Source organism: Solanum pennellii, chromosome 4 (genome assembly GCF_001406875.1).
Source record: "Solanum pennellii chromosome 4, SPENNV200".
NCBI classification, from domain to species: domain Eukaryota; kingdom Viridiplantae; phylum Streptophyta; class Magnoliopsida; order Solanales; family Solanaceae; genus Solanum; species Solanum pennellii.
Window position 1 is genome coordinate 69,752,485 of NC_028640.1, and position 70,183 is coordinate 69,822,667.

Consider the following 70,183-nt stretch of genomic DNA (forward strand, 5'->3'; position numbering starts at 1 on the left):
GAAATTAGAAAAGTGATTTAAATCTATTTTCCAACTTTATTTTCAATTCAACTTCAAAAATTTCCCTGAAGGTGAAATATATTGAGAATCTATGATCAAACGCCTACCGATAAACATAAACATCAAATTGTTGGCACTTGGCAAAAATCAATTGAAGACTTAGTTGAGAGTTTGAGACTGAACAATCGAAACAATTAGACAAGTAATGGGCCATGTGGAAATCTATATATACAAATAGACAAAGTCCAAAACTCAAATGTAACAAATTGCAAAAATGATTTCTTACGACACTTTACGATTTGAATAATGTATCGCTACTACGTTATTGTTTATCGAGATAATGCATAAGTATCCGCTCAATTTACGTCCGAAACCTCAGAGACACACTTATACTATACTATGGTCCTATTACCTCCCTGAACTTATTTTATTAATAATTTTTTACCCCTTTTCGACATACGTGGCACTATCTTGTGGATCCAAAATGATTGACTTTTTTATCAAGCTAGTGTCACATAGGCCGAAAAGGGGTAGAAAATTATTTATAAAATAAGTTCAGGGAGGTAATAGAACCTTAGTATAGAATAAGTGTGCCTCTGAAATTTCGGGCATAGATTGAGAGGTACTTGTACATTTTTCCTTATTTATTTTATTATGACTAGGGTGGATTTTTTTCTTTTTTTTTGTATTATTTTCCGGTGAAAAAATTATGAGTAATTAAAGACGATTTCATCGTATAAGGGATTTTATTCCTCGATTATACATTTTTAGGTTCATTTATTTTACATAAGGCCTTGGTCAAAAGAAAAAATTCCATCACTTTTGGTTAAAAAATATAAGACTAGAGATTAAATTATTGAATGATTGATTGTAACTAATGGACGTGCAAGAAAATCAGTAAGCAAAATTAATTACGTGGTTTGAAAGTTTTAAAGAAAATTGATGAGATGTTTTGATATATATATGATATATGAGAATCGAAAGATATATATTAGTGTGTTTGGTTCGATAAAAATTTAGAAAATATTTTTCTAATGATAATATGAAAAACAAGTTATACAAGTGATATGCTATATTGATATTGTTCTCCCCACCTTTCAATAACATGTATGTTCGATATGAAGAAAAGCGAAAAAAATTATTTTTTTTGAAAAATAAATGAATCTTTCACTTAGTATCGATACCAAATACACTCAATCTTCAACCACCCAACATCTCCTACCCTCCACTTCTCGTAATATTTATTTAAATTATGTATCAATGCTTTTAAAACAATTTTATTATTTACTTTGCTTATCAAATACAAAAAAAATAAGTAAGAAATTAATTCACTTTTTCTTGTAAAATATATTTTCCATCGAACACATCCATAGTGTTGGCTATACAAATTCAGCAAGAAATTCAATCAGCAGACTAGTCAAACTTTGAGATTGTGAGTCAAAATAGAATACTTGGGGCACATACTATTTGAGGAAGATTTTAATAGAGTATTATTCTTTTCGCTTAAAATAAATGGTGTTTTAGTTTTTTTATTTGTTTTAATATGCTCAATCCGTTCATATTTAATGGGTTGGTGAGTAATTTTTCATATGGGCAAAAAAAAGTTGATACTGATATTTGTCCCATAAAAATATGGGTAAAATATGAATTAGTCAAATGAGTTAAGCTTCTAACTTTTATCCACTCAAAATTCATGATATCACTAAAAATAGTGTAATTTTTCTTCCTTTTTATGTTATTCTATAGAACTAACTATTCTTCCCTATAATTGAAAAGCAAAGTCTTTGACCTCCAAAAATATATAATTCAAATGTATATTTCTTTTGTTAATTATAATTACATTTTGTTTATTTATTTAATTTTATATTGGATAATCAATAATAGCTATAGTTTGATAATTACAATTCGTAACTACATGTTAGATGGACGAGAGAGGCGAGAAGACTAGGAGAGAGAGGAGAGGGGGAAAAGAGCGAGAGAAAGGTGATTTCTATATGTATGTCAATTAGATAATTTGTATATTCTGGCGAATTATACATATACAAACGTGACTAATTATACATCGAAGTCATCCATGTAATTAATGTATAACGTTAGTCGCGAATGATAATTATAATAAACTATAGATATGATGAGTAATTAAATAGTATAAGTTTGCTTAACCGCGTAATTTTACCTTTGATGTTTACCCATTTTCAACCCGTCCACATTTGATCCAACCCGTTCATTTGTCATCACTACTTGTGCTCTTCAAAAATGTCCGAGTGTTCGGTGAATTCTCCAAAAATAATGTATTTTGAAAAATCCGTCACGAAAGAAAATCAAAACAGGATGCTTGAATACTATTATTGTTTCTACCGGAAACACATATCTAATGGTTTCATGGGATTTAGAAGTTTATTAAGCCCATTGGGCTTGGGCTGAGACGAGCTAGAGCCTACGACTCCTGCTCGGAAGCGATATGGGCCAGTTTGACAGTTATTCACATGGCCCAGTTTAACCAACTGGGCTTATGCTCTTTGCAGTCTTTTTTTTTTCGTAACGGGAAGTCCACTTAGAGTGTGTTTGGTACGAAGAAAAACTTTTTTTGAAAAATATTTTAAATTTTCTCATGTTTGGTTGGATCAATTGTTTTCCAAATCAATTCATTTTTCTCAAATTTAAGAAAAATGACTAATTATGCAAAAAATAATGATTCATTACCGAAATTTAAATAATTTATTTGAGTAGAATATGAAAAAGAAAAAAAATTCTCTTATTTCATAAAGACAAGAAGAAATTTAATTTTTTAAAAATATCAATTTAAGTTTTAAAGTTAATTAACTATCTCTATTTAATTATAAATGTACAATTAAAAATGAACATGTGTCCATATTAATCAGATTTTAATACATATTTTCGTATCCCACATGTCTCTAAGAGTGTGAACACACTCTTTGTGTCACCTCAGCACGAAAGGGTGCGTTTATTACACTTTAAAATAATTTTAGGGGGTAATAGGTCTCATGTATAATTAAGATGTTTCGTTAGAATTTTGCGTATAGTTAAACGCTATACTTGTACATTTTCCCATGATCAAAACAGAATGCTTTTATATAAAGAAATAGTTTCAAATATATGAAATAAAGTTACTAGTTTACGACAAATATAACCATGTTTGTATTTACATAGAGATGGACAAAAGTCATAGAAAGTATATATTAAGTACACATTATGATACAATTAAAAGATTGAGTATAGTTTACCTAGACAATGACTATACATTATAATACACTTAAATTATTTTTTTTTGACTATAGCTTAACTATACATGATGTACACTGATTCCTCAATCCGGATCAGCTCAAAATCTCCTTTAAATAGTCCTAAATTAAAAATATAAAATTCTCTTAATATTTCCGTCTTATTCTAAATACTATCGCGTCTCCCTTGAACAAACATATCTTAAAAGAAGATATTATGAAGGCCCAATTCCAAGCCCTTCATTAAAACAGAGTTATGGAAGAGTCACTTTCATAAAGAGGCACCAAATTAGGGAGAACCGTTCTACACATGTGGAAAGCCATTCATGCATGATTTTATCGAATTTATTTTTTATTATACATAAAAGTGCAAGGGTGAATGCCTATTTAGCGTCTTTCAAAAATAAGCGGTTAGATTGACTTCAAATAAATTACTAATTGAGTGATTTGATGTTTAATTTTCAAAATAATGCACGTCTGTGGTATGTCGAATTTTAAAGAAAAAGGGTAAATCATGCTTTTACCACATTTTATATTGTAAAACAGTTCTCTTCATACATAGAAATATAAAATAAATTCAATGTAATTTCTATGCTTGTGTGAGTATTGTGCTAATTTCACATAGATAATGAGTTTATTGTACATTTTTCTCTATTTTCTTTTTTTCAAACAAATATATATAACACGTATATCATTATTTAAATACCGTCTCACTTATACTGTATAATGTATATTGACATATTCTCGAAGCACTTGATTTAGATCATGTGAATACATTAAATAATTACTTACGAGATCTTACACATTCACATTTAAAAATGAGTTTGGTTAAAAGGAAAAAAAACCATTCTTACGCTAAAATTGGACTTAAGTAATGAAAAAATTAAGCGGGTAAACAAATTTATATTAGTTAATTAGTTAACAAGCTACAATTTAAATAAATTATAGTTCACAATTAACTTACAATCATAACTACGTAGTCCACGTCTAGAATTTGTATAACTCGGTTCCTAATTGTATAATTCCAAAAGTTGTATAATTCGACTTCTAATTGTATAAATTCAAAATTTTCCAAATTTGTATAAATTCCAAAAAAAAATTGAAATATATAAATACAAAATTTTGTATATATTTGTTCTGTTTCTACATTGGCAAACCAAACGAAAATACTCATAACAAATGAAATAATAACTATGAAATATAATTAAGCAAATAAATAGCAAAGAGATTATACTTAATAATCTCTTTAACTATAGTTTACCTAAATAAATTATAGCTATGTTAGTTAATTAAACGGTATATATTTACTTACTTGCAAAATGTTCTTTATAATCTTGTACGTCCATATTAAAATGGACTACTATGGATAAAATTACGAGTCAAATCACTTGTAGCTAAGAAAGACACCTCTCAATTTTTTATTTTTATTTTTTAACTACCAATAACCAATGGATAAATTGTAGCTGCCTAAAAAATTAAGCAAATACCCTATAATGTAGAACAATTACGAAGATATATTTATTTATATTCATATCCTACTAAATAATTACATTATAATCTCTAACTAATTTCGCTGAATGATACATACAAATATGATATTGATTTAGTATCAGTTAAGCGAAATTATCAATCTTAATGATACTAATACAATGTATGATATTGATTTAGTATCAGTTAAACGAAAATTATCAACCTTAATAAATGGGTATGAGTTGTAATATTTTTTTTTGTTGATAAAATGAGTATTTTTTGAATTACTTTGGATTAACGTATGAACATGTAATTATTTTAGATTTTATGACACATTTGTATAATTTTTCTTTGGCAAATGACAGAAATCACATATTTTTAAGGTAAAATTATCATTTGTTACTTATAATTTTATAATTGCAGAATTTCCCTCAAACCGATTCAATAATATAAGCGCTGATTCATTAATTTGATGCGCGAGATACTTTAATTGTTAAGTAAGATACATTACATTTTATACATGATACACTAATATGATGTACATTTTATACACGATACATTAATCTGATGCGCGAGATACATTAATTTGATGCGCGTAAAAATGAAGAATTTTGAAAATTTGTAACACTAATAGGGATAATAGTACTTAAAAGTGAATTTTTTTGTCATTTTTCCTAGTTTTTTTTACATGTATTAATAGCTAACGTGGTGTTAATATCTATGCATTAGTTATACGTCTCAACAATATGTATAACTAAATTTAATTTGACTACCAAACCCTCTGTCGGAACAACGAACAAAGGCACTTTTGAAAGACTACCTTTGTTGCAAATATCATTTTAAAACTTTACTGTACACTCGGGGGCATAGACACCAGGGTGTTCAATTTGACACCCTTTTTCGAAAAAAATTATTATATATACAAATAAAAATGATACACAAAGTAATTAAATAACATATTTTGGATAGACTTAACATAATAGATATCCATATCTATACCTTGCTCGGAAAATGAAAACCAATCGAAGGAGATTGAGTACCATAAGAGAAAATCAGAAAAAGAATTAATCACTATATATAGCCTCTCTGCTTATTCATTTTTCTGAAACACAAACGTATATATAAGACATTTATTAGCAAATTTACGATATTCATATGAAATATATAGTCCCTGAAGAAAGCATACTCTTGAATGTTTTATCAGCTACGGTTAATTTTCCCTACGTTTGAGTGTATTAGAATGTCTCAGAAAGTGGACAAAACAGGGGAAAGGACTCTGGCTGTTGTGACAAAAGCTGATAAAGCCCATGAAGGGCTACTTGAGAAGGTAACCGCAGACGAAGTGATTATAGGGCTTGGCAATGTTTGTGTGAGAAATAGAATTGGGAATGAACTCATCCACTTCTGTCGAAGATTGACAAATCGATGGTTAGTGTTCCTGTTTTGGCACAAAAGCTGGTGCGTATTCAAGCAAGCATCATTTCAAAATGCTTGCCTGAAATTGTGAGGAAGATCAATGATACACTTGCTGCCAATCTTGCTGAACTCAACATCTGACTTCTGTGGCTGAAGCTCTGACGGCATTTATGCGCATACTGAGTTCATCAAAGGATTCATTGAAGAAAATTCTACCAAGTGAGGAGTTTGATGAGTATCCTGATTGAAGAAAAATGAGTCTATGAACTCACCATTGATGGTGTTGAATCTGGACAGATTCAACGATGAGATGAAGAGAAGAGAAGAAGAGAAGAAGAAGAAGAAATTGTATTCAACTTGTAAAATGTCCAATCTACTAACTATTACAATTGATCTACATATATATAGAGTATGCTATATTAACAACTTCAACTAACTACCATCTAACTACTCTAACTAACAAATGGAATGACACTCTAACTAACAAATGGAATGAAACTGTACATATTGTAACTAACTAACAAACTCATACAACTTGCAGCTAACAAACTTGTGCTGTAGCTAACAAACTTCAAGCTGCAGCTAACACTAACAAACACTAATAAAGCTGCAGCTAACACTAACAAAACTCATGCTGTACACTTTGAATTCTAACATTCCCCCTCAAGCTGAAGGGTGCAAAATGTTAAGCACACCAAGCTTGCCTAAAAGATACAAATGTTGAGTTCGACTCAACCCTTTTGTCAGCAAGTCTGCTAGTTGTTGTTGAGTATGGACATGGACTGTATCAATAACTTTGGCTTTGATTTTATCTCTAATAAAGTGGCAATCAATTTCAATGTGTTTTGTCCTCTCATGGAAAACTGGATTTGCTGCAAATTGTATTGCAGACTTACTATCACTGAATACTTGAATTGGCATTTGGATTCTCACACCTAGATCAGTAAATAACGCCAACAACCAAGTAACTTCAGATACAACTGAGGCCATGCTTCTATATTCAGCCTCAGCTGAACTCCTGGAAACAGTCTGCTGTTTCTTTGATTTCCAGGATACAAGTGATTCTCCAAACTTAACTACATATCCTGTTATAGATCTCCTAGTATTAGGACATGCAGCCCAATCAGAATCACACCAACATGACAACTCATTAGCAGGTTTAGATTGTAGCCATATGCCTTGGCCCACTGTTCCTTTTAGGTACTTAATTACCCTCATTGCTGCATCCCAATGTGACTTCTTGGGAGCTTGCATAAACTGACTTAAAACTTGAACTGTATAGCTAACATCTGGCCTGGTAATAGTAACATATAGAAGTTTTCCTATCACCCTTTGATATGCAGTGACATCTTGCAATTTAACATCTTCAGTATATCCATTTGCTTGATCATATTCTACAGATGTTAATTTGAGGTTTGATTCAATGGGAGTAATGGAAGGTTTTGCACCTGTTAAGCCTGCTTCAGAAACAAGTTCTAGCACATACTTCCTTTGATTTAAGATCACTCCCTCTGCTGATCTTAACACTTCAATGCCAAGAAAAAATCTGAGTTCACCAAGATCTTTCATCTTGAATTGTTTGTGTAGATTTCCTTTTGCTTCATTGATCATTTGAATGTTGCTTCCAGTGATCAGTAAGTCATCAACATAAACAAGAATAACTACAATGTCTTCATCTTTCTTTAAGGTGAATAATGAATAATCATATCCACTCTGAGAAAAACCAGCAGCTATTAATGCATTAGACAACTTCAAGTTCCACTGTCTAGATGCCTGTTTAAGGCCATATAGAGACTTAAGTAACTTGCATACTTTGTTTTCTCCTGGTTTTCTGAACCCTTCAGGCATTTCCATGTAGACTTCTTCCTCAAGATCACCTTGAAGGAAAGCATTATAAACATCCATTTGATACATAGACCATCCTTTTGAAACAGCTAAGGCAATTACACATCTAACTGTCACCATTTTTGCAACTGGTGAAAAAGTATCATGATAGTCTAACCCTTCCTGTTGGCTATATCGCTTAGCTACCAATCTAGCTTTGAACCTTTCAACTTGACCATCTGCTTTGTATTTGATTTTATAAATCCACTTGGATCCCACAGTATGTATTCCCTTAGGTAAATCAACTATTGACCATGTATTATTTTCTTCTAGAGCCTTTATCTCCTGTTGCATAGCTTGAATCCATCTATCATCTTTGACAGCTTGATGAAAGAATTTTGGTTTAATGTCCTCAGAGGATTTGGTTACAAATGCTTTGTAACCAGATGTGACTTTGTCATAGCTAAGAGAATTGGCCATTGGATGTCTAGTGCTGCTTTGTTTTCCCTTTATGTAATCCTTCATCCAAATTGGTTTCTGTTATTTTCCTTGAAGTTCTTCTAATACTTGTAGTAGGCACTTCAGCTACTTCAGTAGCAATAGGATCACTAATTGCAATATCATCATAATGAGCTTCTGAGTCTGCATTATCAGTAGTATTTCCAGCATTGTCATCATGAGCTTCAGTGCCTTTGGCAGCTTCAGTATCACAATCAGTTAAAGAATTATCACTGATATCCAATGGAGAACCACATGTATCTGTTGATCCTTCTGCATATGATTCCTTTGTTGAGAAAGGAAATATATTCTCATGGAACACTACATCTCTGCTCACCATAAACCTTTTTGACTTTATATCTAACAGTACATAACCTTTTTGTAGCTCTGAATATCCAAGCAGTATAGTAGGAACAGCTCTTTCTGCAAATTTATCACCCTTAGGCATCACTGTGGCATAACATAAACAACCTATCACCTTTAAATGATCCAGTTTTGGAATAAAGAAGTTCATAAGGACTATTGTTTGAAATACTTGAAGAGGGTAGTCTGTTCATCAAATATACAACAGCCTTTACACAATATCCCCATTATCTGATAGGTAACTTTGATTGAAATCTGATGGCTCTAGCTATGTTGAGAATCTGTCTATGCTTCCTTTCCACTACACCATTTTGTTGAGGTGTGTATGAACAACTACTTTGATGAAGTATTCCTAGTTCTTGGAATAGTTTTATACATTGAGAGTTAAAGAACTCAGTACCATTATCTGATCTCACAACTTTGACATGTGCACCAAATTGAGTCTTGATCATAGAGAGAAACAACTTTATGGCTACAACAGTTTCAGACTTCAATTGCAACAAGTAAATCCAAACATATCTACTGTAATCATCAACTATAGTTAGAAAGTAATGCTTCTTGTCCAAAGTAGGCATATTATATGGTCCCCATAAATCCATATGAACCAAATCAAAAATGGTAGAAGCTCTAGAGTTACTACTAGGAAATACTTGTCTTGTTTGTTTAGCTAATGGACAAACAGGACAATTATTAACCATATTATCTTTATTGTTGGAGATCAATTTTAAATGCTTCATGACTGTGTGAGAAGGATGTCCAAGCCTCTGATGCCAAAGTTGAGTATCTTGATTTAATGTACCTGCTGCCACCATTACTTGCTGCTTATCTTTATTCAATGTCAAGCCACTCTTGAACATGTATAAACCTCCCTGCGGTTTACCAATCCCCTTCACCTTGCCATTGAAGAGGTCCTAAAAAACACAGAAGTCAGGATAAAATGACACAAAACAAGACAGTTCCCTTGTCATTTTGGATACTGACAACAGATTGAATTTGAAATCTGGTACATGCAGTACATTTTTTACAACCTCATCTCCAAATATAGTGAATTCACCAATATGATCCACATCTACTCTATCCCCTGTGGGTAAATGTACCTGATTCTTCTGTGATTTATTCAACTCATAACTCTTGAGTAATGACTGCTTATGTGTTGTAACATGATGAGTAGCACCATAATCTATAATCCAATCTTGTGAGGAAGAATTTGACATTAGACAAGCTGTAATACCTGTCATGTTAACTCTCTTTGGCTCTTCTTTGTTCAGCATCTCCATGATTTGTTTATATTCCTTCTCTGTGAACACTTGTGCTCTTGCTAAACATGTATCACTCTCTGCACTACTTCCTGTACCTTGACTGGTTGAAGCTAACTGAGATTGATCATAAGCAGTGTTGAAGTCACCTGCTACATTATTGGCTATATGTGGACCTCTATAACCAGCATTAGAACCATCACTCATGTTCCTGTTTCCAGCCCCTCCATAACCAGCATTGGAACCACCATTTTTACTGCTATATCCTAGCTTCTTCTTAAATTTCCAATCACTTGGATAACCAATTAGTTTGTAGCAATTATCTCTAGTATGTCCAGAAAAATGACAGTAATCACATTTCTTACCCTTAAACACTTCCTTCCCTTGATTCCTACTTACATTCATCACCATTGAGCTTGACTTATCACTAGTACTGGCTGTGTATGTTGAATGTTGTATTTCATCTTCTATGATCATTGCATATGCTTGATTTAGAGAAGGTGTAATCCCTTTAAGCAATATCTGTCTACGAGGTTGATCATAAGATTCATTTAATCCACTTAAAAACTGAATTAGCCTCAATTCATGAAGATGATCTACATACTCTTTAGACTGTGGGCATGAGCAACTAGGATGTGGTGTCACAGCATCATATTCACTCCATAATGTCTTAAGTTTAGAGAAATAACAAGACACAGAATCTGTACCTTGCGTAAGTGTGGTTATCTCCTTGTGCAACTGATAAACTCTCATTTGATTCACCTTATCAAACCTCTCCTTGAGATCATTCCAAACAGAAAATGCAGTTGTGGCATAAACTATTCCACTAAGAAGTTCCTCACTCACAGTGTTCATCAACCATGATAAGACTATGGCATTACATGTTTCCCATTGTTCATGAAGTTCATCTTTGTATAATGCTTTAGTGCAAGCACCAGTCACAAAACCATACTTCCTTTTTCCTAAGAGAGCAATCCTCATGGATCTGCTCCAGATTCCATAGTTCTCAGAACCAGTTAATTTGATAGGAACTAGTACAGCTCCTGATGAATCTGATTGTCCAATGTACAGAGGATCACTTTGATCAATCCTCATCACAGCCATTATCGAGCTAACAACTTCACACAAGTTTCACAGCAGCTTCACAGCCAATCGATTCAAAGAAAAACAACTTTCTGAAGGAAAAGATCTAAACTCTTCCAGCAGAATCTTAACTTGCAAGTTAAAAAAAAATCAGAGGAGATCTAAACTCCACTAGATCCAGCATCTTCCTGCTCTGATACCATGAAGAAAAATGAGTCTATGAACTCACCATTGATGGTGTTGAATCTGGACAGATTCAACGATGAGATGAAGAGAAGAGAAGAAGAGAAGAAGAAGAAGAAATTGTATTCAACTTGTAAAATGTCCAATCTACTAACTATTACAATTGATCTACATATATATAGAGTATGCTATATTAACAACTTCAACTAACTACCATCTAACTACTCTAACTAACAAATGGAATGACACTCTAACTAACAAATGGAATGAAACTGTACATATTGTAACTAACTAACAAACTCATACAACTTGCAGCTAACAAACTTGTGCTGTAGCTAACAAACTTCAAGCTGCAGCTAACACTAACAAACACTAATAAAGCTGCAGCTAACACTAACAAAACTCATGCTGTACACTTTGAATTCTAACACTGATGAAAAAGAAATGCACTCTGCTGCTAGGCTGGTTAAAATGCTTGATCAATATTGTAATGAGCTGCATACCAAGAATTTTGAGAAATTGGTTGAATTCTTGATGGACGAGGTCATGGTTTTACAAGAAACAAAAGGGATTGGATTGCCCAACTTCCTTCCTCCAGCTGTTTTCCTCAATGTTTTGCAGAGAAAAGTGAAGGAAATTGCTGCCTCTCCAGAGGATTTTGTGGGAAAACTGTGGAATCACTTAGAGCGAGTTGTAATCATAGTTTTAATGTATCATTGCGAGAACTATCCACAGCTTCAGTCAGCCCAAAATTGGATTGCCAAGAAAAACAATGAATCAGTTGATTGGGTAAAGAGAAATTATCGGAATGGAAAAGCTGACTGATTACACTTGTAATCCTGACTATTTAACTACTTATAGTAAGTTCATGGCTCAACAACACACGTTCATGGAGATTATGAATGATCATGGGAAGTGCTCCATGATAAACCTTGAAGGGGTAGGAGTAATGGACGTTGGTCGCATGTAGATGTGGTGCAGCAGGCTTTTGATTTGAAGATGAGAATGATGGCCTATCGGAAAATTGTGCTAATGGCCTTACACATAATGTTGAGCATTCGAAACATGATTAACAAGGAGATCATACAGGATCTGATGGCACTACATGGTGGTGGAATTGAAAGAATGCTTAATGAGTCGCCTGAGAAACGCAATAGGCGTGTCAAGCTGCTCAAGGAATCCAAAGAGGTGGTGGCCAATATCATGGACAGGATTTCACTGCATCAAAGGGAATAGATCAATATGAGCAGGGAACTTTGTTTCCGTTAAGCCAATGATCTCTAAATATCCAACTATATAGAAGTGGATTAGTACTATCTTCTGTTTTTAAAAATTGTGGATTAGTATTATGTTCTTATCTTTCTAGCTATAAGCTGAATGAAAATCAAGTTTATTTGTCTTATTGCCCCCAGTGAACAAACTAAATATCGTGTTACTATAGTAGTTAGTTCTACTAAATTCACGTCCCACACCGTTTGTGGAGGTTCTCTAATCCTAGTTTTAATGGTATTGTCTTGCAATTGAATTGCATCTTGACTGCAAGACGACGTGAATGGGTCAAGGTTCACTCATTGGGTGGGCCAGGGCCCAGGAAAGTCCCCGGGCCATTTCTGCAGAGATGCAGGATCGGTAACGAATTAGCTTCACGGGCTTTGGGAGTTTAAGCCCAATGGGCTTGGGCTGAGACGAGGGGGAGCCTACAACTCCTGCTCGGGAGCGATATTGGCCAGTTCGACAGTTATTCACGTGGCCCACTGGGCTAACTGAACGGGGCTTATGATCTTGCAGTCTTCTCCTTTTTTCTCTATTAGCGGAATTTTAAATAATTTATTTGAGTAGAAAATGAAAAAAAGAATCTCACGATACTATACAAATTGATAAAACACTGAATAGAATTCTCTCACAATTTAAATAGGTTGTGCATGATAAAATTTGACTCTATTTCATAAAGAAAAAGAGAAATTTAATTTTTACAAAATATCAATTTAAATTTTAAAGTTAATTAACTATCTCTACGTAATTATAAAAATGTCTAATTAAAAATGAACACGTGTCCATATTAATTAGATTTCTTTTGTATCTCACATGTATCTAAGAGAGTGAACAACTCTTTGTGCCACTTCAGCATGAAAGGGTGTGTTTATTACAATTTAGAATAATTTAGAGGTGTAATTGGTCTCACGTATTGTTAAGATGTGTCGTTAGAATTTCGCATATAGTTGAGAGTGGTACTTGTGCATTATCCTAACTCCCGAGATCAAAACAAGGTGTTAAATTGTTACTTGCCTTATAAATAAAAATTAGAGTTGAAAGTAGACTTATATTTATTATTTCCTTATTAAATAACTAATTGCTCAAATTCGGATAAAAAAATCTAATAATGAACATAGTCACAACTCTTTCCTAAAAAAAGTTTCCATAAATATTTTTGGTTATAGAAATTAGAAATTAGAAACCGTGTAAATAATAAAAACAAAAGTTTCTATAAAATGTAGAAAAAGTTTCCTAAAATTTATGTATGCAGCGTCTTTTTAAAACCTCTGTATAAATTGCTACCATGCTTTCTTCTTTTCATTCATTCTTATAATTTTGAGAAAGAAAAAAAAGAGTGTACAATGGAGAATTTGCAAGAAGGTTTCCGATTCAGTCCTACTGACGAAGAAGCTCTTACTTTCTTATTGAGATTCATTGCTGGAAAATTGATGGAAGATTCTGGATTCATCACTTTTCATGTGGATACTTACGGTGAACAAGAACCATGGGATATTTACAATCAAGGAGTATCCTGTTGTAATGACGATGATTGTAGTCAGTATCGCTTCTTCATTACAAACCTCAAGAAGAAAAGCAAGTCGAGGTATAGTCGTAATGTGGGAAATAAGGGTGGCAGTTGGAAACAGGAAGACAAAAGCAAACCTATTCGAAAGAGCGATGGAGCAGTGATTGGATCCAAGAAGAGCATGTGTTATAAGAAGAAAGGGTATAAACAGGAACATGGCCACTGGTTGATGAAGGAGTACGACCTATCTCCGCATATACTTGACAAATTTGACAAGGATTGCAGAGATTTTGTTCTATGTGCTATTAAGAAGAAGAAAAGTAGCTCTAAAGGGAAATTGAATATTGTTGGTGAACAAGACCAAAGCTCATGTGAGGGATTACAAGTGGATGCAGGGGAACTAGAGTTGCAGAATATTGATATGCACGAGGGGACGAGCAACTTGGTTGAGCCATTATCAGCTCCTGTCTTTGATTTTGATTATCAATATTCGTCTGTTGACTTTGATTGTCTAAGAAGCATTACTGCTTAATTATAGAATTCTTGAAGAAGTTGTATAAATTAGAATTCTTACACTTTTAGTGAAGTTGGGTGTTTTGGACAGTCTTGGTTTTCTTTTGTCAATGATATTTGCCTTGTATCCCTTTCTTCAATCACTAATTACAAGTCTGATACCTTCTTATGGCTAGTGTAACTTACCACAAGGAAAAAATGGGATAAAATAGGATATCATTAACAGCCTTCTTCTCAAACCAAGAAACAATTTAATTATTTTGATATGGAAGAAGTAATAGCCTAGATAGGATATAGTGTGCACAAACTTTACTTTTACCTCAAGATGAAATAAACAATTGTTTCTAATAGACTCTCAGCTCAATACAAAAACGATTTATATCCTCTACTTGAGCTACATATTTTGCTCTTCTCAAGAATTTTATACTCTTTCCGTCTTAAAATAAATATCACCTTAGGTATTTATTGTATCTCAATAGAGAGATGGGAAAAGCATTTTTGTTTGGTTTGTCTCCAAAGAACGTACCCTTAAGAAGACAAAAAGTTTCTAACATTACAACTTTTATCTTTTCTAAAGAGATGCAACTCTTCAAACTTCCCATGCTTGAGACAAGGTGTTGTTTTTATACATCTCACTCATGGTGGAGAATGCACGTTTCATAGTATAACATCATCAAGAAAGCAATCTAGAATCCAGTCATTGCCAGACAATTCACGGTGATCACGAAAAATTCTCCAACAAGAAAAAAAAAGGAGGAAGAAAGGCATGCACATGACTGGATTATAAGATTAGATTAGCTTATATATAACATGTGAATCCAAAAACTATAGTATAAAGCACAAACAAAGCATGCAAAAATTTCAAAAAAATTTAGTTGCCTGTGGTTAAGCAGCAGTTCATCACGGGCGTTTTCCAAAAAAATCCTTAGTCCTCTTCCTTATGCGCGTGAACAGAATAACCGCAGCAGCCAGGACCCATGGTGGGATATTACCACCAGTGATGTTCAACTTTTTGGCCCATTCTGGAGACTCTTTCATCACCATTACTATCAATATGGTGATCACTGCAACACCAACCAATATCCTGGTAATAGGTTGGATCAACGAGTCCTATAAACAAAGACGAAAAACTATTAGAATCACATCTATGCATATAACAACCTATTTTGTGAAGAACCATGTGAAGTATGGTCATTTTAGTGACAAGAATCACTTGGTAAAGTCATTTTATGACATTTTCTCATTTAGTTCAGCTTTCTTGGACTGAGAAATACAACTTGCTTAGATAGAAAGGACAATTTAATCTCATTTACCATGAGCAGTTCCCTTCAATTTCCTTTCATGCTCTCATTGTTAGGGCCTCCCAATGTGGACCTAATTTATCTTAACATGGATACTAATATAAAGATTTTTTCTCTGATAGGATTCATAGAAGAATTTATTTATCTTACGATAAGCTCTCCCTGTTTGCCAATTTTTGTTTTCAAATAAAAGCGCTCAGGAGAACCAGCAGTAACATAATTTGATATCCTTTCAACAGTTTCAGGGAAGTATTCAACAAGGTTCAAAGTTCACACTGCATTTCAAGAAAAGTAGAAAACCTCTTGCAAACAATTCAAGATATAACTGGGTAACTGCAGATCATGTTTCTACTGATGTTTACAGAACGATCAAATTGACACAAAGAGCACGACTATTTTGATATTCCAATTTTCGACATTGAAATGCCAAACTGCAAAACTCAGCACATTAACCTTCCTCAACTAGGCAGTTTCTGCTTCCTTACCAGAGATACTCAGTGTCAGTTCTGATGTTAAAATTAAGTATTGTGAAGGCTCTGATCACAAAAAGCTCACTAGAAAAAAAATATGGAAATTGCCTGAGGAAGAGCTCTTTAAAAGATAGAAAGAACTAGATGAAACCTTGAAAATATAAGCTTATCCATTCAAACGACCAATCAATGAACAACAATTGAGCCTTCTTTTCACACCGTTAATTTAAGTTTCAACTCTCAACTAATAACTCTTATCCAAAATTTACCAGTTGGAAAAAACGAAGTGCAAAATACAGGTAACTCCTACACCTGCTGCCAAATCCACTTCCTCCGAGAGACTCAAGATCTATCATCTGTATTTGTCTCCAAACTTAAATCGCCAAGAAACTGATGGTACAATCTTTAGAGTTTAGTGTCAATCCCAAATGTTTTGCCCAAAAGTACATCATGTTTTTCCAAATTTCATCTTCTCCGTGTCGTTCATGCAATATTACCATATGTCTCAAAAGAGATAAGTTTTCCTAATTCATAGATCTTCAAAATTGGCCAAACTCTATCCTAGTTCACAGAGAGTTAAAGAGACACTTATGGTTTGGTAGGCTGCATAAGTGGAAAACGATACCAACATAAAATTCTACATGAATAATTTACATTTGTTTTGCAACATAAACTGCTGCAATACTAATTTAACCACTGAGACATTAATAAAAAGTTCTAATTATCATATAGAACTCCGTATAACTATTGCAATGTCATGGTTTTCAATATTAAACTCCCGTATGTGATAATACATGCATGAGTTATGTGAAAATCTATCTATCATTTTATCTATGATAAAGTAGGGGATAGTTATATATGTACTAACAAAACACTTAATCTAGGCAATCCCTACACAACCATTAATGCAATATCAAAATTCAGAAATCATAGAACCCTCGGTACATATTATTGACTCTATAACGATTGCTTATTAAATATTTATTGCATGACAAATTATGGATTATAATCCTATATTCCTATATAACTATCACGCTAACAAAAATATTACTAAGTGAATAAAAAACCTATCTGAATTGTAGCATCAAGGGTGCGACTACTAGTCGTGGAACGAGAACCAGGAGGTCAAAAAATACTAGTATGTGATTTCTTCCAGTCTATGGAAGACTTTGATGCATAGAGTTACCCAATATCTGTATTGGTGGGAGGCAGCAAGAACCAGGTGCGGGCAAGCTGTCCCTGACACCACTGCTAAAGAAATGTAGCTGAATTTCATCACATCCAACTCAAAGAATGGTGCAATAAAGTCCAGAAGAAACAAATTATGGGACAACAGATAAGGAGCACAAATAATAACAGGCCATATACTTAATTGGGAATTGTGTGAGATGATTGTACCTTAGGTTCTCCATCAATATGGATCTCCGATCCATCTCTATAGGTTAGAATCGATCGGCCGTTACGGGGATTGAATCTGATAGGAACACCTCGGCCAGTCTCCGGTTTGAATGCATAGACCGATTTGAACCCGTATTTGTCTAGAATATCACGAACCTCTAGCTGGTCTTGCTCAAATCCACCTAAGGACGACGTGAATTCGTCGATCGGACCCTTCCCTTGCTTATACAGATGGACCTTGATCTCCGGGACCTTGGTCTTAACAGACTTAGTCCGGGTTGACGGAATCGGGTCGGTTTTCGGGTTCGATAACAGTGGAGACATCTCGTCGGCGCCGGTGGATGCTTCTTCGATCTCTACCATGATTGAGATCGTCGTTGAGTGGCCGGCGATGACAGAGAGGACAAAGAAGGGAGAGAGGGGGGGGGGGGGTGTGGAGGCGTCAATTTATAAGCCTTTTTGAACCATCATATTGTTGCGTTAATCGGAGATTCGGATTTGAGCTCTGATTAGAAAAAAACTATGTCAAGAGTAGGGTGGATATAATTTAGTATATACAAAAATTATCATATTATATTAAAAAAAATTTAATATTGTAATTTTGGTATTATGAGATTTTTAATTTTTGTTGATATTTGATATGATATTTAGAAATAATGTACCAAAATATCGAATTGCATACTAAAGTATATATAGTTACATAAATATCAAATATATATTATTAAAATATTAACAAATATGCACCTAGTATTCGTATAAAGATTATTGAAATTTTGACTACTCCATTTGATTGAAAAATCAATGTTTTTGAATTGTAATTGCTTTACAAAAGGTGTTATTTGTAATTTATTTTAGCATATTTTTACACATGTAATGTGTTAGTATGATATTTACAATTGAGACTTTCTTTTAATTGTTGAAGTCATAATGCTCTATTATACGAGTATATATTAATCAAAATTAAACAAATTATAATTACCGATTCACCATACTGTTGAATACCAAAATCAAACTTCAATATATTAAATTATATTAAACAAATTATATTTACCATGCAGAATTAAATTGGTATGGTAATGCTATAAGGTTTTAAAATTCGAATATCAAAATTACGCTATTAAAATTTTTAAATATCATACCATACCATGTCGAACCCTAGTTGAGAGTGACACTCTCTAAATGGTCCCTCTAGCATGCGATTTGATTTAGTCGAGATCCAATACGGATTCACTTCACGAGAAAAAAAAACACAAAAAAATTACAGTTCAATAAGTGGTAATAAAATGTAAAAATTGTACAAATCTCATATTGTTAAGAACTAATTACATCATAATCCTACCAAATTACAAAAATCCTATAAAATTTGAGAATTTTAGATACATAACTCAATGTTTTGATACAATTGCGTCTCGATATTGATATATCTCCCACAATCTCGATTTTCAAACAACATCCAACAAATATAAAGGAATAGTACGAGTTTGACATCAAAAGACGTTGTCCAATTAAATCTCTTTCAACTCAAGTTTTCAAAATCATCATCCATCAAATAAAAATAAGTTGTGCAAGTTTGATATCAAACTACGTGTTCCTAAATGTTCAGATCCAATTAGGTCTCCCCCAACTCTAGTGTTCAAAAATCATCCATCGAATATAGAGAAGTTTTGCGGGTTTGATATTAAGAGACGTGTTTCTAAAGGTTCAGATTCAATTTGATCTCCCACAACTCTGGTTTTCAAACAACATTCATCAAATATAAAAAACTGTACAAATTCAACATAAAGAAACGTGTTTTTCCTTAAGGTTCAGACCCAATCACATTTCCTTCAAATCCTATTTCAACATAAATTATCGTTTTGTCTAAAGTTAAAATATAATATTTAGTTTTAAACTATGATATTTAAGCTCATGGATGTTGTTCATTGTTATTTTTCAAAAATAAAATCAAGCATCTACATGAAATAAATGTACTAGTGGCAAGAAGCATTTTCCTTTTATTATTAATTTCTTCAAAATAAAAATGAGCATTTACATTAAAGGTTGTATATATTAAATAATTTATACGTGAAAAATTTGTGAGTGATAAGAATTGTATAATTATTTCCACGTACGGTACCTCAAGGATCAAGTACGCAAAAATAAATAAATAGTATATGGTTAATAAAAAATTAACTTATTTTTATCTATTCAAGTTTTTTTATATTCGAACATTTAAATTAAAAAGAAAAAAAAGTGAGGGTATGTACAGACTATAGTAGATTGTTTACGAAGAATCCTCTGCTTGATTATAACGTATAAAAATAATGAAAAAGAAAAAATAAAAAAAATAATAGTGAAGGACAACACAACTAATAAAGAAAGTAAGAAACAATAACTAATACGCAAAATAAGAAATAATGTGATAATCTAAATAAAGTCATCAATAAGTGATGGTGAAATAAAAAGACAAAACACTAAAAAGAGGATAAACCCCTCAAAAATCAAGATAATACTCTGTACCTACTAACACTTTACCCTAATATACGATCTCCACACCCTCTTATCTAATGTCATGTCTTCGATAATCAGGAACTGTTTCATGTCCTGCCTAATCACATCTTCCAATACTTTTTGGTCCTACCTCTACGTACCTCTCCTCGTACCCGCTATATCCGGCCTCTCACACCTCCTCACTTGAGCATCTGCACATCACCTCTTCACCAAAAAACAAGGTTTGCCAATTCATATAGTTAATCTTATCTCATTTGGATACAAGAAGGAAAAAAAGACGATATATTTGGCTCAATATAATGGTAACAAAAAGGGTAAAATGTTATACTATGATTCAATAGTACATGTAACAATTCAATCTCACTACGAAACAATTTATTAGTCTCAACACAAAAATCGATGACAACAACAACATATTCAGTGTAGTCTCATAAGTGGAGTCTGAGTAGAACAAAAATGGACACGGACATGTATATATAATATATAATTATATAAAGATGATGCAACATCTCTTCTGCTGAGCACTTTTTGTGGACTTTCATCTCTGCAATTCCTCAATTTTAATTAATTTAGAACATACTCATGGTGGCCTCCTCCTCTATAATCCCTCTATTGTCCATGTAAAGAAATCCATTTTGCTACACAATATATGGTCCTGGAAAGAAAAAGAAAACACAAACCTAAAATTTGAGTTAGTGAAATATATGAACTACTTGAAGTTTAATATATAGACGCACTATAACAAAAATAATTTTTAACAGTAATAAATATGTATACTAATAAAAAGTACTAAAACCTTTAGTGACAATTGTTCATTAAATTCACTGCCGCTATAGGCTTTAGGGGAATCCACTAAGAGTGTCACTAGTATAATTGCTTATAAAAAGATACATTTAGAGGTAATTAAGCTATTGTTGTTACTTAATTAATTGTTGCTAAAGATTATTTTTGGTGTAATGATGAGTGCATGTCCAATCCTCGTACTCTTAAAAATGTCGATGAGGGCGTGTTAGATCCTCCGAATACAGTGCAATTTCTTTCAGAGACTCTTGACACGAAAGTTGCAGCATTTTTGAAAAGTACGAGCAACATGGATGAAAAGTACATGCACACTAAAGAATAGAAGAATGTACCTTAGAAATGATTCAACAAAATCCATTTTCCATGGAATTATGTCCAAGTCTGTTGAAACTAAAAGTGGAATCTAACCATCCTTCAGCCTCAGCTCTTTCAACATAAACTTTAAATTGTTTTTCTGCATCTGGTACATCTAAAGCCAAATCATCAAGTGATTCTGCAACTCTAGCAAAACCTTTTGTCATTTGATACATAGTTATAAGTCCCATACTAAAACATTCTTTGAGAAAACCCCACAACCTCTCACTTTTCTTCTCAATTATAATCACCAATGATTTCTTCACAACTTCATGATGAAAAAATGGCATACCTAACTCCTTTATGCATCTATATGCTTCTTTTGCATCTCCTCCGGATTCAAATTCCTCTAATAATTTTCGTATTTTATCCTTAACATCTTCAATCGCCCATCCGTTTGTACTACTTCCACCACCACCCCAACACCTTAGTATTCTTTCACCAGATAATCTACCTTTTAGCAAAGATTTTGCCATTAGTACAACTTTGTTACCTATTGAATTCGGTTCGAAAAATTGACTACCAATCTCTTCCATGTGTTGTGGAGTTAAAACTTCATCTACTTCTGCTCTAGCCAAAAACATCGCTAAGTCCTCAACGACAATTGGAATGTCTAAAGCTGTATCATCTGCTGCTTCTATTAGCTTTACAAAGCCATTTACCACATCATCTGCCGGAAAACAAACAGATGATAACAGAACAGAAGCCATTTCTTTTTCTCTGTTTTTCCTGTCCATTGCTAAAGTGATTAACTTCTTAACGAATATGGCGTTTAGTTCTGCCAAACACGAACTGTTCTCCGACTCTAGAATCCTACTTACTTCTTCAATATCACCTGACAAAAAGTACTCCTGGATCATGGATTGAGCTTTCAGTTTGAACTCCTTCACTAGTTTTTCATCAATTTCTTGTTTTTCTAGTTGTGTCGAAAACGACTTCAAAGATGAAATACATAACCAACCCTCTGATGCTCCCTTAGAAATTATTGACTGAAAAATCATCCTTGCATTTGGTATATCAAGTGACAAGTCGTCGATATTGTCAATAATCCTATTGAAACCTTTTGATAATTGACTTGAATTTATCAAGCCTTCTTCTGTAGTCTTCTTTAGTAAGTCCAAAAGTCGACTTTCGGCTTGTTGCTTTTCCATTGCCATGATAATAGCCCTCTTAACAATTTCATGATGGAAAAAACGCATATTCAAATCGTTAATGCACCTACACGCCTCATTCTTCTCTCCGCTTACAACATACTCAATAAGCAAGTTGTTGATCTTGTCCTTCACATCTTCAACTGTCTTATTCTTACTTCCACCCCATCTACGCTCGATGATTTCAGCATGTAAAGGAGCTGAAAGGTAACTCTTTTCAGCTCTTTTTATAACCTCAATTCCCTTCGAATCTTTAGGTAGAGTAGAATTTGCTTTTGCTAAAAATGCAGGAGGAAGTATATCATCAACTACTGCTCTTGCAATGAACAACGCGAGAATGTCGATTGCATCTGGTATGTCTACAATGAAATCATCAGCAGATTCCAAGAGTTTGCTGAAACCTTTGTAGACTTGCTGTGGTTTAATAACTTCAGCATAAAGAGCAGATAACAAAACAGCCGCCATTTCTTTTTCTTTGTCATGTCTGTCCATAGCCATCGATACTAACTTTTTAATGAAGTAGAAATCATAACAAGACATCCCAAGTTCTCTTAATTCATTTGCTGTGGATGTTATATCATCATTCTGAAAATACTCTTCGACTAATATTATAGCCTTCTTTTTGTATTCCTCAAATGCTGCAACCATGTCTTTCGTACTTGTTCTCTCCGTATCCTGGAAAAAAGAAGGGCTAACTCAATTTGACGTGTCACTAAGCTTGAACCACAAAGGTCTATTGTATGCAACCTTACCCTGCATTTCTGCAGGAGGCTGTTTCTACCGTTCAAATCCGTGACCTCCTAGTCACATGACAACAACTTTATCAGTTACGTCAAGGCTCATTTTCCTTCATGGAAAAAATTGAAAAATGATAGCTAAAATACCTCACTACTAGTGTAGTTTGGATCATTGGGGTCAATAGCATGGACATCATCGGTATCCATTAATCCGCCCCAAGTGCCTTTTCCTCCACAACCACCTGTATAATCATAAATATTATCCGAAGAGTCAGTTGAAAAAATTGATCAAAATACCATTAGTGAAAATCTACATATGTTCAGTTTCAGTGACATGACAAAGGAGCAAGAGAGTTCAATCTTTATGTTCCTACGACTAAACTCATTGTACTTTGGAAATTATGCGTTCAGAATCTAATATTTACTGGATTACAAGGTTTTAAATAGAAGTCCATTACGAGAAGTATAACTTAAGCCAATGTTACTTGTTTGTTTGTTATCCAATTTGTATTACTAAAATACTTAGAACAATAACTTTGCAGAAATAATAACCAACAAAGTTTATCAGAAATCAAAACTAGAAAAGAACACATAATCTGCAACAAAAAACATAAACAATATTGATAACAAGAAATCGAGCTCAATGCATGCACAGTTTGTCCTCAAGGAATTATTCCTTTCAAGTACGGTGAAGCACTCAAGGTTAAAGGAATATATCCTTCCAGGATAGAATGTTTTTATTCACTAGTGTACCGATATCGAAAATAATGTTGTTAGCAAACGACTCAATGGAAGCAAAGTACACTAGAAGTCTGGAAAGACTAGATTTAATTGTGCAAAAGAAGTAGTTTAGATATTTTGTTCTTTTTAAAGATAAGAGGTAACCTCTATATATAGACAGCAAAAAATAGTGTGAACGTGTTCTTATCATGCCTTATCGGAAATGTTACAAATTTTTGAAAAAGTCATAATCCTTAGCAGAAGTCACTATCTTTTGGGAAAAATCGTAACTATTCAGAAAAGTCTCTTTCATTCACACCTTTCAAAACCTAACATTTGACTACCAGGGTTTTAACACGTTCATTTTCTATTCACGCCTTTCGAAACCTAACATTCGTCTGCCATAGTTTAAACGCGATGATCTGAATATTCCTTTCACAGGAAAATTCTCAAGCATGTAATACGCAATTCTGAAATTATCAACTAACCTTTCTTTGGACGACCATCTCGCGGAGAATGTGAGTTTTTCTTATGTTTAAGTGGACTTCCCCTATCTGAGCCATGTTTGCTGTGACGATCACCGGGAGACCTTGGAGACTTAGGAGATTTCGGTGATTTTGGAGATCGCGGTGATTTTGGTGATATCTGTAATGCAGATACTGTTAATGGATCTGCACTTTCTGAAGCTGATCGAAATTGTTCTTTATGTTCATTTGATAACTTTCCTGCTGTAATATCCATCTTCAAAAACAACAACGAAATATACTAATCCTGTTTGTTGGATATAGAAAATATCATATCATGAAACTTATATTCCCACACACACACGTAGTTTGTGAATAAGTGATTGTCTGATAAACGAGACTGGAATATTCGTCTTTCTGCTAAATCAACTCCAATAAGCAGAAAGTTATGCAATGTTCCTCTTGATTCGATCCGTTGATTATAATTAGTGCTTCAAAGATCCTATAAAAAATTGATCGATAATTTGAACATAGTGTTACAAATTGGAGTACGATAAATTGGCTATTTTCACTCCAGGACGTGACGTTATATATAAGATCAAAATTATTTTTCGTAGAAAATAGTAAATGTACCTGAAACTGCAACAAAATAGATATGCAATTGACAAAATTAGCTCAAATTATTGAAGTATTAATTAATCTACTATTTCAACTTTTTGATTAGAATAATTGTGTGTTTAGCTTAGAAATAGTCATTATGGGAACAGTTAGATAACAAATTAAGGAGATCTGATAAACACTTAATGGAGCGGAAATAGACAGAGATTACTAAGGTTGCGCCTGTTGAAACGGGAATTTATGGTTTACTAACTGTCATTATAACAGGAAAAAAAAACATTATATTAATTTATTTTTTTTCGTTTTCGATTTAATCATTTAATATTTGATGTCTATGACCTAATTGAGGGGCAAGTAAAGCTGATAAAATGGTAAATAACCACTTTTAATATGACAATTTCAAAAGTATTTAACATTTAAGTACTTTATGATAAGTTAAACAAAATATACCTCTAAATTAAACACGAAAAAACTACACTATTCTTCTTATTTGACGATTCTTTCGGTTCCTCTTTGAAACCCATGAATTGTTTCTAGTGTTTGAACCTATGAAGGTTCGAACTCCATAAATTTATGGGATATAACATTCTAACAAATTCCCGAACTTTGAAAATTTTAAACCATATTCAAACAAATTCGAATACTTAAATTTGTAGTTTAATGTATAGCTAAGAGAACTCAATGATTTTGTCCATGAATAGGCTAATGAGAGTGAGTATAGAAACACTGACATACTTTTAGGCTGACAAGCTTCTGAAGATGAGGTACACATAACATTTTAGGCGAATCTCACATTAAAATGAAAAGTTCTATAACACATTACTCAAAATGTACATGATATGTATGCATTGTGGTTCAATATTGTAGCACAACTCGAAAGACAAATTTGTGCGGGACGTTGCCTAGATGCGAAATGAATAATATGTTTTATAAACTTGAATCGTGATAACTTGTTAAAGTGAGAATTCAAATAAAGAAATATTGAATTTGAATTAAGAAAAAACTCTTTTGAATTTATGATTTTAAGGTGACAACTTAAGAAAAAAAAACAATATTTATCAAAATTTGGATCTCCAAAGAGTTATTTTTAGGAAATTGTTTACTTCCTAACTTCTTTCAGCTTATTATAGTGTTAGCTTTGAACTCTTTTTTTTCTAGTCATTTGTACACACTTAATAATAATAAAGTTATTAATTTTATATTAATGGCTTAAGACATATTTCTAAATATTATTAAATAAAATTGTTAAGAAAATTCGTACAAGTATTATGATAATGTAGTATTAATACTCAATTATAAACGCAATTGATTCTTTTCCAAATAATTACCTAACTTATACAATAATAATGTTACAGTTCCCTTGCTTCAATTGAAGTTTTTTTTTTTAAAAAATAAAAAATAAAAATTATACAAAATCTTATATATAATCAATAGTATAAGAAAGAGTACATGAATTAGCTCTATTATTAATTAAAAACAATATTAGAAAAATTAATCATAATCTTTGTATACTTTAATTTTGCTTTGATCGACATCCATGCACCTAATTGACATAAATATCGGTTAATATCAAATTAAAGATACTATGCCACTGCATCGTTCAAATATATTTGAATTAACTTAATTTAGATATTTTTAACCTAATATTATTAAATATTATTAAAATTTTAGTAAGTTCTAAAAAAATATTTATGAGCACTTCAATTTAAGCTAAATTTATTAAAAATAAGCCAAAGTACTTTTAAATTATAAGTCAAAAATCAAAAACTATTTAGAAAGAAAAAATATGAATAAAATGTTGATTAGCTAATTTATAAATTTGTATATAGAAAAATCAAGCTAAGCGTTTACTCAAACTCCATATGAATAGTCGGAACTCCGAATCTGAAGTGTGGAGGAGCTCCACGAAAAATCCGGCGCCGGAGATGGACCTCGTAGCAACACTTCAGTCGGAACTGGAGACTCTTCGAAGCAGGATGAAGGTAACTTTTCATAATTTTAAAAAAAATCAACTTCAAACAATAATTAATATTCCATTATCGCTGTTTATTGTGCTGAAATCTTCTACTGGAAAAATAGGTTTTGGAATCTGAAAATGCTAAATTATCTGCTCAGCTTTCGAATTGCAGTTGCCAAGAGGTTATTGCTACTTCAACATAATATCCAGATTTTTTTGATTAAGTATAGTATTCAGATATATTTATATTTTTCTATGTAAATTTTAATGTGCTGTTATTGCTATGTAGACAAAGGAGAAAGGTAATGACTCTGTTCTGAAAAACGGAGTTTTGGAAGGTCATGGAAAGAAGAAAAATAAGCTCAGAGATTTAGGTTTGTATAGATTTTTCTTTTTGGTGATTGGAATGTATTGCTGTAGTTTTATATGCAGCGTGAAAGCCGAAAGGGTGTCTTAAATTATTTGAAGTGTTAAAATTAGTGAAGAGAGTTGATTAGCTGAGTTCCATTTTATAATCATTTTGTCCAGGCCAGCTTGTGCACACCTGCCACCTTCCACTAGATATAGGAAACACCCTTGGTTTAGCTATGGTTTTTTTTTTGTACTGAATGACCTATCGCTTTATTTTAAGGTGTAATATGTCAGCTATCTTTACAAGTTGATTTTGTAATTTGATTTGGAAACCTGCTGAAATATTCCTCTTTCATTTTTTGATACTGTAATTCGAAATGGAGATTGCTTGAACGTTCCTGTTTTGTTTGTAGGTTATGGCGCAATGATGCATCACTCGAAAAGATATGTTGCTTTGAAAGTCATGTATTTTGGTTTGAGGTACACATCTTGCTAGTAGTTTAGTAGGATTGTATTGTCAATGTGGCCACTGAAAAGAGAGGAAGGAAGTTGTTAGTTGAGAACATGCAGAAGACTTTCATATTCTATTTGTGTAGGATTGGCTCTTCATCAGTAGCAGTTAAGTTACATAAGTGTGAACTGAAAGTAGAGCAAAAAAGTGTAAGCAAAAAGGCTAAAAGTGGTTTAAAATATTTTGGGCAAGATAATTGTCAGCTTGCTGATAAAAAAATTATTTTGGACAAGATAAAATTGGGCTTCTTACTTGTCCTTAAATTTCTTTTAGCCCTGTAAAACCATCTCGTTAGTCTTAAGCACAAAGAATGTAAGGTCTCAAGAGGGACCAAAAGAAGAGAATAAGCGGTAACAAAGAGATCACACAAATGTCAGTGGATTACTAAAGAATAAAATAAGAGGTAACAAAGAGATCACACAATTTCAGTGGATTACTAAATGTTAAGTTCATAAACTCTTTAGGGCATTGCTTTTTCATCAGACCATAGATGTGAATGTAATATATAGCATAAGATTAGGCTATAAAGGAGGTGTTGACATTGGAAACAGTTGAAGAAAAGCTAAATGCACCTGGAAGAAAAAGGGGAAAGGATACTTGATTTCCTGTAAAGCTTATCTTGAACCTCGACAAGATTTCTCGTACAGGAGAGTTTATTTCAGTTTTAAAAGAGCCTCAAACAAGGCAATACTTAAAACACAGCCCTCTTTAGGTAGCATGTAATCTTTATGTTGGGTTTAACTGCTGAATACTTTATATTTAAGCAACAAAGTTGGTACTTATTGTTATTTGGATTTATTCACAGGCTTTGTCCTTAGTTCCCAACAATAAGAATATTACAAAAGATATCTTATCCATTAACCGAACATCATCTTGTCTGATCATATTTTGTTATTTGACATTTGACTTCAGCCAAAAGTGAGCCACTTATCAGAAGGCATTTATAATAATTTCATGAAGGAGTTCCAATCATACTTAGAAAAAAATTCCAATTTGAGATTGGGAAAACAAAGTATAAGAATGCATGGTTCTAATTCATCAGATAGAATATTAAAAGAAGTGGATTAATTCATGGAATACATTTTTGATATTTTAATCTGGCGTTACTTCACTACATTTCATCTAGAATCAGAGATGAAGACATCTAATGTCACCTGGAAAAGGGGTTATGTACAACCAACTTAAGCTGCATCCTGATCCTAACTCCAAATGGCCTTGTTAATAACTCCACATAGATTGTCTAGTGGTTCTCTGAAGTTAAGGATGGAGCTCCTTATTTCATTCTGGAATGCTAATGGTTGGCGGTGGATCTGTCACCTTTTTTTACCTTATGCAGATTAAGTGTGATTTAAGTATTAACTAAGCTGAAGGTGCATGTACATTGTGTTTCTACCATCCTATTTTAGTTGGAGTCTGCATTTTTTTACTTTATGCAAATATTAGCAAGTCCTTGTTTATGCGGTAACAGTGTTCTTATGCTGCATTACAGGTTTTATGGTTTTGCTTCGGAGGCTCAAATGGATCCCACTGTTGAGGTCTTATGTTCTCCTCTGAGATGATTATCCTTTAAGAATTGGGCCAGGATTTAATGTGACAGACATAGACTAACCAAGTACATGCAACAATATGTTCTACATGTTTGGTCTTACTCCTTTAATCTGGTGTTTTTCTGGGAGAATCTTGTTTCCTTGCATGTATTGCACAGTTTGAACTATTTAATCTTTGCACAAGTTGTTTTGGACTTTTGGTGCCTCTTCTCTCCAGTGGTAGCGCTTGGGTGGCTCTATTGTTCGCATTTTAGTATCTCAATAGAGTATTTTGTTTGCACATGCTGATGGTTTCTTCATGCAGGGTGAACTTTTCAAAGCTCTAGAGAGGACAAGACTCATATTTGGAGACAAGAAGGAATTGCAATACTCACGATGTGGTAGAACCGATAAGGGAGTTTCCTCTGTTGGCCAAGTAAGTGGAAGAGCAATTAATTTCTTGTATGTTTGTTCACTAAAAGGTAACCTATATTTTGACAATGGTTTTTTTTTTTTTTTTGATAATTTGACACATATCCCAAGAGAGAAAATATGAAGTTTGATTCTTTTATCCATATAATTGTTATTTATGATTATAATTATTATTCTTTAATTTCATTTTCATTCCTTTATTAAATCCAGAACTTTATTTGTGCTTTGGCTTAAAACCTCAATCTAACTTATCCGTTTTTTGCATTTCTCATCTTTGATAACACTCTCTTTTATATGTCTTTTAAAACATATGAATTACTTGTTGCAGGTGATTGCTCTGTTCTTAAGGTCACACCATAGGGAATCAAGAGGGGACAATAAGTATCCTGGGGAAAATTCTATTGAAGAATCATGTGGTCTGCTGATATCTCCTTTCAATGTACTACTATGTTTAGCCTTTCTGATTGTCATCTGCCATGTATTTACTGTAATGCGATTTGGCACACATCAGTTGCCTTCCATTTTCCCGACATTGCCTCTTATCTTCTTTCTATGCATGTTCTGGTAGTGTAGTTTTATGGCTGTTAGGTGGCCATCTTTAGAGATTGATTGTGTTGGAGTACTTGGATTGCACTTCGATAAATGACCTTGTATGTTTCACCAAAACCAAGACACAGATATTTCTAATTCACATTGACTACTAAAGATGTGCAAAAAAGAGATTGAAGCTTCAAATCTTCCTAATTCTTTTAGTTATGGCTTCCCTAATTTCAATTTGTTGCTTTCATTTTTCAGTTATTACTAACATTGTGACACAGTTTTACATTTTCTTCACCTAGGAGAAATAGACTATGTAAGAGTACTAAACCGAGTTCTGCCAAATGACATCCGCATTATGGGTTGGTCTCCTATTCCAGTTGGTTTCAGTGCAAGGTTTGTACTGCTTTGTATAACTTATGCTCCCAGTAATCGTTTGTAGTTAGTGTTTTGTTTGTGAAAAGCATTTAAAAATACCCAACTCTTTTCTAAAATGTCATGCTTTCTTACAGTATGTGTACTGGACTTCACAGTATCATCCTTTTGATAATACCTAAGACAGAAATATTTTGCATTTAGCAAGGTGTGGCCTAGTGGTTTCTGAAGTGAGTGCAAACCTTGGAGACCAAGATCCAATAGTTGAGATGATGTCACAAGATTGTCCGGGCATCACCATTACCCAAAAAGAAAAAAGAAACATTCAAGTAGTATATGAGGTTTTGAATACAATCCACAAGGTAGGGGTAAGGTTTGCGTACATTTTACCCTCCTCTGACCCCACCTGTGGGATCACACTGGGTTTGTTGTTGTTGTAGAAACAGGTCAAATTTAAAATAAGGGGGAACTCTTAAACCTTCATACAAGATCTTATTAGGGATCTCAGCTTCTTGTGAAAATGAGCAATGCTAAACTCTATTCGGTAACTTATCATAGGCAGAATTTATCAAGTTGATGTAGTCTCGAGGTATATTAGGTGCGCTCATGACTAAACCTGAAAAGAGTATGTCGTGGATCCCCTTGAAGTCAACTTTGGCATCCTTATCTCCTAAAAGTTGAGAAGCTATACCATATTTTTTTCAGTTCTTCATTATAGTTTTACAGCCTTTTTGCCTTTCAATAATTGCAGGTTCAGTTGTTTGAGCAGGGTGTACAAGTACTTCTTTTGGCAGGGAAACTTGAATTTAACAGTGTGTACTTTTCCTTCTGAAATCAGTTGACCTGGTTATGCTGATTTACTCCAATTTTCAGCTAAACACTCTTGAATGCTCAACAGGCCATGCAAACTGCTGCCAAGAAATTCTTAGGGGAACATGATTTCAGAAATTTTTGCAAAATGGATGCAGACAATGTGCACAACTACCGGCGGCACATAATATCGTTTGAAATTGTCCCCTTCAATGAAAGGTTTTCTACTATTAGCTTGACACTCTGCTTTTTCTACTTTGTATCCCTTTTTATACTTATTATTATAAATTGACCAGTGTGATCTTTTTGAAGTTTTATGACGCTTTGACTATTTCCTCTCCTGATTTAGTCGTGATTATGTAATTGTTTTCTTTGAATCTGTGGTACTCTTGTTTCAAAAAGTCAAAGAAAGTTGCTACATTAGGTAGATAAGTGATGTTAAAAAATACTATATCTGTTCCCATGAAAGTTGATATTAAGGAGTATTAAGCTATATTAAGATGGTGTGCCATGTGAAGTTTGAGAAATCCTAGATACTGCTTTCCCCTGATGGAGTTGTCACCTGACATACATTATGCAGAAGTATTTGCAAATACTTGTAAATATGCAATTGGATAGTTGGTTGGTGATTATTTTATTTTTCATTTTTCTTCTTTTGGATAATGTTGGTAACATTTTATGAATATCTAGGGATCTTAAAACTAGCTGATATCTGTGTCCTTTTGTCTTCTTTTTGCATGTGCCTTTGAGTTTTTGGGTATTTTTCCTTAATTTTGTATCATTTGTCTAGTTATTTTCATGTTTGTGTAGTTTTAAGTTTGTTGATATGGTCAGTACTAATTAGGACAAGAACTCTATCTAATTTTTTATCAGCAATTTAGAGCTGCTTCTACATGATGTACTCTTTTGCTCATCATCTAAAATTTCTTACTGAAACCGGCTATTTGCTTTTTTAATACTATCCATATACTGATATACATATTGAAATGCTTTTCACGCTTTCATGTATTTTTTAATTGTAGAGACAATGATGATCAACTCATGATAATGAAAATCAAAGGCAGTGCTTTCCTTTGGCATCAAGTCCGGTGCATGGTTGCCGTACTATTTCTGATTGGCCAGGGTCTTGAGTCCCCTAATGTACGAAATTCATGTCCTAACAATATTTTCTCTGAAACCTGTTGCTGAAACATTTTATTTGATGTGATCCATTTTCTGGAGAACTTAAGATTTTTCCTTTTGCTTCTTTTAAAACAATAACTGAAGTTTTGTCAATCTTGTGATGAAAACTGTAGCAGCTTGTGGAGTTTGTCATAATTATATATAATACCAGATCACTGGTCAACCAAGTCTACTCAACCTTGTTATATAATGCTTTTTGTGTCCTCACCACCGTGTGAGTAGAATTGGGGTAGTTCTTGTATGCTTCTTTAATCTGATAGACCTTTTCAGTTTGTTCTCAGTCAATTGATGCCATTAAGGTTTGGGCAGGTTGGGCTTTCTGCTCTGTGAAAAATCTCTTTGATGACTCAATCTTAAAATTAATGAATAAACAAGTCGATAATTTGCTTAATCGTGATTCTATGATATATGTACAAATGCACACAACCCATTTTCTAAGCACTGCTCGTGTTTCTATAATTTTCCTCAATTTCCTGATTGGACATAGCTTTCAGGGTTGTCTATGTAAAGCCTTTGTGTTAAATGGATCTTATGGTGATTTATTCTAATTCATGTATCTTACCATAAGGCATATTTCGATTATGAAATCGTAGGTAATTGATTTGCTACTGGATATAGAAAGAACACCACGGAAACCTCAGTTCCCAATGGCTCCAGAAATACCTCTAGTTCTTCAATCCTGTGAATTCGAAGGCCTCAAATTTATTTGTTCATCAGGTACTTGAATGGTATTTATATCCAGAATTCTTGAGTCTTATATCAGTTCCATTTTTTTAAGGATCTGTGAAAACAAAATTTCCTCTGTTTTTATTTTATGTGATGTTAGGTAAGGGTATTCTTATGGTTCATTCTCTTTTCCTGGATCTTGTCAGCATCTGTATGGGTTATCAATTTTGCCCATTTTTCCTTAACCTAACCCAGTATAAACTCAATGAATTGCTATTAGCAGTACTCTAATCTCATTGAGGAGCTTTGGCACTATTGCATTTGTTGATTTGTATTCACTGTAGACTGATGATATTGTCAACTTGATTGTGATCTTTCTTTTGTTTTCCTTTGTTTAATAAGGGAACTTGATTACGAGTCTGTTATGTTGAAGTAGTAGTACCAAATAATAAACAATTTCTTTGAATGGTATTCATCAATAATTCATTCTTTTCTGGACTTGTTCCGTTCGCCCAATATATATACATTCTTTTCTTTTCTTTTAGTGGGTGTAACAACATAGTGGCCTTTCTTCAAAAAATTGCTTTTTGTGATTATATATAATGTTAAAAAAGAATGCTTTTGTGATTATGATTCCATTTTACTCAAGTCCCTCATCTCCTTTCTTTGCGACTGTTTTTGGGGGAAAATAGACATAAATATTTGATATTTGTTCTTGGTTGTGATTTATACTATGTGTGTTTCTTTTTTTAGACAACTTTTATTGCACTAATTGGGTAACGTACAAACACTTTTGTGGACAATTTTCCCAGATACAAAGCAGGCTTTGAATGAACATTTGGAGCGGGAATGCCGAAGTTATAAACTTCAATCCGCAATTTATCATGAAGCTTTGCTAAACTCATCATGTATTGAAATTGGTAGGTCATTCAGTACTTGTACTAGAATTTTTTTGACATTTTCCACCTACAGCATATTTCTAAGCTATAGAACTTGTTTTTTCTTAGTAAGTAAATTAATCCAGATTGAATTTTCAATTTCAGACAACAATATATTAAGTGACCATACTAAGAAGAAACGAGCTTCCCACATTCCTCTATTGTCTCGACCAACTGAGCGTGAGTTCTTCTGGATCTTTTATCTCTTATCGTTCATTTGATAAAACTTGCTTGAATTTGGGACTTTTGACTGTGCTATAAACATCAATATTAACATGTTCTTGAAAAAGAGTTAATGGTCAAAAACACCTCCACTGTCAGTTCTATGCGAGTTTCATACCCTGACTATCAAATGTGAGATTATACATATACATGCTCTGAAAATGGGTCAAAAAGGTGTATTTATTGTGATTGCAAATGGTTTCGTGGAGTAATAGGAACTCCGCAAATTTTAGGTATCTACTTTTAAGAGGGGACCTTATGTCTTTTGCTTATTTTCCAGTATCATATGAAGAGCGGCGTAAAAAGTTGGATGCATGAGCTGGAATGGAATGCCAAGATAGAAAGAGTATTAGGGGAGATGAAATGAATGAGTGTTTTCTTTTTTTCTACTTTTATCTTGTTGTAACATTAATTTGTACATCGTAATATGATTTATTCTAATATTAATGAGTATTTTTATGTTGCACTTCGCTTTATATCTGCAACTGTTTCGGATGGCATGTATCTGATGGCTTATCTTAGATACGTCGAGTCAAATTAGGTGCAATATATGTAAATACAGTGTATCCAATGTGTAATTTACATGTATTTGGGATATGTCATCTCTCTCTATTATCTCCTTTGTTTGTCTATATTTCACAATTTCATGCATTTGTGTATCAAATATCAATTTCATGTATTTGATAACAAATATCTAGTGTGTTCTGTATCAAATACAATATATTTGGAGCAAACTCGGATAGTGTACTTGATATCAAATATGCTTTGATACATTCAGCAATTGCCTTTAGTGCAATTACTACTGACTACCGAGTAAAAGAGGGGAGAGACGTGAGCAAGAGAAAAGGAGGAAATTGTAGGAAATTATTAAGTGATTATCTAATTATTTTAAGGGAAAATTATATACAATAGCAAATTATTAATTTAAATTAAATGCTATAAATATATTTTGATTTAATTGTACCCTATAACAAACTTTAGCTATTTTCGCCACTCTCCTTATTGGAATCTCGCTCACCACTCTCATTTGGTGGCAGTCTCGCTCGCTTTTTATGCAAATGTATAAAATGCGTTTGTATTTGTATGAAGCGAGAGGAAATAGTATAAATACCTATATTTTCGTTCCCCTCTCTTCCCTCTCCCATATCTCGCTCGCCTCTCTCGCTTATACAAACAGAATCGAAACATAAATTGTGTTTCTGTTTGTAAAGCTAGAGAAGATTGTATATACACATGCAAATACATATATTTTCGTCTTATACACTTATAATTATACAATAAAAATACTCCATTGCCCAGTTTCTTTTGTCGTTCTCTCTTTCTCGTTTTATACAAATTCAAGTTGTATATAATCTCTCTCTTTCTCGTTTTATACAATTCGATTCAATTGTATATTCCCTGCCCAAGTCTCTTTTGTCTTTCTCTCTTTCTCATTTTATACAAATTCAAACTGTATATAGTCGTCCTATACACTTATTATTATACAATACAAATATTTCTCTGCCCAAGTCTCTTTTTCCTTTCCCTCTTTCTCGTTTATACAATTCAGTGTATATAATTTCTCTTTTTCTTGTTTTATAAAATTCATTTTATACAATTCGCTTCAATTGTATGTGTATAGCAAAGTATACATACATACATACATATATATATATATTTGTTTGTTATGGAGCGCAATTATGCTAATATTGTTATAGTATACAAATATGAATTTTGTGTTTACTAAACATCCCTAAGTAATTAGTTAATAAGGGTATAATTCAATTCATTTACTCTCAATAATTATAGTCTCGTTTTTTGCCATAATTAATGGGACCCATTTCTTTATATACCCAACTGTAACAGACTTTTTTATTCTTTTATATAATTTTATATAGAATTAATTTTTTCTCTCCAATCCCTTTTTCATATCTTTTTTCCTAAAATTACTCTTATACTCCTATTTTGAATTTCAAATTTGGATAGGTTGTCGCCGGCATGACCGCTTTGAAAGTGTAAATAAATAACATGAGACCTTTATCCATAGGCTTGGAATCGCGGTGTAATGTGGCCAATAGTAAATTAAATCGTATACATGTCTTGCAAACCTCCCTTGAAGGATTACCTTGTTTAAGAATCCATCTGGATTGTTTGGACATGTCACAAACTCAATGAAATTTGTACTAGTACTATCCTTATTTTGTTTTTCCACGGAGATGTATTTCCACTAAACTTGTATTTCTTCGAATTCAATAGCTTTGTTTTTTATTTGTAAATATTGATTCAAAGGAGATTGGATATGCTTCGTCAGAACTGGACAAATTGGACAAATCTGAACAACATCAGGTCATGTAATTTATATATAAACTACAAAAAAATTATGTATATAGTGGATCGTATATTAAGGTAATATATACCAACTAAAGTTATTTGTATATATATTCTATTGTACAAGTATTGTTTGAAGGAGTAATAATGCAGCCCATTTTGTAAGGCCCAAAAACATTTGGTTTGAAGATTAGAAGAACGTGGAAACAGCTAAACTTTTGGCCGGAAATGGCAATTTGTGCTTCTGGTCCTTCCGGCAAAATAGATAAAACACTACCGGAGATCAATTTCCGAACAACCGCTGTTCCTCCGGCCAACCTCCGCTCGAACTTGAGTTGTAAGTTTCTTCGTTGTACTCTCTTTTCTGTATTACACTAATCGTATAATTTCTAATGCTGAAATACTAATTGTGAACTGTGCTGCAATGCATTCTGTAATTGTTAACTTTGTGTTTTTTCATGATTATTCGCTTCTCATATTAGTCAATTTTATGAAAAACTCCTCTTATAGCATTGTCAGCACTTGTAAAATCGTTATAAAAAAGTAAAATCGTCCAAAAAAAAGCATTTTTAGTGCTTGTTATATAGTTTTAAGCTATGTTACTCGGGCTCGCAAAAAATCATATGTTCCAAAAATGCTCTACTTTTGGAGGATTCGATATGCACTTACCAACATTTTTGAAGAGTACTGGGAACATAAGTTGTTATGATATTATTACAGGGAATGAGACTTGAATGCGACACCGACTTAATAGGGAGCTGATGTGGGGCTTATATAACCTTGGACTCTCCCACTTCCATAGCTTCAATTTTCAACCATCTCAAATCAGTTAATATTAAATATTTCAAAAATTTAACAAAATTCGTATAACTCAGGATCCTAACTTGTTTGTTCAGGTATTAATATCACTTTAGTAAGAATAGGTGTGTAACAGGTCGCCATTCTAGTTGGAGCGTGAGGTCGACTTTTTGGGAAAAGTTTAGGGCGGAATCTATGTCTTTTTCCTATTTCTAATATCCAATTTAGTCCATATCTCCATCAATACATCCATTTGAGTTAAAAATACTATGTAAGGGAACATGATCTTTTTTGATTGACTGGTAGTTTAGTAAACAATCTTTGTCTGTGAAGATCTTAAGTTACATCATGAAACGGTTGCAGTACTTACAAATAAAGTTGTTAGTGCCTTAGTATGTAGTAATGTTTCTTTTTTCGTCAGACATGCTTCAAAATTTGTAAGGTCGACAGAATCAGCTTGTTAAAAATTTTACATTAGCTGCAAGCAATGCTACTTTGAGAACAATTTGTCTGTGTATCTTTTGATTGGATCATGTAATTGCAATGGTTTCTGATTTGTCATATATTTTAGTGGCAAATTTTGTTTTGAGGCTATTACAGTATTTTCCTTCCTCATTCTTTGGTATTTCTGAGTTTGTTTGTGCAGATTCTAGTATAATGTTCTATTATTTCCAGGATACAATGTCATAATACTTTATTACTCGTTGTTTTCTGGGTAGTGTTATCTTTATGGCACGCTCCTTACGAAAAGCTATCACAGTTTGCTCTGTCTTCCGAAAAAGCTACTCTTCCATTCTTGCTGTCGCTTCAAATGCCATCAGATTGACCTACAATAGCACATATGTTCCACTATATTTGGGAATGGAGTCCTCAATTTCATATGAAAACTATAAACCAGGGGGTGTGATGTTTTCTCGACAGTTCAGTTCCAGGAGAGAGTCAGAGACATTATCTTGGGGAGTGTCATCTGACGTTGTTTTGCTGGGAAAGCTTGAAAGTGCATTGAGGAATCACAACTTGGAAGAGGCTTGGGAAACCTACAAGGATTTCAAACGTCTTTACGGTTTCCCTGACCCCTTTCTTGTAGATAAGCTTCTCACTAAGTTGTCGTACTCATCTGATTCTAGATGGCTTAAAAAGGCATGCAATATGGTAGGATCTATTTTGAAAGAGAAAAGGGAGATGCTATGCACAGAGTTAATGACCAAGCTCTGCCTATCGTTGGCTAGAACTCAAATGCCCATTCAAGCATCATCAATTCTCAGACTGATGTTGGAGAAAGGAAATCTCCCACCTATTGACATGCTAGGGATGATAATATTTCACATGGTGAAGTCTGATACTGGAATGATTGTGTCATCAAACATTTTGATTGAGATATATGGTAGCTCTCAACAATTAACTACAAAGAAATCCACTGAGTTAAATAAACATAATACACTTCTTTTTAATCTTGTTCTTGATGCTTGTGCAAGATTTGGATCATCCAGTAAAGGCCATCAGATTATTGAGTTAATGGCCCAAGTTGGAGTGACAGCTGATGCTCATACTATTTCAATTATTTCCTTGATCCATGAGATGAATGGTATGCGGGATGAATTAAAGAAATTTAAGAAGCATATAGATCAGGTTTCAGTTCCATTACTTTCCTGCTATCAGCAATTCTATGAAAGTCTCTTGTGTTTACATTTCAAGTTTAACGATATTGATGCTGCTTCTGATCTTGTACAAGATATTTATGGATTTCAAGTGTCGCATCATCAGCAGGGAAATGAAACACAACCACCTAAACCGTGCCTTGTTGCTATTGGCTCTGATAATCTGGGAACGGGATTGAAATTACGAATTTCTCCCCATTCATTGTCAAGGGATTCTGTTTTCAATGTGGGACGTAATCAGGTGCTTGTTATGTATAAGAATGGGAAACTTTCCCTTAGCAACAGAGCATTGGCCAAGCTTATTATACAGTACAAGAGGGGTGGGAGAATTAATGATCTGTCAAAGCTTCTCTGTAGTATCCAGAAGAAGGGCTCAGTTGAATCTAGCAGAATGTGCTCTGATGTGGTTTCTGCCTGCATTTGCATGGGTTGGCTTGAAATTGCTCATGATATTTTGGATGATTTGGATTCTGAAGGAAATCCGCTGGACGCTAGTTCATACATGTCTCTGTTGACTGCATATTGCAACAGAAATAAGCTAAGGGAGGCAGAGGCACTAGTAAAGCAATTAAAAAGATCAGGTGTCATATTAGCATCTGATCCATTGTTAGCTCCTGCATCTATGTGTGAACTGGAAAATGAAAGCAAGAATAAGCTGAAAGAATTAGACACTTTGGCGAAAGGGGAGCTGGCTTACCATATTGTTGAAGAAATGAGAGCTGAAGAAAATGAAGCTTCTTTTATGATGCATGATTTAAATTTTTCAATCTACTTTTTTATGAAGGCTCACATGGTTGAAGATGCCGTAAGGGCTTACCGAAAAATGCAGGCAATGAAGATCCATCCTACAGTGTCAACTTTCATGAATCTGCTTAATGGGTATTCTTCTTTAGGGATGTATCGTGAAATTACAATCTTGTGGGGAGATATTAAAAGGAACATGGAAAGTCGTAAGAACTTGAATACCAGGGATTTATACGAGTTCTTGCTGTTGAATTTTCTTCGAGGCGGTTATTTTCATAGGGTGATGGAGGTTATTGGTTTAATGAAAGAAAATGGCATGTATTTGGACAAGTGGATGTATAGACGTGAGTTCTTGAAATATCACAAGGGTCTTTACCTAAGAATAAAAGTATCTGATACTAAAAATGACGTACAAACTCAGAGGATTGAGCATGTGAGGCACTTTAGGAAGTGGGTTGGCCTGAATTAATTCTTTTAGGCATCAAGAAATATTCTTCTTGCATGCTGGGAAAGAGTCAAGACAATATTGAACCATCCTTTGCCAAATTTTGACAGGCTTCTCTCCGTTTTTATCTACCTGAGATGTGCCGTACCTCTGGGGTAGGGGTCATTGTTTCATTGTAAATTATATATTTCACTCAAAGACAAAAAGTTCCAGGAAAGGACGTCTTTCTCTTTAGTTGTTCCATTGGGTATTGTATCTAATAGGTCAGTGCTCTTTAGCTTTTGTGGCAGATTGTTGAATTTGCAACTTTTGCATCCACTCTGTGTTTGATTTGTCAAGAATATTGAAGGTGGAAATTGTAAGTATGAAAAGGTCCATTGTTGTAAATGTGGGAAGGTTTGGAATCCCTTTGATTGAAGGAATGACCATGCAATTTATTTCCATATCCTCTTCCCTTCATTTACATGCCTCACTTAACCCTGTCGCCCTGCAGATAAAATTTAAAGGATTAGGAAACTGTGTTCTGATTGGCACTCCAGATGTGATTTTATGCTCCTTGTCAGTCTTGAGTATCTCTTCGAGTCGGAATTGATACTCTGACATGCGTGGATATTGAAAATTATTCATGGCTCCATTGTCTACTCCAAGCCTGTAGCTTTCTGTCATGGAGCTGAAAAAAGTTGCTAAGGAGATATTGGACCACCGGGTATGTTTAGCCAGAACTGGCTCTATCTGTACATTCTCATAGCTATGTTAAAATATTTGTACGTTTTTAGCTAATATTCAGTTCTCCTAGTTCTTTATTTCCAAAGAAGGTCTCCGTATAGTTTCAGAAAAAGAAGGTTTTCGTATAACAGTCCTTGTTTTTGGTTTTGATATCCTTGACCTTTGACCATCTTTGCGGATCATAAATACAAATAAAACATCGAAGAGCACTCTGTGGGAGTACATCATCATTCATCGGTGATGGAAAAAGGGATCTTGTTGCACTTGGACTTTACTTGTAGGTTTCTTTCTAGGTTTTAGTAAACTGCACGTAATATTTCTTATTGTCATGTATTATAGAATGGAAATGGCTGAAAGTTGGGATCTCTTATAGACCAACTATTATTTTGGAGATGTTTGATCTGACAAGTGGGATGACCTATGATCTACCCGTGTTCCACGGTGGTTATCAGAAGCCATTGGCTAATGATGTTACTCGTATGTTTGTTCTCTTACGTTTTCTCACTTTTCCCCTTCACTTCCAATCTGGAGACAGAACACTGAAAAGATAAGAGCCTCCCACATTCGTCCCTTGTTGTGACCAAGTCATTGTGAATTATCTTGAAAGAGCTTAATTTTATGTTGATTCTTATCCATCAATTTTGATTCACCCTGGGGAAGTACATGCAGAAAATTTGGTAAAATGTATTCTGAGCTCTGTACTTCTGAACCGATTTTGCTCTTCTGATAGACAGACAGATCTTATTGTCCTCACCTACAAATTGCTACAGTACCTTGTGTGAGGTTTGCCTGTTTCCAGAATAGAGATGCTTAATTAGACCCTGAAAGTGAAAACACTGGCATCATTGCATCTGCACTTGTATTGTTCAATGTGTTATTGGAGGATTTCTCTTAAGAAGACTCTTTATCTAGGCAAAGTTAACGTTATGTTTCCTGTTCATCAGCTGGGCATTATATACATGAAACCAACCCCGGTTTTTCTATAGCACTAGGTTCAAAACTGTGTATAGTACGCCTATCTACCTTTCTCTGCGACTAGGTTCAAACACTTGACTTGTGTCTATATGACCCCATATTTCTGGGGAAAAGGACCTAAGGCGACTATCTATGATTTACTGTAAAGATTTAAGGAGGGACAAGGGAGCAAAAGAAGGGAACAGCTTCATCAGAAAAGAAGTGAACAGTCATTGTTTAGTTGAAGGACTTGTAATGCTAGTGTTGTCGTACTGTAAAAGAAAATGTGAAGATGCAGACTTCAATAGGATATACGATTATGCAAGATCAATGTTTGGTCTTTATAATGATAACATAGATTTCCATATGTTATTGTGCAAACTGAACGTTGCACAGCACTAGCCAGTATTACATAGTTTTTATATATGTTTGAGAAATCATATGTAATGTGCAGTACATGATAACAAAGTTCAATGAGGACACCAGCCCTTTCAGATCCTTCAAATATATCATGAACTGATCATCAAACATTTCCTGCACTACAGCTCTAACCATAGCTAAAAGAAGTACCACACTCAAACTCAAGCAGTTAAAAAGTTTTCAATGTTACAAACGCTGAAACACGTCAAGCTTTCACTCCGGGTTCGGTGCTTGGAGGCACTGCTGCCTTGGGTTCAGAGTTTTCTTCTTCCTCAATTTCTTCAGTGTCACTGTCATCATCGCCTATTGCACAAACAATGTCAATTTATATAGTAGACGAGGATGCAAATAACAAATTTCCAATCCAAGCAATCGATTTGAAGCTAAGAATATCAGTAATTGCTCAGAACCAAATCAGACTTACCCTCAGGCACATCAACATCAAAATCGCTAGGACCTTCTCCCATGTTGAGTTTCTGAGAGAATAATAAAAGGGAGAATGTTAAGATATCAGCATCAACATAAACTCGAATTAACACTACTGCTTATTAATATCTTTAGAGCTGCTTACCGAGAAGTCCATGTCACCAAAATCCATATCTGGCTCAGCTGAAATTAGTTCATAGTTAGCAAATATACCAAATGGCTAATATCAACAGTGAAGATATCCCTAGTGACTTCATACTTACGTTTACTGTCTTCTTCATCTTCATCAACCCATTTGTCCCAATCAACTTTCAAAAACACCGGACGTAATCCTTCCTGCTTTACCAGTCTGCTCCACCACTTGTCTTCCGCCTTCTTCACTAGATACACGATACTTCTAGAGGTAGTACTACTTTTGCTCTCCTGAATGATCATTTTACAGTAAAATTAACATGGGTTCTTCTATCTCGCACAAAAATTTGCAGATGATGCAAACTGATGGAAATTCACTTACATCAACATTAATTTTATCAAACAGATCGAGATCCACTTCATAAGGTACATTATCCGCTCCTGCAGTTGCAGAGAATAAGAATTTTCCTTCTGGTTCCAGTTTCAGCTTCACATTCTTGGCATCTGGTAACTCCACCGTAATAAACAACTTGTCAGACCTCTGAGCCCACTTGATAGTAGGATGTCGGCTGAGATAGAGAAGCAGAAAACAAATTGATACCAATTAAATCATAAAAATCACAACCACTATCAAGGCAAAACGAGGAAGAGACAATTAGCAGGATGTGGATAGACACCCCAGAAACCTAAGTTGCACCGACTCCACACTTCTAATCCTATGCTTGTGTCGGCCTCCAAAACTACTCTACACTTGTGTCAGATTCTCCAAAAATACACACTTTTGGAGAATCCGACCCATTGATATTTTTGAAGAGTCTGAGCAACATAGCCAAAAAGGCACAGCCAGTCCAAGAAATGACAAAATGTATTTCAAATCAAGAAATTTTGAGGAGATGAGCAAACAAATTATCATTATTTTCTTCAGTGTAATTCATCATATGTTTAACAATGTCCTTCCGCATAATCGTCTGTGGTAAATTATCCCACAATATTCATGATGCAAGTAATTGAAAGATGACCCGTTCTAGCCGGTCCCAATTGCTATATAGCTAAATGCAGAAGAAAAAAATTATTTATTCTGAATCAAGAACCACGTCAAACCAATTTCAACGCGCTAAGATGGAGTTTCAAAATATAAAAATGTAAAACACATGAATAGTTCAAAAAAGTTCACCATATGAAGAAAAGCTTAACCATGTACAACCCATATAATTTCCCATCAATGACGGGTTTTGTTTTGGTTTCAGATGAACCCTCTTGGCCCTACCTAGGCTGTCCCTAGATCAAGGGGCTGGCACACTAAATACTACTAAAAACTTCAAACACTAACCCCCTTGGCCCTACCTGGCTCCGCCCCGGGCTCAAGGGACGGGTTCTAGAACGTTCTAAAATATGAAGAGCATGGACGGATCTAGAAGGTACCAAGGGAATTCACATTTGTATATAAAATTCACCTGAGGTACCAAGTTCAAATCTTATTCTTAATCCACCACTGATGAAGAATCCAACAGGATTCAACATCCACATTATATGCGTAAAAAATAAATTAACTAAAATCATGTATAATTTTCTGTTTATGCGAGGTTCAAAACTCTAAAATCCTAGGGTTCAATTCAAACATTTCGAGAATAAAATCAAAAACATCACAGACACTGCAATTCCAAGTTTTCTACTCATAACAGAAAATAAGCATAGATTATTCCGCCAACAGAAGATTGAAGAACATACCTCATTATTTTATAATACACAGAGAGGAAAATTGAGAGATAACAACTGCGTTAAGAAAGTTATACAAATGGCAGTTGCTTTATATATATGGAGGTGTAGAGGTGGGGCCTGCTAGAAATGTCTAGATGCTTCTGGTCCTTCATTTTATTTCATGTATACATGTCTTTTTTTTTTGATTTTAGAAAAAGTCTTTATTCGTAGAGCCATTAATATGAGTTAAGTCTGTTGGGTCGGTCCTCAATTGAGAAAAAAGTTTTTTTTACTTGACCCGAATAAAAATATGGATAGGACTGGCATGTGGACCAAATAAATGTTAATTAAAAATAAAAAATAAAATAGAATATTAAAAATAACATGAGTCTAAATTCAAACTCTGTTTAAAGTTGAAAATACTACAACTTCAATACAAATTATGTTTATAAAATATGTACTACACAAACTAAAAACTCCCTAAAATTTCTAGGGTATCACTACATAGGCCGTAGTCCGTAGCCTATGAAATATTGTCATATCTTTTGTGTTTTATTATTCTGAAAACAATTAAGTTAATATTTCTATTTAGCTATTTATGCTTTTACTTAAAATCAACTTAATAAATATTATAAAAATAATTTTATTTGTGGATTTAATTAACAAGCAGTATCACTAACATCATGATAATATTTTTGAATTATAATTTAATTTAGAAAATTATTTTAAAAAAAAAATGCTTTTAAGAAAAGAGCGCTGCCGGCAACCCCGTAGCCCACGTACTTATGAGTTGGACCGATCATTTTTCGACTTACATAAAAAATGAACTAGCCTAAACTGGCCCATAAAAATTCAAAGTCATACGAATTTGTACGGATAAAGTGGTTTAGCTCATATTAACAGCTTTACTTATTTGTGTCGAAGATACTAATTTTAATTATTCAGATATTAAATTTCTTATTGAATTTGATTATAAGATTATAAAGATGGTAGTTTGTTAATTAGGTTATCCTTTCTTCACTAGCGCCAAGTATCGTCATTGTCATTAACTATTTGTTCTATTACCTCAATTATTATTCTCACAACAAACATCGTTTATAATTATGATAATCAAAATGTAATCATTAGTTATCAGTAATACTCCCTCTGTCTCTATTTATTTGTCCATGTTTCTTCTTTTAGATGTTCCTATTTACTTGTTCATTTTAACAAATCAAGAAAATATAAAAAAAAATCCTATTTAAACTTTTTGAAAATTTTTAACTTTTAATTCATCCTTTTTGAAATAATATTTAATAAGGGTTAAATTGTAACTTTACTATGTTAATTATTTTATCTTACTATGTGTGCTTTTTTAAAGTGGACAACTAAATAGGGACGGAGTAATTATTATCACTATTTATAATAATCATTACTACAATAACAACAAGTATTGACATTAGTTAGCACTTATTATCATCTTCATTTATCTATCACTTTTAATTAATTACGATCATCAATTATTATCAGTTACTATCAGCGACTAATATTTGGTATTGTCAATTTTTACATGATTTTCTTTAAAATATCCCCTTCTAATTGAATATTAATCTGATAGTTAAATAGCAACAGCAAAAGAGAAGATCAAGTATAGAATGAAGGCAAAGAAACAATAAGTTTTTGGTTTGATTATAGTTTTTAACGATATGCTAATATGCTGGACAAGTTATATTTAAATTAATAATTAATATTATGATAAGTTATTTTTTATAAGAGGATAATATAATAATATTGAGATTAGTCATTTTGCTATGAAATAATGAAAATGACAAAAAATATTTTTGAGGTCCCTCAAATTTCTTTTTCGTAGAGTGCACAAGTATTGATGGGCATTTTAAAATTGTATAGTGAACAATTATGATTAGACAGACAGAGTACATAGTATTAACTAGGGGTGTGCATGGTTTGGATTAAAACCAATCCAAATCGAAAAATTGAACCAAACCGATTTAATTTAGATTTTGATTTGGTTTTAGATTATTAAGATTCGATAGTATTTGGTTTGATTATGATTTTGTTTGAAAAAATCGAAGAAATAACCGAACCGAACCAAACCAATAAGTTATTTACATAAATTTTATTATTATACATATATAATAATTATATTCATAAACAATTTTAAAGATTTTATATATATCAAAAATTATTTATAATTTGCTTATGAAAAAAAGGTCCAAGGTGAGAATATTTTTTTTATTGGTTTAATGTACCATCGAAATTCTTTGTGAGACTGAAAATGTCATTGTCTCTTTCTTATAATGTCAAAATAGTAAATTTTGAAGTTTTACACTTTTACTCAATAAATTAATTCAATGATTAAAAGTTCTGTAATATCATTCATTCTAACTATTTTTTCGTTTGAATGGATTGTCGTCACTTTTTCACATTTTAAATGAATTGTTTCTTTTATCTTTATGTATGGTTAATAACCGAATAACCGAACCAAATCAAACCAAAACCGAAAACAACCAAACCGATAAATGTACATTATATTTGGTTTGGTTTGGTTTTAATAATTTTAAAACCGATTAAATTGATTTGGTTTTGATTTTGATTAATAAGCGATCCAAACCAACCTGTGAATGCCCCTAGACTATTATCTTATATTTCCGCAGAAAAAATTATTTTCATGACTCAAATTCGTGACCTCCTCGTAACTTTACCAATTACACCGAGGCAATTCGAAGTGTTCCCATTTAAAAGTGCCCCAAGCAACATTAGTGTGGTATGGCGTACGTTGATTCGTTATTGTCAAAATGCACTTGTTTCTCCAAACTCAAACAACTCCAAGCCCATCTTATTATCACCGGCAATTTTCAATTCTACACTTGCCGCGCCAAATTCTTGGATTTCTGCGCCGTCTCTTCCGCCGGAAACCTCCCTTACGCCACCCATATCTTCCGCCACATCACTTCCCCATTCAAGAATGAATGGAACGCCATTATTCGCGGCCTTGCTCAAAGCCACAAGCCCATTGATGCTCTCACTTTTTATGTCTCAATGTCTCGTTCCCTGTGTAAGCCTGATGCTCTCACATGCTCTTTCACTCTCAAAGCCTGTGCTCGTGCATTGGCCCGTTCCGAAACCCCACAACTTCATACCCATGTGATTCGATTTGGGTTTGCTGCAGATGTGTTGTTGCGGACTACTTTACTGGATGCGTACTCTAAATGTGGTGATTTGGATTATGCATACAAGGTGTTTGATGAAATGGGTGTTAGAGATATTGCGAGTTGGAATGCGTTAATTGCTGGGTTAGCTCAAGGGAATCGACCCACGGAAGCTTTGTTGCTTTTTAAGAAAATGAGAGAGGAGGATATGGAACCAAATGAGGTTACTGTGCTTGGTGCTCTCTCTGCTTGTTCGCAGTTGGGGGCGAATAAAGAAGGGGAACTTGTTCACGAGTATATCAAAAGTAAGAATCTTGATTGCAAAGTGATTGTCTGTAATGCCGTTATTGATATGTATGCGAAATGTGGTGTTGTTGGAAGAGCTTATGAAGTTTTCAGTGAAATGAAATGCTTGAGGACTCGTGTCACGTGGAATACCATGATTATGGCTCTTGCGATGTATGGAGATGGAGAGCAAGCACTTGAGCTTTTCGAGAGGATGGGCCAAGCTGGGATCGACCCAGACAGTGTGAGTTACTTAGCTGCAATCTGTGCTTGTAACCATGCAGGAATGGTGGAGGAGGGAATGAAATTGTTTGATGACATGGACAGATGTGGAGTGAGTAAGAATGCAAAGCACTATGGTAGTATGGTGGACTTGTTGGGAAGAGCTGGGCGGTTGGAGGAAGCTTATAAAATTGTACAGTCAATGCCTACATTTCCTGATGTAGTTTTATGGCAAACTCTCTTAGGGGCTTCCAAGACTTATGGTAATGTGGAAATGGCAGAGATAGCATCCAAGAAGCTCGTTGAAATGGGATCAAATCATTGTGGGGATTTCGTATTGCTATCCAATCTTTATGCAGCACAAGGGAGGTGGCATGATGTGAGAAGAGTAAGGGAAGCCATGAAAGGTCAGGATGTAAAGAAGGTACCAGGCTTTAGCTACATTGAAGTTGGTGGAACGATATACAAATTTATGAATGGTGATAAAAACCATCCAAAGTGGAATGAGATTTACTGGAAGCTTGATGAGGTTTCGTTGAGAATTAGGGAATACGGGTATGTGGCAGAAACTAATTATGTGTTTCATGATATTGGACCGGAGGAGAAGGAGAATGCACTGTGTTATCATAGTGAGAAACTGGCAGTAGCTTTTGGTTTGATTAGTACACCTGATAGGACTTGTATAAGTGTGAATAAGAATCTTAGAATATGTGGGGATTGTCATGTTGTCATTAAGCTCATATCAAAGATATACGAGCGAGAGATTATTGTGAGGGACAGGACTCGTTTTCACAGATTCAAAGATGGGGCTTGTTCTTGTAAAGAATACTGGTGAGGTTGATCTAAATATGTGTGTAAAGCACATTAGTTTGACATGGCTCAGAAAACCATATGAATGTATGCCTACAAAGACTCACCTTGTACAAAGTGCTCCCCGAGTTTGATAGATGAGGGAGATTGGACATATATTGTATGCAACATACTTGGCATTTCAGCTTAGAGACTGTAGAAGTCGCGACCTACAGGTATCCAAAGGAGGAACTCCACCATTATACCAGAACTCGCTTTCAGAAGAGGTATTACTCATTTTCAGAAGTCCGAAGCAAGGAGCTTCTTCCTCTTGCAGAAAGTTGTGATGAGAAATCTGTTATGTATAATGTCATGAAAAGAGGAGCTTTAGAGAAAATTAACTTTGACATTTGTTTTGCTGTTGATTCAATGTACTTTTGGCTCTACATGTATGCAGTAGTTGAATCATTTTCTTAAGCAATTGTTATGTTGTGTCCACTGTCAAGTAGCAATATTTTGAATGTTTGATTGGTGCTAAGGCAGGCTCCTCAAGTAGTAGAAGAAATGAGAGTTTATCAAAGAAGAACTAAAGATAAAACTTCACAAGTCTTTATAAAGTGTATCACAAAAGCTTCAAATAAAATAGCACAAAGGTGATTGAAATAACTTCAATGACCATGAAATTTTACACTACATAGTTTGAACAATTGTAATTACATGATCTTGATTTCTCGAGACTCACAACTCTTGAAAGGCAATACAAAATCAACCTGCTAAAGTCTGAGCAAGTTGCAATAGTTGAAAATGTATACTGCACAAAGTAAGAACTCAGAAACAATAGGCTTACAAATCGTCAAGAGGTTAGACAAAAATTACGAATAAACAGGGTCAACTGAAAAGAAAAGAATGAACATTTCTAATTCTGCAGCACACTTTCAAGTCTTGATGAATGTGGACCTTCCAAGGCAACTGCTAGAGTGAACAACCTCAACTTGGTAGCTATCCCTACAAAAGACATGTTGATTTCATACAGAGACTAATGAACAAAACCAACTAATCTTTCATCAGTTGTGCCTCGAAACCACCCTCAGGCCTTTTTACAAGTCTGTATGGCCTGTATGTTCCAAGAAGTTTGTCCCAAATGGAAAAGAATGGCTGAGAATAATTGAACTTTGTGCCTTGAAGCTGATGGTGAATGTCATGGTAAGCAGTGTTATTTTGGAAAAACAAATGGAAGATATTACCAGGCAGCCAAAGTCCACAATGATCATCAACTGTTTTGACCACAGCAAAACAGAAAAAGATTACAGCAGTACGTGCAGTCATTCCAGCAACAAGAAACGAAAGAGCACCACCAAAAGTATCCAGGAGGAGACCTTCAAGTGGGTGGTTATAAAGGGCACCAATTGCGTAAGGCACGACCAACCGATGATGCTGGGAGTGAATATGGCGGTATAAGAACTTGTTCTGATGCATGTAGCGATGCACAAAGTACTGCCATGTGTCCATGACCAGCATCGCAATAATGATCTGCACAATCTGAACAGGAATTGAGGGCTGGACTACAGTTTCTGATGTAGTTACCTTACAAGTTAACTGCAATAGGAAACCAGAAACTAGTGTCAGTTATGTAGAATTTGCAAAAGCTAATCAATGTCATAAAGAAACAGGATTAATCTTCATTCCCGACCTCTTTTAAAAAAATAGACTCCTAAATATCATATCTGATTTTGCAGAAACTAGAAGAATCTATACTTCCAATTCTAACAATCGCTAGTTATTCTACTGTAGACATATTGTTGCTGGTACAGGAAACTGATACTTCCTCTTCAATTGAATAGCTTTTAAACGCGAAAATCTTTACTCAAAGTGAAATTAAACTTCAGATGACCTTATTCACAACCTCATGATTTTCTTTCAATCAGCACTAAGAACCCATGCAACATTATTTCATGCTAGCAAGCAGATTCAACCTTCTAAGTTCTAAGTTAATGCAGAATGGGGCTAGCCTCAGAGTAAACTAGCTTAGTACAAGCATCAAACAACATTATACACCTTTGTTTCTTAAGAAAGGAGGATCATTTTCAACAATGAAAGAAATCTAACTCCGCAATAATTTTTTGACCACTAGAGGGATAAGATTATGAAAATTGCAGACGAATTACAGCTCTAACAATCAACTAGAAGTGTCGTACAATTAGGTGCACTAGGAAGTAGGAACCATTACTTCTAATAAAATCAACCAGAATTATTACAAGTAATGGTACATAGTGCACTTTGTGTTAGTTAAGGTAAAATGCTTTATTGGGTTGGTGGTTAAAAGAACATGCCTGACACAAGAAGTTCCGAAGAAAAAGGGGTCCATCATAGTTTCCAAGTGCTTCTTACATTGGTCTCTATTTCTCAACATAATAAAGACAAGTTGGACCATGCTGGAGCATACTGCAAATTTGCTTAGCTGCTGGATGAAAAGAGGAGGCAGCAAAAGCCAAAAGAAGTGGTGGAGGATCATACCACAATGCATCTGGTGGACAGTTGGAGAGAGAAAAAGGGAGGTGCTGTGAAGATAGATCCAATTCCATTCAGAAAGTTAAATGGAATTGTATAATATCATTCTACTTTTGTTGTAAAGAAGTAGATTTAGAGAATATTGATCATTTTGTAGATCTATTAAGATCTGTGTAAGTATCTTCTTTTGTATTTGTTTTTTTTTTTTTAACTTTTAACACTTTTTGATGGTCTCCAGCATGTCCTCAATGTTGAGTAATACACATTGACCAGTTTCCAAAAAAAAAGTGAAGTACTCTGTTAAAACCCATCCTCAGCTACCACACTGATTGACCAGTTTGTAATTTTACATTCTGACCTCAACTCACACCTGAGGTCCCCTTACTCCCCTTTGCCCTACCAATTTTCCTATCTACTTGTCTCCCAATTTCCTGTTGCTACTACAACACCTACCTTCCCCATCTATTAATTTCCCACTCTGTAGCCTATCAAACTATAAATAGCCACAATCTCTACTCCACTTACTCCTTTCTGAATAGCCCCTGTTGATCAGTGCCAGTTGCACTAGGGAAACTTGACAAGATGAATAGTGATAACAGAACAGTTCGGCCTAGTGATTGCCTACCTGAAATTAGCCTTAAAGTTAACGACTTTAGTTTCCAGCATTTGTTGCTTGATCACTGTTCTGATTGAGCTAACTGCAGTGGTTCTAAAACATCTATACAAATTTCCACACTAAGGAATATTGTTGGAGAAACCAGACAGGCACTTTTGCCTCCAGTTGATGGATTTAGCCAAACAAGTATATTAGAGACAAGATGTTGGTCTTGATGTTATATCAATTAAGTTTTACAAATTGGTCATTTGACTCAGAAATTCACAACATGTTTGGTGGTAGACAAGTGGTAGGAATTGTCACTGGACCAAAAGATGTGTTAGCTGATGGATTTGAAGCAAGGGTGATGAGATTTGTGGTTGTTTGGACTGTATCCACATTAAATATTGTGTCCCTGAAGATCAACGGTGAAAGACGAGGATAAGATGAATGAGGTAATCCATGACCTGAGGTCAACCTAAACATGGTAAAAGATGTGATGATCGCAAACAGTCCAATAGCCTCAATAGCTTGGGAGGTAACCTCCTAGTCTTAAAGTCACCAGGTATAATTTGAATTTCAATTCTTACTACCCAATACATAAACAAAAAAGAATGAAAAAGGTAAAAATAAGAGAAGAGAACACAACTCAGCAAACTCGCAATATCAGATTATGAGACAAAAATTTGTTTCCCTGACAGTCGATGAGCAAAATAAGCATTTGTAGAAATCTCTAAACTCCAACATGTAAGTATGAATGTCAAGACCTACTCCGTTTATTAGTTCCAGTTAGATCATTAACCATTTGCAACAGAATTCCCTCTTGATCTATCCATGATAATTGCTCATAGAGACCCAAGTAATATAGATGGCATCTTCTAAACTATCTGTAGGTCAGAACAAATACAACTGTACCAGAAAAAATTTCATGTTGCATTAACAACCCAAAACCCTACATTGGAGGCATAGATCATTCCACGTGTCTCAACCATAAAAAGTTTAGGTTAATACATTTTTACTGATAGGTCGTGGGTGAAGAGATTTAATAGCTGCAAAACTTCACTAAAAGGCAAAAGATCACCTTTATCATGTGAACCTAGCAGCTAATGGAACCCCAGAGCAAAAAAATTCGATAAACATATTAAAACGATTAATTCGGAAAAAGAGAAGGCAGGACGATTTGTAGGTTTCTGGATGTATAATATAAAAAGAAGAGAGATGACCACACATATTGTTTGATCTCTTCCGAAATGTTATGTCATTCAAGGTATATTATCCAAATTCAAGAAATACTCAAGCAAACTGTAAGCATGGGGAATTCTAAAGCTGAAGAAACAAAAAGGAAAAAAAACATATTAAAGACAGTCCCATAAATGTGCAAGCCATCTTTGAAGGGGGAGAAAATAAATTTTACTAGATTTTCTAAATGATAATTGTAGTGCTCGAGCCAGCTTGCACCATTTGACTATTTCACCAGGTATCAACCGCCTCTCACCAACAAAGGCACCTAGTAATTGTGTCCAACAGGCTTAGACAAATGAAAATAAACCATCTAGAGTTTTTTTGCCTGAGTTAACCTTGGTCTCTCATGATTTTCACCCACTTCATTGACCGCTAAACCAGAGACTCAGGTGAATTTTAGTTAGTTGATAAACCCATCAGGGTGACTCTATAGTTCATTCTTCCTTTGACTCATTTATGGGTCTATGTTGCTTAGCATATATATGACCTATGGATAGAATCTGCTGGTATAGACTAGCGCTCACACTGATACATGTCTGTGGGAAGAAGTGGTCACAGGTTCTTCATTCATTATCCCAACACAATTACAAGAGCAAACAGCAATTTCACCATATATAAGATATCACTTTTTTGGAGCAAAAAACTTCCGAAACATGTGTTCTCTTGAATACTATAGGTCTGCAGATGCTATAAGACCAATATGAAAGTTGTGGCCTAACAGAGGGTATGGAAGAGTTCGTCCACATGGCTAAATTATATTGGTGTTATCCAATGGTTACGTCAAGGAAATCCAGGTGAGTAGCTACCCATTGGATAAGCATGTAGTTATAATAGTCGTCCGGGAAACAGTATTGGTACCACGTTTATTTTTAGGTTGATCAGCTCAATGGTGACTAAAATATAGCAAGACTTGAACTATCTACATCATAGGAAGTGTCCCCAAAGCCTTTTGAAATTACAAATTCTGCAAGTTTATTCTAGAAGTTCAAGTTCAACAAACATAGCAATGTATAAAAGAAAAAAGAAGCAACATGCAAGGTCCAAGTTGTACAAGTTTTTGGCATGGCCACTAATACAACACCCTGATTTGGAAGATACAACAGAATGCTATTTTTCTTTTTTTTAATAACTAGGGGAACCAACATCCACTACCCTTAGAGTGCGCACAAGGAGAAACCCCCGCTCCTATGCAATAGCTTGCAAACCACGTAGGAGAGTTAACCTGCACTAGGCAAGCCCGGTACGACGAACTCGACCCAGAAGGAAAACCCCTTGCTTTCGCTGGCAAGGGGTTTCGATATTGAGACCTCCAACATGGAAGTCCCAAGCCCAAACCACTGGGTCACCCAAAGGGTAGAATGCTAGTTATCCAAATAGCATATTTCCTACTTTGACATCATGGGAGAAACTGATCTTTCAGATAGTTTCCTTCAAAATTCCAATATGTGATGCGAGATGAGAAGTCACCATTTGGTGTCTCCTTGAAGCTCTTTCATTTCTGATGTGTCCTTAAATTGGCGTACTTGAAGTGAAAATGGGGAACATATGAAGCATGCTTTTCAGTAAGACTAGAAAAGCTACTTAGATCTTCATTTCACTTCCTCGTACTTATAGGTTAGGTCAAATACACAAATTGATTCAACGGCATCTACAAAATGCATATAATCTAATTTAACATTTTTTATTAACCTTCTTATGCTTCTTGCAACACACAAAAAATTGAAACTTGTCCAACCCTTTGTTCATCTACTTGTTAAAAAGATACTACATTTACCTGGGAGAATATAACATGATGATCAGTTTTGCCATGCTTCAGATATTATATTCTAGACTTCTTTCCCTTTCTCTGTCCACTTCTATCAATTTCATGAAGAGAATGTTCTTAAAAGGGCAAAATAAAATATGGCAATGTAGTCAATCCATTGAACGATCAAAGACTTAAACTGTTATGTGTATTGGAGGGGGGAGCACATTTGAGGATGGCCGCTATTGGACCGTCTTTATAGAACGAACTTATGAATGCTTCTAAAGAAAAAGGTTGAAAGGCACCATTCCTGCATTCATTAACTTGTTCAGAAAATACTTTCATCATCTTAAGTGCTTCATTCTCTCATGAGTATATGACATAATGGTTACTAAGCTATAGATGAATTTTTCGGTACTTCCTTTCTGCCGCTCTGACTCCTTTTCTATCAACTTCATGAGGAACGTTATTCGATGAAGGACAACGCCAAACACAGAGAAGTGATTAGCATTTCAACGCTATATGGCAATTATATATGAAGGGGAGAGGGGAGAACGTTTGTCGCTGGTCAGTGTTGTCGATAAAAGTAATCACTGCATAAGCTAAGGCTGATTGGCACATTAAATAGAAGAGTATTGAATCAAAATCAAATAACCAGTGCACTAATTAGAGCACACCACATGAGAAGTCATGCAATAGTTAATTACCCTCTTAAGTAAGTAACTGCAAACAACAAGCTGGTCATAATTGGAAGTATGACAGCAATATAATCTGACCACTTTGTTATAAATCAGTTTAGCCAATGCATTAAGTGCTCCCAACTAGTGTTCGTAGGAGGAAGGTGTATGTCGTACACAGCCCTCTCTTTGCATTTCTACTAAAGGTTTGTATCGATGCCTCAAACGTGTGACCTACATGCCATCAAAGGAGCAACTCTACTTATCCATTTCTACAGGCCTTATCCACCCAGTCACACAGTTGACTAATCAATCCAAAGAACTCCAACCAAGACAGACAGACACAGTTTATGGAACCAGAACCAAAAATAGCTGAGGAATTACCAAAAAGAGCAAGTGGGCAACAGTTGCCTGAAAAAACTGCTGAAGAAGAACCCCTTTAACAACAGAAGCCAGTGGAACTAAGTTCTTGGCATTTTCCTCTTTCCTTGTATGAAGACGATATTTATCCATGGGAGGCAATAGCTGATAGAACCCTGCATACAACCAATACACCACTATTGGGGCAAATGTCCCCATCACTTCATCACTCACATAACCCTCCCAGAACACCATTTTTAAGCCCCCTTTTCAAAAAAAAAAAAGTTAACCCCTTTCCCTTATCCCTTTTCCCTCAATCCAACACTCTAAATTATGAAATTCCCAGCTCAAGATCTACATACAACAAGCACATTACAACATACACCCTGAAACAAGAATCCAAGAAAATGAAATCCCAAATAAGTTCTTGAACAAAAGATCAAATCTTTAGCCCCAACAAAGCATAGAAATTACTGGTGGTGATTTTGGCAAATCTTAGAGAAACAATTATTGGAAATATGAGAACAGATCTGGGGCATATGTATGTAAATGTATGTATTAACATGAGAGTTGAGCTGGGGTTAATACAATGATAGTGCTGACAGTTGTGAGATTCGGCCTAACTTTTTTTTTTGAATTTATGATTCTGAGAGATTCGTTGGAAAAGGGAAAGGGATGACAAGAAAAGGGGCAGACAACAAAAATGGCTTATTCTGCTTTTGTTTGTTTCTTTCTTTTCTTCTTCATTTTTAATTATTTTTTCTTTGAAAAAAATAAAAAAATGTTAATTTCACTTGAGATTATTTTAATGGTAAATTGTTACATTTGACTTTTTTAAAGAGGTGATTGGTTTGTTTCAATATCTATTATTTTTTGTCTCACTTAATGTGATATAGATAAAATATAGAGAGTCAATTAATTTTTAATATGATTTTTAAATATTTTAAATTATTAATTATTGTATTTTATAGTATCTTTACGTAATTTTTGAATAATATATGTTAGTTTCCCTGTCCCAAATATATGTGGCACAAAATAAAATTTCAAGAATCAATATGTTGTTAATTATTGCGTGGAATCACACATGTGAAGTAGACATGTTGGTTGCCTCATGTGCTATAAAGATGGAATAACTAAATATGTATAAGAAATATATTTACGTATACGAAATGTCAAAAGCCTCAAATCAATAAATAAGCAAAAATTAATTAAAAACCTCTACTAATTAAAACACAAATTTTCAAGGTGAAAATCTCGTAAATCAATTAGTAGATGTAGAGGTCTTTAATTGTAAAAAATAATACTCCAAATCCGTTCACTATTCATTGTCATACTTTCTATTTTTAACGTCAAATTATAAAAACTTTGACTAAAATTTTACAATATATTTTTTCATTATATTGATATGCAAAAAAATGCAATATAGTTTTTGAGTATGTAAATTTTTTGCTAATATATCAAATTAATGTAATTTTAAGTTAACTTTGAAAATTAGTCAGATTAACTTTCGAAAATTACAACATGACAAATAAAAACAGACAGAAAAAGTAATTAATTTACGAAAAAATAAGCTAAAATTAATATAGAAATTAAAAATAATGTTGACAAGGTTTGAACGCCAAGACATTGGGATTGAAATGTCAAGCCTAATTCAATAGGCCAAATAGCAATTATAAATAAGCACACAGTTGAAACACACATATTTATTTTTAATTATGTGTTATTTACTTAAGTTGTGTGCTTATTGCCACTTATATATAAATAGTAGATATATAAGTAGTAAAATTATAGAATTGTAGAAGTGAATGTGCCATAGACCATAGTGCGGTACTGCAAAATGATATTATGAAATATTTTGTTTATGCCTATATCAATAATAATTGCTTCGTTGATTGTCTAATATATAATTATTTTTTATTTTCTCTTCTCGAATCCTAATTAAATAATCATAATAACAATAATACATATATGTTTAATATACAAACAATTTTTTTATTAATGTCACTATTAGAATAAAGCTTTAATAACATTCTTTTATTTTCCCCATCTCTCTTTGTTCTTTGTTTTAACTTGATATTTCAAGTAGTTCAATTTATATCATAATTTATATCTTCATCAAAGAAAGTTGCTTGACAAAAAAGTTCAATTTTAATTTGATATTATATATATGAATAATTGATAGATGAAGTTCACTAATTAAAATAAATTATCATGTAAACTAGGTCAATAATATGAGAACATGTATGCACATGGTTACAAGATTAAAAAAAAAATCACCTTAGAAAATAATGTTTGTTAAAAGTAGGAAAATGAAACAAGTGGAGAGGCAAAAGAAAATCGTTATTATGTCCTATTTTTATTTAAGGGTTTTGAATTTAAATTCTATAAATGAAATAATAATACAGGGAGAGAGGGAAGATGTGATAGTTTCAGTTTTTCAAATGATATCACCAACATGGTGTCCGCCGGGTGCTCGAGCATCCATTAACTTCGTTACGAAATATATATATTTATGTAGAAATCGATAGGTATTTGTATAAAATTAACATAGAGCACCCAATGAATAAATCATATAGTTGGCCCAATGATTCTAGAATGGGTACTTAAGACTTTTTTTAATGTTGTTGTACCAACGTTCGAATCTCATTGTTAACACATATTTTTTATAGTTTCACTTACATGAAGAAAAAGTAAGTACACATTTTTCTTATATCATTTACACTTTGTTTGGATCATTGTTACTCATTATTTATAATATATTGTATTATATTGTACTGTATTGTATGGTAGATACAATGTTTGGTTAGATTGTATTGCTTGTTATTATTTAGTAACATTTAAATTGTTTGATTTGATTATATCGAAATGTATTGTAATTTATAAATTTACTTAAATATCCTTTATTATTCCAGGGTATGAGGTTTGACTAGATTTAAATAATTAAGGTAAAGGGCAAAATAGTATCTTGAAATATTAGGTAAAGATATAATTGGAAAAAGAAATTAAGTAACAATGGGAACACACCAAATTGGTTTTCCATAAAATAGGGGTTTCCATTGTTACGTAACAACGAAATTTAACAATACAGTACAATACATTTTAAGTAACAATCAAAACAAACATTGTAGGTATAGTAACGATACAATACAATACAATGGATAACAATGATCCAAACATAGTGTTAGAAAAAATAATGTCATTTTTTCTGCTTTATTATTGCCGAAATTGTAAATTTTGAATTGTTTTTTTTTTCATAAATAATTTTTAATGGAAGTATATATAAGATTGTTAAAAGACTCAAATTTCATTTGGACAGTTTGATTGAGTTTTGTTCATTTTAGATATTCCATAGAGTTTTATCATGTCATTTTGATATTTTTATCGACATGACATAGTTAGTGTGAGAGCCTTATAACTATGTGGGTGAGAGCCTTATTTGACTTCTTCTTTTATATAAAAAAAAAATATTTTTCTTCTCCACTTTCCAAACTTAAACTTTTTTTATGTATAGAAATAGATTTATATATCCAATAAAAAATGAATTTAGTGCACAAGATTTTTTAAAAGTTTAAATTTTAGCGCCAAGAAATAATGACGTATTTTTTTAATGTATTTGAATCCTTTGCACATGTGAGAATTGCAAAAATTATATTAAAAACTTTTATTGTTAATTAATAACTGATTTTTTAAAAGTAAAAAAAACAAATTATATTTTTTAAAATTAGTTAAATTCTTTCAGAAAAGTGTTGGGTGGAAAAAGTGTTAGAGGCTGGGTGGAGAAACGGTGGGGGTGGAAGTGAAGAGGACGATCTGGTGGCCAGTGGAGAAGCGGTTGGGGTGGGGTGGGTGGTGAGGACGATCTGGTGGGGTAGAACGATTGGGGTTGGAGTGGGTGGAGGTGAAGATGACGAGTGAATGGATTGAAGAAGACGATTGAGCATGACTGAATTGTTAATGAATTTAATTTTTTTAAAAAATTATTATTTTGAGTTTAAAATGCCATACGTCATCAAATTAGTGGTTTTTTTTTCTACTCAAAAGTGTCTTCATTTAAATCGTCACTTTGATACATACATCATCAGTGAATGTATTACACACATTTTGTATATATGGGTTATTATAAAAAAAAAGTATCAAAACGGTACAATGAAACTCTACATAAGCTGTCTAAAATGAACAAAGCTCAATTAAAGTGTCTAAATAAAACTTGATGTCGACTTTAGAAAACCACCGATATTCATCTTTTTTTGAACTATTCATAGCAAAATAAAATTTTATGTATATGTAATTATAAAAAAAATATGTATATGATTTATCGGTTCAATATTAGGTTATTTCTTTGGAGTCTTCTTCCGATTTCATCGATTTCTTACTAGAGCACCTCCATTGTGAAAAACTGAAAAGACTTTACATGTTGTTGGAGAAAAACTAGGAAAAGTTGAAGAATACCCCTCAAGCTATTAAATATTGCTTAAATATCCTCTTTTCACCTTTCGAATAAAAAAATATTTTTAATGTTATTTTAAAATTACAAATACCCTTGTTTAACAAAATTATGACATGACATAAATGTGTTTTTAAATTAAATACATCACTTTAAAATATTGATCCACATGAATTTTTTATATGACTCAAAAGGTCCGATCCATGAATAAATAAACTCAATTCAAACACGAGAAATTCACATTCTTAAAGCTATTTTATAACTCAAAAACATAAATTCTCCTACAAACTTTTAAAATGTAGACAAATTAAAGATGCTATTAGTGTCTTCAAAATAGTTAGGATTATATTAAAAAGGATTGAGTTTATTTATTCATGAATTGAATCCTTTGAGTTATTTGAGTTGCGTTTAAATATTCATTTTTATTTTAAAATCATGTGTTTAATTTAAAAATTTATTTATACCATGTCATCATTCTGTTAAATAGGGTATTTTTAATTTAATTAAAAAAATAATTTTAAAGATATTTTTTATCGATAAATAAAAAAGGACATTTTTGAGCCATTTTCACGACGTTAGGGTTATTTTTAACTTTTTTTAAAAAAAGTTTTTTCATTAATTAAAAGGACTGTTTTTGTTATTTTCTCTCTTCTTCTTTATGGTCAATTTTCCTCGTTTTCCCCCATTTCTACTCCGATGAATAAGATGAAAAAACCAACGGATTCCGCCGGTGCCGGCGGTGTTATGCCACGGCCAGATTCAACACTGAACACCGGAGTAGTCCGACCAGAATCTCAACAGTCGGAATCGCAACCAAAATATTCCCCGGAATTGATCATTGCCAATCTCAGCAAACTCTCGGATGGTCTCTTTGCGTTCCAGCGATGCTTGACTGACCTAGAACAACACATTGATTCTGCACGGACCTCAATTGACTCCGCTATGCTACTACTGCTCACTCCGCCACCAGTGACACTCCCAACCCCAGTGCCAGAGCCAAAGCCAGATCCAAAGCCAAAGCCAGAGACAGAGCCAGAACAATCTTTCGAGTCTGATCCCTCTGAAGATGAAGAGGAGGAGGAGGAGGAGGAGGTGGAGAAGGATGAGGTAGAGAAGGAGGAGGAGGAGGAGGAGGAAGAAGAAGATGATGATGATGAGGAGGAGGAGGAGGAGGAGGAGAAGGAGAAGGAGGAGGAATTGAGATCGTCTTCTCGTTCAGAGCTGGAAATCCTGTGCAAAACGATGGACTTTGTTGGTTTGAAGAGGTACATCGTGAGGCATATGTCAGATAAAGATGGATTGCTTAAACAACTTCCTAAGGCATTGAAACTGTCGCGCAATCCAGCAAGGCTTGTTGTGCAATGTATCAACAAAGGGAGCAAGAGGCATGTCAATAGCTCAAGGGGACGGGCTTCTTTATTGGCTATGGAATGCCTCTTGTTGATGATGGGAGAAAGGAGAGTAGTTGCGATTGATAAACGGACGAAAAATGAGGCAGAGCAGGCAGCTTTAGCATGGCGGGCGAGGCTGATAGCCGAAGGAGGTATAGGAAAGGCTAATGAAAGGGATGCCCAGGGTTTGCTGTTGCTCATAGGGTGTTTCGGGATTCCACAAGGATTTATGGATCGGGATATCAGATTTTTGTTCAAGGCAGGTGGCGCCATGGGGATTTCTGGTGCCCTTAGGAGATCAAGAGTTCTCATGGAAAAGATTCCACAAATAATACAGTGGATGTTGAATAACTCTTTAGTAGTTGGGGCCATTGACATTGCCTATACTTTTGGAATGGGAGATAGATATAACCCTCGTAAAATCTTGACATCATTTTTACATAACTCTGAAGTGTTATATTTGAACAATACTAAGGGACTTGAACATCAAAGTATTGCTATGCGTGCAGGTAAAAAGAAGCACTTGTCTGATCTGGAATCTGTCGGGGAATGTTTGGAACGTCACAAGATTGATCCTTCGAAACTCCTTCCTGGTTGGCAAATCGATGTGAGAATAATGAACTTGGAGAAAGATATTGCTGATTTGAATATGCATATAGGTGAGGAAGAAGTTGCTGAATTGACTAGGCATATAGGTGATCAGAAGATTACACAAAAGAGAAAAATTGGTGAGACTGAGTCCTCTGGTAGTTTCAGCAACAAAGAAATGAAACCCTCGCATTTTCCAAATCCAAATCCATGGCCTCCACAACAACATAGAGTTGTTAATCATGTTGATGACAGCAACAGCACCTTGTTAGAACACGGTGGAACTGCCGGCCAAATTTATGGTTATTCTCTGGCCCCGTCGGTATTGCATCGAACTGTTGCAGGCTCAATACATCAAAATGCTGTTGGCTCACTGGCAGGACCTGTGGGAGGTGTTGTGGCCATGGATGGAGCTGGAGCAGGTAATTTAGTGAAAGGAGGTTCATGTGTTGGAGTTCATGGAGGGACTCTAGTTGATCATACACCTAGTCAAATAGGAAGTCATACTGGTCAGTTATATGGACCCCCTGGTGATGCACACACCTATGCTTATAGGCCGCCATCCTACTTTGAAGCATCGGGCTCTATGGGGTTGCCAAACACCATGCCTGGTGATGCTTATAGGCCTCCACCATATTTGGAAGGCTCTATGGGGTTGCCAAACAACATACCGGGTGATGCTTATAGGCCAACACCATACATGGAATGCTCCAAGGGCTTGCAAAAAAACATATCTGGTGATGCTAATCAGCCTCCACCATACATGGAAGGCTCTGCACAGTTGCCAAACACCATACCTGCACCATATCAGTTTGCTGATACTGTTCCATCTGCTGCCCTTGCTCATCCTTCACCCTCCTTGTACTGGAAGAGATAGTTTTGCATTGGGCAGGCATTATTTCTAACGTAGTTTCCCTTTTGTAGTATACCCAATCTAGAAGTGATCTCGCACGCATGGTCTTGGAGAAGGTTGTAGTTCATTAGCTACTATAAAGCTCTGGTGAATGTTCGGCCTAGCATAGTGATGTCTAAATTCTACCTGGAAAACTTTCATTTGTTTGGAAAGATTTCAAAAATTACAATAACTTTTTACAGAGGTAAAAGAGATAAATAACTGATCGACTTCCCTTTGCTTTCTCCTCCCTTCCAACAAACATGATTTTCTAACAATCTTGTTTTCCCTTTTCCTCATCCAGTCCAGCAGGTCACAATGGTTCCTTGGAAAACCCAAGGTCGTGGGTTCAATTCCTCAAACACGCATCTTCCTTTTTTCCAAGTGTGACATTCTTGTAAATTTTCGCCTGAGATGAGATTAAATGAAGAAACAAGAATCGTGAGGGATACATATGATGTTTGTTGTTTTGATGGTCTCTTCAATTGTTGACTGGAGTCTCCTGTGGGCATGTGCACTTGTATATGTTGTTTGTCTCTCCATTCTTACGAGTAAATGTTGGACCTGCATCTTTTTATTTGCTCCATTGATGTTATGAAATGATATAGTTCTTGCATTTAGCTTAAATGTGTCAAAATTTTAGATTTTCTATTATGGATAGTCTACCCAAGGTTGTAGTTTATTGCTTGGTGTGAATTGTTTGATCTTTGGCCATCAGCCTTTGATACATGATTTGCATATCTATTGTCTAGAAGATATATTCTGAAGTTGACCTACGACTTATGAATCAATCCTTTTGATTTGGGATTTGGGGGATCAATTTTAATGTTTGTTTCTATGTTGCTTAGGTAGGTGGTCGAGTGTGTTATGTTTCAATTGCTGTGATGTAGAACAGCTGAAGGTGGTTGAGTATGTTATATTCAATTTCTTTTATTCCTAACTTCGCATTTTAGTTTATGGGCTTGAAGATATGCATCATATGGAAACTACATTTACTTGATTTGTTTTATTTCTGTTTGAAGTTTGACTTCATTAAAGTGTCTGTTTTTATATGCAGTTCAGCTGTGCATACAATATTTTTGTTGCTCCTGAAGTCAATTTTTTTGCTTGTTCATAAATGCACCTTTATATTTCCTGCTGGTTACAGGGGGAAACTCCGCCTTTTTGAGCTTGCTTACATTTGTAGGTCCTAAGTAGACAACCAACAGTCATTATAATGGATCGTAACATTACAAGATAAGATGGGCTAAGATGCATTGACACAGACGGTGAGAATTTACTCAAACAGATCTCAACTTGCTCAGATTGAAGTTTAGTTGTTTTTTTTGTTACAGGGGGGAGAGATTGATGGGCAAACCTTGGCCTGAACACTGATTGTGTGAATTTGCATCTGTTTCCACTGTTTTTTACTCAGCATTTGTGACTTTTGGCTTGAATGAGATGTATAATAGAGACAACAGTTCAACTATTATGTATGAATTGAAATTGGGATTTCAGCAATGCCCCAGATATAGTCATATGAGAATTTGTAGCATATTTCTTTCTTGTAACATTTATGTAAAATCTTACAGCTTCCTATTGATCTCCACAATGCATTTTGTACTTTTACAATTGCTTGAATGGCCATATGAGGTATAAATCTTCATAATGTTTAACGTGCTAGCTCGACTCTCTTATCATGCTGTTGCTGTATTTAGTGAGGTGAAATATGTTAGTAATTCTTTCAATGTAATGGAATGATGATGGAATATTGAGAAAAGCTTGAGCAGTTGCATATCAATGTTGCAACTTATAATTAGACTATTGGATTTTGCTACCTAGCAAATGTAATTTGTTGATTTTCTCCAATTTATAACTTTACAGACTGAGACTTGTGAAAGCATTAGAAATGATTTGGATTCTGAAACAACAAATATCATGTACAAAATACAAGATTGTACTTCAAATGAAACACACTATAATGCAAAATGGCAATGAGATCTAGTATGATTAGATTAAAAATCTGATCAGCCAAGGCAATAAGGTACTCTTAACAATGCAAGTCATAACTAAGCCTGAGCAATGCTGCTTCTTATAAATTAATCATCTTCCAGATGTTGTTACAAGTGTCAAAGGCAGTTTGATTTGATGAATCAAACTCGAAATTTTCAACCACCTTCTTATCTCTCTCCACAATATCTAGGATAGGTCAAGGTGAACTGAATTGCTGCACAATCTCGAAAAAACAGACACAAGTTGAATTTAGAAAAGGATAAGAAATGTTAGCTTAGCAAACAAAGTAATTAGGATACGGCCTGATATTTTGGATTGATCATCCAAGTCCGGGATGATACTTGTAACAGAAGCATACAGTGATAGCTTCATCCTACAAAATAAGAGGAGAAAATTGCTCGAAATTAAACAATATACGAGAAACAGCCCTTAAAGAAGATGCATTACAAAAAATAGTAGCTAGAGAGAGACAACGAAAGATCACACTAAATATTAACACAAATTACCAAACATCAATCGCACACTGGGAATAAAACTTTCATACTAAGCATTTTAAAGAGAAAGAAAGAGGAAAGGGAACTTTCTGGATAAAAACACTGGTATCCTTGCAACAGGATATTCTGCCAGCGGCTGTGTGTCTACAGAGTGTAAGCTTTAAAGAAAAAAAGTAAAACGTCTAATAAATTTCAATCCTCGGATGATGTTCATGAGGTAAAGCTGCAGCAGAGGTAAACCTTAAAAAATTACTACTCCTTCAGTTCCAAAATTAGGTGATATAGTTTGAATAGTCATAGAGTTTAAAAGAGAAATCAAGACTTCCTAAACTTGTGGTCTTAAACATGTCATAACATTTGTGTCTATAGAACTTTTGAAACTTGTGGTCTTAAAAATGCCATAAAATCTGGATGGTCATAAAAGCTTTTCATTAAGGGTCAAATGGGAAGTGTAAAGTTAATTGTTTACAAATTTATAAATGTGTTATTCTTTTCGGAACGGGCTAAAAAGAAAAGTGTATCCGATAAAGTGGGAAGGAGGGGTATGCTTGGTTGCGTCCAGACAAAGTCAAATCAGGTGTATATTCAATTTGTAGAAATACTTAGTTGGGCGATAGTTACACCTAGACATCCAAAGATGTAATGTGGTAGAACTTGGTCGCACCAGACGGGATTTTAATGGACTATCTTAACAGTGATTGGCATATGGCAGATACATTCAAATATGTGTACCATGTTGCAATATGGAACTGAGTAGGCAAATTATCCACAGAATATGATGAAAACATGTCAGACCCTCCCAACCTCTTGAGATACTTTGACAGCATAAAGTTGCAAAAGCTTAACGAGTCAACATATCAATATTTTTTTCTTTTTTGATGACCGAGAAACCCCAAGGGCCAGCAGGCACGGTTTGAACTTAGAGGATGAGGAGGAGTCAACAAATGCCACGATGGGATTGTTTCAACGAAATATTGTAGAAGTATGTTGGAAGTAAATGCCTGACATAATCATAAACATATTAAAGTACAAGAGGTTATGATTACTTACTCAGCTCGAAGCTGATCTTGCTCAATTTTCTTGAGCAATTTCCTTTGCTTCTCAATAGAGTCTCTTTGGCGATCTAAGTCATTGATCTCATCGGTTATAACTGTGTTTAAAAAAGGTGTCAATTAGTAAGCATAACACTAAATTATCTGAGAAATACAAATTCATGCATCTAACGTTGTTTAATATACTTATCTAAGTTCTTCTCTAAGCAGTTGTTCTCTCTGGATCTCCTGTTCTAACTCTTTCTGCAGCTTATCTATTTCAGCCTCTGCAGCAGCTTCAGATTGTGCTTCTGTTGTTCTCTGCTTACATGCATTTATCTTTCCTTGATAATCTGAGTATATGCAATGACTTGAAATTAGTCATTTAATACTTTCGAATTCACAAATCCGAACATCTCCCAGTACAATCATAAATTAATGCTCGAACAAAGACACTTAATACCAACATAATTCCAATTTCCAACTTATTTAATAAGAAAAACAACATGTATGTCTGAGGCCAGAGAGAAATCATAGGAGCAGGGTTCGGCCCTCGAAAGGAACCAAAGTAGTGGTCGGTTGAGCTAATCATTAAACTAGACACACGTACTGGGCCTCTACATATTTTTGCATTATAATTGGCTAAAAGGACTTCAACTCGGAAACAAACTACACCAAAAGTAGAAATATCACCAAAACTATCAGGAATAAGTAGGTAATAGCACCAATTTTTACACTATATATAATACATTCTAAAAAATCTCATGAGGGTTGGCATGAGAGGATCCAGATTCCAGCAGTAGTATTCATGAAGGTATAAAAGACAGACAGAGACTCCACACTCCCCGAAATGTTACTAATAAAAGAAACATCCAGAAATCACGATATTTTGCAAGAAGAAATTTTGACATGACACTCCAGTACGCTAGCAAACAGAAAATGGTGTTTCAGGTCAATGTTAAGAGACTTATCCACTAATAATTGGTACTAAGAAAAAGAATCATCCAGATGCAAGAACATTGTAAAGTTTGTCTACATTGATTCAAAATTCCAATCTAAAATTCCAATCTTACGCAGAGATTTTTTTTCACTACATAGTTTTTAAGGATCCAGGAAGATCCTATTGCATCGTGGTGACCCTGAGGTTTGAACTATGCACTGTGGTTCAACTTACGGCCTAAGGCAGATGTCCCTTGGGTTCGATCTTTAAACTAATTAAACTAATAAGAAGTTGACTCAACCCCCATTTTTCTCTTTCATTAAAGGAATGTTACTGAATAAAATTTCCAAAAAAGATATCACTAAAAAGCAAGGTTTCAAGTGTAAAGAAGTATCTACAAGAAAAAAGTGCTACGAGGAGGAAAAAAACTGCATTAAACAGCAAAGCACATTGTAAACTCAGTCTATATCAGATTAAAAGTTGCAATCTTTAAGCCAATGTTTTTTCTCTCTCACATTGTTCATGGGAAGTAGGGAAGGTCCAGTCAGGCACTACTAAGCTAGTATGAGTGACACCACCGAGATCTGCAGCTTAAATTGTAACCTCCTGACCAGTAGGTTGTCTCTTGGGACAATCCGTTAGCTAAGGGAGCATTTGGCCATAAAATTCTAGAATTCAACTTGCATTTTCAAGAATTTGAAAAACACCAAAAACTTTCTTCACTCCAAATCAATCATAAAAATTCAGAAACAACCCAGAATTTGTATTCATGGCCAAACCCAACTCCAATTTTCAAATACTCAGAAATTTTCATGGCCAAATGCTTCAAGTAACACAGAAAGAGGTTCACTTAGTAACCATCCTACCATTTCCAAAACAAAAATATCAAAATTCAACAGTAAGAACATTATACACACAATTCCAAAGGTTCAATCTTTAAGCTAACTTATTCTTTATCACATAGTCTTATGACTCTGAGGATTGGGGAAAACTCCAACTGAGAAAGATTCAAACTTTAAGCCACTAAAAAATTCAACAAACCCTCAATTTACAAAATTAAAAACGAAATACAAGAACCCCACCTTGAATGGAATTCTGAAGAGCCTGGTACTCAGATTGGCAGTGTGATTGAAGGGCATTAAATTGCTCTTTACACTGATTCAAGAAGCTGACATCTTTATCTTCTTTCAAAAACTGAACAAGATCCTTACTGAAGGAGATCAGCTTCTCTACATCCACGTTATTCGACCCATCCACCATTTTCGACCTCTTCAGACCAAAGCTTAGGGCTTTTTTTTCTCCCTCCGAATGTAGTAATTTGAAAAGAAGAATGATTAGCGGAGTTCACAGAAAAAAAAGAACTCCTCCCTCCCGTTAAATTATGTTGAGAAAATAATTATTGATATAAATATTTTATCAAATTATTTAAAAAAATAATTTAGAAAATAATATTATCATATTTAGTTTAATTTTTTTAAAATAAAATTAAATTACATTAATTTAATATTTAAATAAATATTAAAAGTATTATAAATTGTCATATCTTACGTATCAAATATGATCGAAAAATCAGTGAAATGTGAGTCAAACATACATCTTCGTTACATTTTTAAGTCAGAATTAACCTTTTAGCGTAAATTTATGTTTGATTTTGATAATTTAAGTATATTTTTATTAAAATATTTTACTATACTAGATAATTGAAGGCCCGTTCATGGGCCTAATATAATCAATTATCTTTTCAATTTCAATTTTAATTTTTTATCTAAATTCATATCTTATTTTATTATATTTTCTAAAATTTTCTACCATTTAAAGAAATTACAAAAATTCTCTCTCAGCTACCTTCTTTTCCTCTGTGTACATCAATATCTCCTCTCGGATACATCTCTAT

The 70,183-nt window shown here is 34.0% G+C and overlaps 10 protein-coding genes and 1 pseudogene across 23 annotated transcripts; 6 read left to right on the forward strand and 5 right to left on the reverse strand.

Annotated features, from left to right (window-relative positions):
- Positions 1-4,943: 4,943 nt before the first annotated feature.
- Positions 4,944-12,585, forward strand: LOC107016998 (annotated as a pseudogene).
- Positions 12,586-13,878: 1,293 nt separating this feature from the next.
- LOC107016999 (NAC domain-containing protein 78-like) lies at positions 13,879-14,646 on the forward strand. The gene has a single exon (XM_015217291.2). The coding sequence runs from the start codon at positions 13,951-13,953 to the stop codon at positions 14,644-14,646; it is 696 nt and encodes a 231-aa protein (XP_015072777.1). The 5' UTR covers positions 13,879-13,950.
- Positions 14,647-15,244: 598 nt separating this feature from the next.
- On the reverse strand, positions 15,245-18,315 carry LOC107015898. Its single transcript, XM_015216327.2, has 2 exons — positions 17,797-18,315; positions 15,245-15,737 (listed from the first exon to the last, which is right to left on the reverse strand). The coding sequence occupies exons 1-2, from the start codon at positions 18,157-18,159 to the stop codon at positions 15,528-15,530; spliced, it is 573 nt and encodes a 190-aa protein (XP_015071813.1). The 5' UTR covers positions 18,160-18,315; the 3' UTR covers positions 15,245-15,527.
- A 2,274-nt stretch (positions 18,316-20,589) lies between these two features.
- Positions 20,590-25,178, reverse strand: LOC107017417 (programmed cell death protein 4). The gene is made up of 4 exons (XM_015217653.2): positions 24,538-25,178; positions 23,477-23,571; positions 21,420-23,267; positions 20,590-20,941 (listed from the first exon to the last, which is right to left on the reverse strand). The coding sequence occupies exons 1-3, from the start codon at positions 24,788-24,790 to the stop codon at positions 21,432-21,434; spliced, it is 2,184 nt and encodes a 727-aa protein (XP_015073139.1). The 5' UTR covers positions 24,791-25,178; the 3' UTR covers positions 20,590-20,941; positions 21,420-21,431.
- Positions 25,179-26,952: 1,774 nt separating this feature from the next.
- On the forward strand, positions 26,953-35,235 carry LOC107016039 (tRNA pseudouridine(38/39) synthase). 3 transcript variants are annotated; one of them, XM_027916069.1, is made up of 15 exons: positions 26,953-27,113; positions 27,211-27,270; positions 27,378-27,462; positions 27,853-27,919; positions 29,440-29,485; positions 29,802-29,912; positions 30,237-30,324; positions 30,727-30,841; positions 31,572-31,632; positions 31,719-31,849; positions 32,653-32,770; positions 33,406-33,529; positions 34,291-34,398; positions 34,522-34,596; positions 34,919-35,235. In XM_027916069.1, exons 1-15 carry the CDS (start codon positions 26,994-26,996, stop codon positions 34,954-34,956), a joined length of 1,347 nt encoding a protein of 448 aa, XP_027771870.1. In that variant the 5' UTR covers positions 26,953-26,993; the 3' UTR covers positions 34,957-35,235. The 3 variants fall into 3 exon arrangements, with proteins under 3 accessions (XP_027771870.1, XP_015072000.1, XP_027771871.1); XM_015216514.2 differs by having other exon boundaries at positions 30,748-30,841; XM_027916070.1 differs by having other exon boundaries at positions 30,757-30,841.
- Positions 35,236-37,075: 1,840 nt separating this feature from the next.
- Positions 37,076-41,796, forward strand: LOC107018027 (pentatricopeptide repeat-containing protein At4g17616). Of its 7 annotated transcripts, none has more exons than XR_003577869.1 (3): positions 37,076-37,282; positions 38,504-40,948; positions 41,084-41,796. XR_003577869.1 is itself a non-coding variant. In XM_015218367.2 (2 exons), the coding sequence occupies exons 1-2, from the start codon at positions 37,174-37,176 to the stop codon at positions 40,612-40,614; spliced, it is 2,220 nt and encodes a 739-aa protein (XP_015073853.1). In that variant the 5' UTR covers positions 37,076-37,173; the 3' UTR covers positions 40,615-41,707. The 7 variants fall into 7 exon arrangements, 4 of the variants coding, with proteins under 4 accessions (XP_015073853.1, XP_015073854.1, XP_015073855.1 ...); XR_003577870.1 differs by having other exon boundaries at positions 38,504-40,853; XR_003577871.1 differs by having other exon boundaries at positions 37,162-37,282; positions 38,390-40,853.
- A 786-nt stretch (positions 41,797-42,582) lies between these two features.
- LOC107018028 (co-chaperone protein p23-1-like) lies at positions 42,583-45,100 on the reverse strand. The gene is made up of 6 exons (XM_015218370.2): positions 44,977-45,100; positions 43,631-43,817; positions 43,380-43,539; positions 43,262-43,299; positions 43,115-43,166; positions 42,583-42,993 (listed from the first exon to the last, which is right to left on the reverse strand). The coding sequence occupies exons 1-6, from the start codon at positions 44,979-44,981 to the stop codon at positions 42,896-42,898; spliced, it is 540 nt and encodes a 179-aa protein (XP_015073856.1). The 5' UTR covers positions 44,982-45,100; the 3' UTR covers positions 42,583-42,895.
- Positions 45,101-47,570: 2,470 nt separating this feature from the next.
- On the forward strand, positions 47,571-49,889 carry LOC107016300 (pentatricopeptide repeat-containing protein At1g34160). Its single transcript, XM_015216794.2, has one exon. The coding sequence runs from the start codon at positions 47,713-47,715 to the stop codon at positions 49,435-49,437; it is 1,725 nt and encodes a 574-aa protein (XP_015072280.1). The 5' UTR covers positions 47,571-47,712; the 3' UTR covers positions 49,438-49,889.
- Positions 49,890-50,009: 120 nt separating this feature from the next.
- Positions 50,010-57,260, reverse strand: LOC107015659 (very-long-chain aldehyde decarbonylase GL1-9-like). Its single transcript, XM_015215990.2, has 2 exons — positions 56,542-57,260; positions 50,010-50,987 (listed from the first exon to the last, which is right to left on the reverse strand). Exons 1-2 carry the CDS (start codon positions 56,770-56,772, stop codon positions 50,445-50,447), a joined length of 774 nt encoding a protein of 257 aa, XP_015071476.1. The 5' UTR covers positions 56,773-57,260; the 3' UTR covers positions 50,010-50,444.
- A 4,328-nt stretch (positions 57,261-61,588) lies between these two features.
- Positions 61,589-65,494, forward strand: LOC107018154. Of its 6 annotated transcripts, XM_027916399.1 has the most exons (4): positions 61,589-64,037; positions 64,137-64,172; positions 65,019-65,100; positions 65,167-65,494. In XM_027916399.1, exon 1 carries the CDS (start codon positions 61,658-61,660, stop codon positions 63,815-63,817), a length of 2,160 nt encoding a protein of 719 aa, XP_027772200.1. In that variant the 5' UTR covers positions 61,589-61,657; the 3' UTR covers positions 63,818-64,037; positions 64,137-64,172; positions 65,019-65,100; positions 65,167-65,494. The 6 variants fall into 6 exon arrangements, with proteins under 6 accessions (XP_027772200.1, XP_027772199.1, XP_015074042.1 ...); XM_027916398.1 differs by having other exon boundaries at positions 61,589-64,172; XM_015218556.2 differs by having other exon boundaries at positions 65,019-65,494.
- A 190-nt stretch (positions 65,495-65,684) lies between these two features.
- LOC107016181 (kinetochore protein SPC24 homolog) lies at positions 65,685-69,652 on the reverse strand. Its single transcript, XM_015216671.2, has 5 exons — positions 69,372-69,652; positions 67,561-67,702; positions 67,369-67,470; positions 66,124-66,197; positions 65,685-66,010 (listed from the first exon to the last, which is right to left on the reverse strand). Exons 1-5 carry the CDS (start codon positions 69,547-69,549, stop codon positions 65,904-65,906), a joined length of 603 nt encoding a protein of 200 aa, XP_015072157.1. The 5' UTR covers positions 69,550-69,652; the 3' UTR covers positions 65,685-65,903.
- Between the last annotated feature and the right edge of the window lie 531 nt (positions 69,653-70,183).

Coding starts and splice junctions, on each gene's coding strand:
- LOC107016999 (XM_015217291.2), top strand. CDS start 13,951: ATGGAGAATTTGCAAGAAGGTTTCCGATTCAGTCCTACTGACGAAGAA.
- LOC107015898 (XM_015216327.2), bottom strand. CDS start 18,159: ATGGTAGAGATCGAAGAAGCATCCACCGGCGCCGACGAGATGTCTCCA. Junction 15,738..17,796: donor ATATTGATGGAGAACCTAAG/GTACAATCATCT, acceptor CTTTGTTTATAG/GACTCGTTGATCCAACCTAT.
- LOC107017417 (XM_015217653.2), bottom strand. CDS start 24,790: ATGGATATTACAGCAGGAAAGTTATCAAATGAACATAAAGAACAATTT. Junction 23,572..24,537: donor AGATGGTCGTCCAAAGAAAG/GTTAGTTGATAA, acceptor ATGATTATACAG/GTGGTTGTGGAGGAAAAGGC. Junction 23,268..23,476: donor CAAACTACACTAGTAGTGAG/GTATTTTAGCTA, acceptor TCTTTTTTCCAG/GATACGGAGAGAACAAGTAC.
- LOC107016039 (XM_027916069.1), top strand. CDS start 26,994: ATGAATAGTCGGAACTCCGAATCTGAAGTGTGGAGGAGCTCCACGAAA. Junction 29,486..29,801: donor AAATGGATCCCACTGTTGAG/GTCTTATGTTCT, acceptor TTCTTCATGCAG/GGTGAACTTTTCAAAGCTCT. Junction 29,913..30,236: donor GAGTTTCCTCTGTTGGCCAA/GTAAGTGGAAGA, acceptor TACTTGTTGCAG/GTGATTGCTCTGTTCTTAAG.
- LOC107018027 (XM_015218367.2), top strand. CDS start 37,174: ATGGCAATTTGTGCTTCTGGTCCTTCCGGCAAAATAGATAAAACACTA. Junction 37,283..38,503: donor CCTCCGCTCGAACTTGAGTT/GTAAGTTTCTTC, acceptor AAGCTATCACAG/TTTGCTCTGTCTTCCGAAAA.
- LOC107018028 (XM_015218370.2), bottom strand. Junction 43,300..43,379: donor AGATGAAGAAGACAGTAAAC/GTAAGTATGAAG, acceptor AACTAATTTCAG/CTGAGCCAGATATGGATTTT. Junction 42,994..43,114: donor TGATGTTGATGTGCCTGAGG/GTAAGTCTGATT, acceptor TTTGTGCAATAG/GCGATGATGACAGTGACACT.
- LOC107016300 (XM_015216794.2), top strand. CDS start 47,713: ATGGCGTACGTTGATTCGTTATTGTCAAAATGCACTTGTTTCTCCAAA.
- LOC107015659 (XM_015215990.2), bottom strand. CDS start 56,772: ATGGTGTTCTGGGAGGGTTATGTGAGTGATGAAGTGATGGGGACATTT. Junction 50,988..56,541: donor TTGCCCACTTGCTCTTTTTG/GTAATTCCTCAG, acceptor TTCCTATTGCAG/TTAACTTGTAAGGTAACTAC.
- LOC107018154 (XM_015218554.2), top strand. CDS start 61,658: ATGAATAAGATGAAAAAACCAACGGATTCCGCCGGTGCCGGCGGTGTT.
- LOC107016181 (XM_015216671.2), bottom strand. CDS start 69,549: ATGGTGGATGGGTCGAATAACGTGGATGTAGAGAAGCTGATCTCCTTC. Junction 67,703..69,371: donor TCTTCAGAATTCCATTCAAG/GTGGGGTTCTTG, acceptor GCATATACTCAG/ATTATCAAGGAAAGATAAAT. Junction 66,198..67,368: donor CAAGATCAGCTTCGAGCTGA/GTAAGTAATCAT, acceptor CTTATTTTGTAG/GATGAAGCTATCACTGTATG.